At 39.5% G+C, this 66,132-nt stretch overlaps 2 long non-coding RNA genes across 3 annotated transcripts; one reads left to right on the top strand and one right to left on the bottom strand.

The window, feature by feature from the left end:
* Positions 1–22,196: 22,196 nt before the first annotated feature.
* LOC138159054 (uncharacterized) lies at positions 22,197–38,562 on the bottom strand. The gene is made up of 3 exons (XR_011167787.1): positions 38,439–38,562; positions 23,102–23,191; positions 22,197–22,529 (listed from the first exon to the last, which is right to left on the bottom strand). It is a non-coding gene; the product is annotated as an uncharacterized lncRNA (long non-coding RNA).
* On the top strand, positions 38,495–41,831 carry LOC138159053 (uncharacterized). Of its 2 annotated transcripts, none has more exons than XR_011167785.1 (3): positions 38,495–38,631; positions 40,850–40,974; positions 41,628–41,831. It is a non-coding gene; the product is annotated as an uncharacterized lncRNA (long non-coding RNA). The 2 variants fall into 2 exon arrangements; XR_011167786.1 differs by having other exon boundaries at positions 38,628–38,755.
* The last annotated feature ends 24,301 nt before the right edge of the window (positions 41,832–66,132 follow it).

Here is a 66,132-nt window from a genome sequence, read left to right as displayed (position 1 = left end):
GATGGGTTGCCTCGAAAAGTAGTGGTTCCCCATCTCTGGAAATCTGGAAGTAGAAACTGACTTTTTCTTTAAATTTAATTTTTCTTTTTCACTATGAATGAACAAAGATTAACAAACATAAATATTTCAATGCATAAATAAGATCAAAAAGAGAGGATGGTATATGAAATGGGGAACTTCTGTCCTTTAAAAATGTTCGTGTCTAATTAATTTAACATGCTAATAATACATTTGCTCTCCCTCTTATCCGCCTCCCCTCCTGAACTTTCTTCTCTCTTCTATATATTCTTAAATATTTCTTTTTTTCTTTCTTATTTCTTTTTCTTCTGTGTTTTTATATCACTGTCACTACCCAATGATTTTTTCCTCCCCACTGTTGAAGCCTTTCCTGACAACAAATTAGTATGATGAAACTAAAACAGACTAGGTGACCACTTTTCAAGGATGTCATCACAGTAATTAGCATTCAAGTTTGGATCTGACTAGATGATGTTAGTGGTTTTTTCCAACTCTAAGATTCCATACCTTCAATTTATGTATTTGGTTTATTCATCTCCACTTCCACCATCTAAGTTGTGAGCTCATTGACAACAGAGACTGTCTCAATTCATCTTATACATTTCCAGAGCCAACACAGTGCATTATACATAGACTTTAATGTATTCTGTACTATTTTTGTCCACATCCTTTCCTAAACCCTTCATAGAAGTACCCACAGAATGTTAAAAGACCAGGATGAAGGCATCCATAAAGAATTTATGGTCTAGAGGCCTTCCTCTAGGACTGTTAACATTCACTATAGCACCCCACTATACATCTGTTTTCTCTCACTCTTGCTTACATGACTAGCTTACCTCCTATTTTGATTATATATTTTCTAGATGATGGCTTTTTTTGTATAAAAGTCATTGTTTATATACCACAACCTACCTTCACCTCTCATTGCCTTTTGAGTCACCTGGAATTTTGATTCTAGTGATCATGGTGCTCCAAGATCTGCAGGAATATTGCATCCTTAAAAGACCATTAGTATTTAAAAAAAAAGGTGCCATTTTTGTCAGAGAATAACTTGGGGTCATTGAAAATACTGTGTAATTCAATGGGTTGGCCAAATAATCATATGTCATAGTTTGAACGATAGCTATTCTTCATCCATTTGGTTTTTCCTGTGTACATTGTTAGACTAATTCCTTTTGAACTGCTGTGAATCTCATTTAGTAGGCTCTCTACCCAGCACTTTTTTTTTAAGCAATTGGGGTTAAGTAACTTGCTCAAGCTTACATGGCCAGTTATTTCTGGGTGTGGTGCTAAGTATCTGAGCCCAGATTCGATCCCCCAGGTTATCCCAACATTGGGGCCAGTGCTCTTACTTGATGTGCTACCTGGCCACCCCTAGCCAGCATTTCTTAAACTGTGGATTGAGACCCAAATGGGGTGGCAAAAAATTTGGCAACAGTAAAAGGTTTCAGAACACACAATAACCAAAATTTAATGAAAAATCAAACATGTAATGAATCGGAGGTGTTTCTAGCAGCACTTGCCTATGTTGCCTCATGCAACTTCACTATAGCCTTGGTTCTGAACACAAAGCATGCACACTTTGCACTGTGCATGGCCCTCAGGCCATGCAACACCAACAAATGTCACCAAAACATGAAAAGGGATCATGAGAGGTAGCCAGGTAGCACAGTGAGTAAGAGCACCGGCTCCAGTGTCGGGATGACCTGGGGATCAAATCCAGGCTCAGATACTTAGCACCCACCCAGAAACACCTGGCCATGTAACCTTGAGCAAGTTACTTAACCCCAATTGCTTAGGGGTGGTCAGGTGGCTCAGCGAGTAAGAGCACCGGCCCCAGAGTCAGGATGACCTGGAGATCAAATCCGGGCTCGTATACTTAGTGCCACACCCAGAAATAACTGGCCGTGAAACCTTGAGCAAGTTACTTAACCATGATTGCTTAAAAAGGGGGGGGAGGGGGATCATGAGTGGGAAAAGTTTAAGAAGCCCTGCCAAGTCTAGGCTACTAAGGTTTAATGAAACCAGCAAAATGTTATTCACTAACACCTGGGGCACCCATCATCCTTAGGAAAATTTCTATTTTTATTCTTCACACAGCATCCTCCACAACAGTGAAGAACTCCTGTGGTGAGTATATATGTTTTGTTTGATACAGATCAGTGGCTATCAAATTTTTTGTTCCCAGAACTCCTTTATATTATAAAAATTTATTAAGGACACTAAAGAGCTTTTGTTTATATTTATGAGTTTTTCTTTTGTTTTATTTATCATTCTATCTATTAGTATTTACCATGTTAGAAATTGACATCTTTGCATTACTATGAAATACCTTTGTAGACCCCCTGAAAAAATACTGGGGACCCCAATGAGTCCCCAGACCACACTTTAAAAAGTGTTGAAAGATAATCAGAAAACCATTGAAGGAGCTTATTATCCCTGTGGTTATAATGACAATGCTCTTAATTCTTCTTTCATTTTCCTTAAGCATGTTATTATTGATAGCTTCTCCAGTAGTATAACATCTCAGTCATTTGATGAGAATCTCACATTCCTAGTGTCAACAATTAACTACAATGTTGTGGAATGCTCTATTTGGAGTCAGAAAACCTAGTTTCACAATTCAGCTTTGCTACTTAGTACGTGACCTTGAGTAAGTCAATTAATTCTCCTTAATGCTAGTGCCTTTTTTTCTGACATCTTGTCCAATTTATCCTATATCTATATTGTTTATACATAGCAATTTCCATTATGTTTTATACATAGTAATTTCCAACATGTTTCCCCCATTTATTATAAGCACCTTGAGGTCAGGGATTGTTTTTCCCTTTCTTTATATCCCTGGTACTTAGCATAATGCCTTTCATATAAGTGCTTAATAACGCTTATTGACTTGACTGTTTCCTTATCTAAAAAAATATGAGGTTAAACTAGATTACTACTAAGGTGCCTACCAGTTTTAAACCTATAGTTCTCTAATGCCTAAAGGTTATAGACCTGCTGGTCAATTTCTGCTGTATCACAAACCTTGCTGTGGAAGTAAATGAGGACCATTTTGTAATTTCCTTTGTTTCATAGAGTGACAATGACAAAGAATTCATCACCTACTGGTCAATGTGATGGTGGTCAAGGGGTTAAATTGGCTCAGGTTGGTTATATAACTTGAGAAGGCGTTGACTCACATCCCAGAATATGAAGTAAAAGGCTGCTCAATAGCATTTAATAATAATACTGATTTTATATTTAGAAATATTTAGCCTTATTTAAGGAAAATAATATTATAAGCATATTTTCACAAAGTTATGGAAGGAAATAGGACAGATAGAATAAATGGCAGAGAGAAGCTAGGTGACTCAGTGGATGGAGTGCCACACTTGGAGTCAGGAAAATTCATTTTCCTGAGTTCAAATTCAGTCTAAGACACTTGCTAGCCATGTGACCCTGGGCAAGTTACTTTTTTTTTGTCTTCTTTGCCTCATTTTCCTCAGCAGTAAAATGATCTGGAGAAGAAAATGGCAAATCACTCCAGTATCTTTGCCAAGAAAATCTCAAAATGGGGTCACAAAGAGTCAGTCATGGCTGAAAAATAACTAAACAACAATAATAAATGGTGGTCCTTAAGGATATATACAAAAAGATTACCCAGACATCCAAGGGAGATGGGTACTTGAAACCCACAGGATACAGAAACAGCAGAGACCAGGACAGAATGGATGTAGTAATCAACATGCAAACACAGTAAGACCATTACCAGAACACTGGAAAACTACCCAGTGGAATTTGGACTAAGCTTGTACAGCATTATGCTGATATATACCAAAAAGAAGAGCTCCATATCAACAGAGAGAAAATTATGTTTGAGTGAAACTTGTGAAAGAATGAGGGAGGAATGATGCCTAAAAGCATCATGGTAATAAGTTCCTTGATAGCATAGATTGTTTGCCAATTGGGACTATTCTTCATGTGTTTTTGTTTTTATCTTTCTGTCCCCAGGGTGACGTTTAGTAAACTCTTCATAAAGGGTTTTTTTTTTTTTTTATTGATTGGTGAGTAGGATGTGGTTTACTACATATGGTAACATCACTGTTAAGTTGGACTTGAGTTAAGCATGCAAAGGAAGATTCAATTTCTCCCCAAATGTTAACTGAAGTTATGGGTTTTTTTTTAAGCAGTTGGGGTTAAGTAACTTGCTCAAGGTTACATGGCCAGGTGTTTCTGGGTGGGTGCTAAGTGTCTGAGCCTGGGATTCAATCCCCAGGTCATCCTGACACTGGAGCCGGTGCTCTTACTCTCTGTGCTACCTGGCCACCCCAAAGTTCTGGGTTTTTATTGAAATATTTAGATAAATACAGATTTCCTTGACATTGTGTCAGAATCTAGTGGCCACAAAGGAACAGGACTGAGGAACGACAGGCAGTATAAGGGTGATGAGTATTTTTTGTATACAAACAGGAGGAATTGTAGATTACCAAGATGAGACTGAAAGACTTTCCAGCATCACAGAACCTACAAGAGCTTCTGGTTTGCATTCATGATCTTTCAGAATGCTTGTCACCTCCACAGAATCATGAGGCATTAGAGGAGAACCTTTTGTGCTGAGCATTACACATAATAGGCACTTTAGCACTCAACATGCATTTAATAGATGTTTATTGAATTGACCCCTGTATAGAAAAAATATCCCCATTTTTGGCTAAGGCTATGATGATTCTGGGAGTACCAAGAGGACAAGCAGGCAGAACTCTCAAGTTTTATTTTATCATTTATGGCCAAATTAGCCAGAAATCAACAAGTGGGGACACTCCATTAACCAAGAATTTTTGCTTCTCATCGTTTTTAAGGGAAAGTAGAAAACTCACACACAGAGAAAAATTCATATCAGGAATGTTTAAAACAAAAGCAAATTTCTCAGAGTATGTCTTGGGATCAGCATATATATAGCCCAGCCTCCTATACCTTCCCTATTCACAGATCTGGAAAAAATACAAATTCCTTTTAAAACAGTCACCCTCAGGCACTTCACAATCTTTAGTCATCCCAAAAAGGTGATGAATATGAGTACTTTTTCAATATGATATTCTTATCTAGGCAATTGGAGGACTCATACATTTGGGGCAGATTTTTTTTCTTTAAGTTTAGTTTACCAAAAATTCACTTATCCCCAATCACTATTCCCTAGCTCAATGGATAGAACACTGGGCTTGGAATCAAGAAAATCCATCTTCATGAGTTCAAATCTGACTTTAGAACCTTACTAGTTGTGTGACCGTGGGCAAGTCACTTAACCTTGTTTACTTTAATTCCTCATCTGTAAAATGAGCTGGAGAAGGAAATGGCAAACTGCTCTAGTAACTTTGCCAAGAAAACCCCAAAATGGGATCACAAAGAGTTGGACACGACCGAAATGACCAAACAAGAAGTACTGTGGTTAGTGAAGATTTTACTGTACTTAGTAATCTTTGTTATATTTTCTGTTTCTCTTACAAAGAAAAGAAATATTGATGTTTTTCTTTTCCCTGATTCTACTGTTCCTAATATTGCCACTTTTAATTAAGAGATAGCACAGGGGAGTGGCTAAGTGGTACAGTGAATAGAGCACTGGCCCTGGAGTCAGGAGGACCTGAGTTCAAATCCAGCATCAGACACTTAATACTTACTAGCCATGTGACCTTGGGCATGTCACATAACCCCAGTTGCCATGCCTTCCTCCCTCCAAAAAGAAAAAAAGAAAAAGAAATAGCACAGGGCAGAGGGTTCAGAGTCAGAAAAACTGTATTTGAATCCAGTCTCCTTCACCTATTTGCTGTGTGACCTTGAGCAAATTATTGGTCCTCTTAGAGCCTGAGTTTCTTTATTTTCCAGTGAAGGTGCCTCCTTTTACCTACTGAAGAGGGGTTTTGTGAGGATCAATAAAAATAATCACTGATATTTATCTAGTTAGCAATTTAGTATTTGCAAAGAATTTTAAACCCACAATTTCATTTGATCCTTTTTAATAGGTACTACAGCTATGATTATCTCCATTTTACAGGAGAGAAAACTGAGGCTCAAAGTTGAAATGTATTGCCAAGGATCACACAGTTAATAAATGTCAAAAGTAGGATTTGAATCCAGGTCTTTCTAGTTCAACCTATCTACTTTAGCACATTTCTTCTCAAGATAAAGTATGAGGAAATATATACACACAGATAATAACAATAGCCTAGTATGTATCTATCACCTTCAGATTTGAAAAGATATATACATACACAGACATATTTGCATTCCTTACAACAACACCTGAAATAAGAACTATCATTATTCCCATTTTATAGATGAAGAAACTGAGGTTTATAGAGCCTTGGAATAACTTGACCAACTAATAAGTATCTAAGGCAGAATTTGAACTCCTAACTCCAGGTTTAGCGTTCTAGTAAACCACCTGGTTGCCCATATACACTAATGCAATGGGCTACCCATTCAACTGTAGGTCATAGTTCAGACAAGAGGCATTCTGGAATACCTACAGATTCCAGAAACTGTAAAATATAGTACAAATACAAGGTATAATTGAGAGTCTTTTCAAGACCATTCCTATTTCTATCTAATTTCCCTTTAAAAGACAAGGTGATGAAAACTCAGTCTCTTTTCTGGCATATACTCACTTTATGTCATAGTAGAACAATATTTTCCATATTAACTCTCTTGCCTCCTATTACTATAATTCTTTTCCTCCTGAAGTTCTGTTTATAACCTCAACTCTGGAGACATCATGTCAATGCAATCATGGACACCAATGGAACTCTTTGAGGTTAGTACCACCCTCCCTTTCCCAACAACTACACCTTCTGTTGCATGAATACTCTGAAGAGAGGTAGTTCATCATCTTTCACATTGAATGGTATGTTTTTTTTTTAGGGGTAGGGGTGAGAGGCATGGAAAAGAGAGAGGGATTATGGGGAGGGAGAAGCAGTTGTTACAAGAAAATAAGAGGGTCACACCCTACACTGTATTTATTCCCATGCCCAGAAGGGTTGTGTCTAGCCCTGTCTTCTGTGTCTCATTAGTTGAACCCCTTCCCACCCACCCCCACTCTACTCCATTGAATTAAAACATGAAATTTCTTCAGGGTAATGTTTATGAAATGCATGTGTCAGCAGCAAATTAAACTTCCTGAAGAGGGAACCCAAAGTCAATCTGGAATGTACTGAGGGACTTGACATCCCTGAACGATTCAGAGCCTGGAAGATATGGATGTCTCCAAATGCCATACAGGGTGTCCCAAAAGTCTTAGTGCAGGTTTAAGCTAAGTTTAAAACTGCACTAAGACTTTTGGTACACTCTGCATACTAAAAAATGCCTTTTTAAATGGAATGGTTATAGAATGCAATGTTCTATTTCTCAAATAGTCTTGCTCACCAATGGTCGCTATGTACTCACTCCATGAATCACCCATTCTTAAATAAGAATATAGCAAATACAGCCTAGGAAACCTGAACTGAACTTGGGAACATGGGATTGAGGCCTGAGGTGAGACTTAGAGATGAACTAGCCCAAATTCTGCATTTAGCAGATGAGGAAGCTGATTCCAGTCTGGTGACATTATTTAGGTAATCTTGCAGTTAATTGTTAGTATTATTATATATTGGAGTCAGAGGACCTGGGTTCAAATCCTTACTCTGACACTACCTATGTAACATTGAACCTCTCAGAGACTCAGTTTACTTATGTGTAAAATGAGGTGGTTGAGATAACTGATTTCTAAGGCCTCTTCTAGTTCTAAATCAGCAATCCTCTGACATATACCTATCTCCTGTCTCTTGGTATCTTAGCACTTAGAACACTATCTCATAGTAGGCACCTAATAAATACTTGTTGATTAATTGACTAATTATAGGATTAGAGTGGAAGGAACCTCTGAGACTATTTAGTCCAATTCCCTCATTTTACAGATGAGTAAATGAAGCCCAAGAGGCAGCCCCTCCCCCAAAAGAAATCTCACCAATAAAGGCTAAACTCTGGATTCAAACCCAGGTCCTCTGACTTCAAATTCAGTATATTTTCCATGTATCATACAGCCTCCTATAATCTAACCTATCTTTGATGACTCAGAGGGCATTTCAGGATCCATTGAGGCCTTGGGCTCTTCATTATGAAACTCAGTCCTTCTTGTATAAGGTTATCCATCAGTAGTGTGGGACATCAGAATGGACCTCTGCTGAGCTTGTGGCATCTGGAGTTTGTCTTTTCCTATTATTTCCTTATGCTAATCTAATTATGTGTCATTTGTCACTTTTTTAAAAAGTGCAGAATGTGAACAAAATCCAATCATTTAAGCTTTTCTTATTTCTGTTTTTCAGATAAATAGAATGTTTACTGTACCCACTAAAAGTAGATTTTTGAAAGTACAGCTGAATAAAGCAGGGATGGAACATTAAAAATGAAGGGAGTCCTCTTTTGAATAAGGTCCCCTTGTCTCAAGGGACTGATTTTCCATTCCATCCTTCATTAGTCACCATGTGAGCCTTCTGGGCAAATCTGGAAAGGCTTCCATCTGGAAAAGGAGAGAACACCATGTCTTACAACTGAATGAAGAATCTATTCCTGGAACACTCATCAAAATGCTGGCAAACGTTTGGCTCCATTCATTCATGATTCCACGGGCTAATGCTGATGGGCTATATAATGAGCCAGCTGTCTCCCTCAGTTACGTCCTCATCAACTGGAGGGGCTATGTTCAGCTGCATGTGGGCACACACATTGGCAATTACTTATAATTAGCAAGTGTGTTTGCCATCCTTCCTCTTCAGGGGAACCAAGACCTGAGCATCTCACACAAATGTGGCTTCCATTGAGCTGGCTGTAGTAGGGGTAAAAGGTCAGGGTCTTCTAAGGCTTATCTATGGTGTGCCTTAGTTTATCTGCCATGTATTTCATGAATCAAGAGGGGAAAAAAACACCTCTTTTTTTTTAAAAAAAGATTAATGTTAACCAAGAGGTGGAATATTTCAAATGCCTAAGGAAAAGAGATATCATAAATAGCATGAAGGCAAAAAAAATCTTAAAACTATAAATAATTACTTTACAGAATCCTTTTTAAAGTTCTCATACACTACATATGTATAAGTTTAGCACAAAATGCTAAGCAAATAAAAGGGGGAAATGTGAAACAGCTGCAAATGCTGAAGACTTTCCTCTTTCTCAAAAAAAATCAAATGATAAAAAGTGTTGCAGGCAAGTTTGTTTTCTAGACACTGTTATTTTTAGGCAATGTTAATTAATAGCATGGAGAATTAGTGCAAATTAAGTAATTAGAAATGAAGCTTGCAGCAAGAACTGACTTGTGTTTACAGAAGCATGATTAAATGATTAAAACTGATCCTTTCTATTAGTTGTTTGATGACAGTGAGAAAAGGAAGAATTCTCAGCATCACAACAGGGAAATCACAGTACTCAGTTAATGACTAGTTCAAGAAGTAGGATGGTGATAAGAGAAAAGGGCTCACAGGAAGAATGATGCTAGAGTTAAAATAGGTAAAGCTTTATTTTTACCTTCCCAGATTTCCCATTGTCTTATTTGGAAAATTATTGTCTTTGGCATTCAGATTAACTGGATAGGAACAACATTAAGGGTTTGTGTCATTTCCCAATATAGGTCAAGCAGTTGCCAAGGGCTGTGGGAGGTGGTGGCATTGAAAACGCGACAATGCCCATGCCTACGGGTCAGTTGCTTCTCAAACTTTTTGGTCTCAGGACCTTTTTACCCTCTTAAAAATTACTGAGGAACTCCCACCTCCCCCTTACCAAGAGCATTCATTTGTATGGACTATATCTGTCAACATTTATGGATTAGAAATTTAAATATCCTGGTATTATGCTAAGAAAATAGCTTAGACTCTGTGGACCCCCTGAAAGTGTCTCGGGGTCCCCCAGAATTCCTTGAACCACACTTTGAGATCTGCGGCTTTCAGCCATTTGTGTGCCTGTTTCCAAGTCTTAAAAGGTACTCGTCCAGGGGAGATGATTCTGATGATATTATCTCTGCCCAAGTTTATGCAGCCCTCAGGAGGAAATAATTCAAGGCAGTAAAATAGCCATAGCAATATCAGACTCCGCCTCTCATTTTATAAAAGGAGAAACTAAAACCTAGGGAAAAGTGGGGAATTGTCCAGAGTCATCCTGTTAGCAAGCAGAGGAGCTCGTATTTGAACCTAGAAAACTGGACCACAAATCCAGTACCTTTTCCACTATTCTCCATCAGGTGCCCTAGACTGGGAGACAAAAAGGTCTAATCTGAGGTGAAGCAAGACCATTTGAGAAATATGAGGACCTGAGGTGCAAGGGAGAGAGAAATTACCATTAGTATTTTTTGGCTAGGAGTGCCAAAGATCATGTGTGTGTGTGTGTGTGTGGATGTGTGATGTATATACACATGTACATATAAACATATGTATATATTGTTATGTATGTATCTGCATGTATATGTGTGCGCATATATTCATATGTATGTGTACATATAGGGATGTATGCACAATACATTCCATCTTTAAATAGCAGTACAATCAGGCACCCACTTATCAGGTTATTAGGCTTCTATCTAAAGACAGCCAAGAATCTGAAACAATCGAAAAAGTCCTTTGAGTAGCTGAACTAACTTTCATGGAGGCTTTATTCTGAAGGAGAAGCACTCAGGACCTCACTCCAAGTCTATTATGCAATCTAAATAAGCTTGGTTATCTGGAGAGTAGAAGCAAGAAATTGGGATGGGGATGGAAATGGACCGCAGCAGCAGCTCCAAGTGGCAGGCCCGGTAGAGAGGGTTGAAATTGAAAAGCAAAAGCAGGAACCAGCAAAGTAACACCAGCTGGGGCTCTATGACTTAGAAGAAACTCTCCGAATTACCTGACACAATTGAGTGACTTACTCTGCCAGGGCCATAAAACTGGTAAATTAGAGAGAGAGGGTTTGAACCTAGTCCTCTTGACTGAAGGCCTAGTTCTGTATCTACTGCACCACTGCTGGCTGTCTGAGAGAAGGAGATGGAAAAAGGGGACCTCAGCATCACCAAGATCTGAATTAGAGGATTGGGCACCACGGAGGGTATTAAATGTAAATCAAAAGGAGAAAACATTTGGCTCCTTTGATTCTTTGTATCGGGTGAAAAATAGCTGCTCTGCTGGAATTCTCCATATTTTTTTTTGCTTTTTTTTGGAGGTCAATTGGGGTTAAGTGACTTGCCCAAGGTCACTGGGCTAGTTTTTTGTGTTAAGTGTCTGAGGCCGGATTCAAACTCAGGTCCTCCTGACTCCAGGGCCGGTGCTCTATTCACTGTGCCACCTAGCCTCCCCTTTTTCTCCATTTCTTTTAATGAGATTACCATCCTTTTGATCCACCAGGCCCCAAACTTCTAAAGTCATCTTTGATTCCTACCTCTCACTCATGTGTCATATCCAATCTAAAGCCATGTCTTCCTCAATGCATTTCTCATATCCTTTCTGCCATAGTGAGGTCTATACTGGGTAATGTCTCTGTCACCTCATAGATTGTCCTCCTTATTTCCAAACCCAGCCCTTTCCAACCCATCCTCTACACAGTTTTCAAACTAATCTGGAATCTACACGCAATGGAGAGATCTCAGAGTTGGAAGAAACCGCAAAAGTTGCCCAATCCACCTTGCTTATGAAAAGAGATCTCTCCTATGATATCTGTGACAATGGTCCATCAGGCCTCCCCTATCTTATGTCCCCCTAAAGCACAGTGATAACTCTCCCTCCCCTTCTCAGAACCCTTCAATGGCTTCATTTTCTTGGATAAATGTTGAATTTTTTGTAGTCTGATATTCAAACTCCCCCTTCCCCCATCAGAAGTCAGCCTCTCCTTCCAGCCTTATCTGCCACTTGTCCTCCGCACGTACCCAACATCTGAGCCAAAGCAGGCTAATGGCTCTTCTCCAAATACACATGACAGCCTTTCCATTGTGCAGCTTCATTCCTCTTGTCTCTATATTTGGAATGTCCTCCTCCTTACCGCCCCTATCTCTGCCTGCCAAAATGACACCCTCCTTTCCCAGCATGGGTCAGATGCCACCATCTCCAAAAAGATTTCCTCTTTGCCCCCCCAAACAGATGTGTTACCTCCCTCCTCTGAAATGTCAAAAAACCTCCTTTGTGACATTTATCACATTTTAATTTCTATTAAAGTTTCTGTTGTGCTGGCCTTATCCTCCTGGTTTAAAAGTTGTTTGGATGGCAAGGACAATGAAACAATTTAACAATGTTTCTTTGTAGTAGGTGCAAAATAAATATTTCCTAGAATGAATGAATAAATGTCAGAATCTTCATTTACTTTGGACTGAATCACAAATATGATTATCCTACGCTTGATGGAAAGGGGTATTTCTATGTTAAAATGGTGATAGGAAGCTTTTTCTCCCCTTCAGAAGAGCTAATTTAATAGTAAATATTTGTATAGTGCTGTAAGGTTTGCCAAACACTTTGTGTTCATTACTTATTTGATCATCACAGCACTATGAGGTGAGTGCTATTATTAGACCCATTTTGCAGTTGAGGAAACTAAGGCAGACAGCAGTTATATTGACTTGTCCATTTCACAAAGCTAGGAAGTGTCTGAGATCAGATTTGAACTCAGTTCTTCCTGGTTCTAAGTTCAACATTCTATCTAACTGTGCCATGCTGCTTCATCTCTGAATAAATATATGGTATGATTTCCTGTACCTTAAGATTGTAGGATTTTTTTTCTTCCTATCTGAGTTTGTTTTTAGAAAAGCAACGTGTAATTTCTCCTTATCTAAAAAATATGAAACTAATCTTTCTTGTTTTTAATGTTCTTCCAAGCCCACCCTCCCTGAATGCCATGCACACAGTGGTTTCTGTTTTCTGAACTTTCCCCTTCAGTTCATATAGGACCAAAAAGGAAATAATAGTAATTTACTTCCTCCATCTTAAAGTGGGGAGGGAGGGCGGAGGAAATCCCAGGTGGCTATGGGGACAAGGATAATTCAACACTCTTATTGCAGCAAGGCATAGTAGAAAGAGAACCAGATTTGTAATCATGGGAAAATTGTTTAACCTCTCTGTGTCTAGGTTTTTGTATCTATAAAAAGCAAAAAGTCTGGGACTAGGATGACTCCTAAGTTCCAGCTCTAAATCTGTATTCCCACACATCAGAGTGGTTTTTCTAGCAGGAAGGATAAGTTACACCCAGGCAGAATTCATACTTTCTCAGCCAGATCCAAAAGTGACCAATGGCATGTATTTGTTCCTAAATGGCTGAAGACAAATGGGAAGATGGGGTCTATGATCATGAAAGATTTTTTCTTTATGTGAAGTTAAATGGTCTAATCTGTAATATTCCTCTTGAATGATTAGATTTCTTCTCCTTGTTGTTTTCTGACCATATAAACTCCATAGAACGTAAGGTCCTTAAAGACAGAGACTGTTTTTCATTTTACTTTTGTATCCAGGTGTCCTGCACATTTAAATTTAGGTTGAACTCAATTGAAACACCACATGTGCCTTTTTTCATGATAGGTCACAGTCAGTAGGAAATAATATTATTTTCTTTACCTCTTTTAAAAAGAAGAGTGTGAGATATTGGGTATTGAGTTTTTGTTAATAGAGTTTTATATGAGTGGATAAAATTATTTGTCATCTGAAACAGTAACAGACCTTTTATCTTAAAAGGAAACAGGAGGGGCAGCCAGGTAGCACAGCGAGTAAGAGCACAGGCCCCAGAGTCAGGATGACCTGGGATCAAATCCGGGCTCAGACACTTAGCACCCACCCAGAAACACCTGGCCGTGTAACCTTGAGCAAGTAACTTAACCCCAATTGCTTAAAAAAAAAAAGGAAACAGGAGCTGACATCTCTAACCTGGAGTGATTTCAGTGAAGCTTTTGGTTCTAACAAGGAAGGAAAAACTAAAATGAGTCCCTCCCCCACCCCAGGTCTTTCCCTTCTCTCCCTTCTCTTTCTCCCCCTTCTCTTTCTTCTACTTCTCTACTTTTCTTCTACTACTTCACTTCCTTCTCTTTCTTCTCCCCTTTTCTCCCTTCTCCTTTTATTCCTCATCCTTCCTTTAATCTTCCTTATTCCTCTTCTCACTTATTTCTTCCTCTTTCTTCTCCTCCCTCTTCTCCATTTGTCTCTTTTTCCATAGATGTGTTCCTGATGAAACTAATTCTATTATTCTAAGAAAAGAATAAAAAAAAAAAACTAAGTAGGCTGAAACGTATATCAGAGACAGGTACCAGGGAGACCATGTAAAATAGTACAGTAGAACAATGGACCAAATTTCAGGAAACATACACATAAACTATTTTTTAAATAATTTTGGGAAAGTCACTTCAATTGTCTAGGCTACATTTTTCTACTCTGTAAAATGAACACAATAACACCTCCTAGAAAAGTTATTGTGAGACTCAGGGAGGCTGAGGAAATCAACCATGTTGATTGCTATTGAGAAAGATAAATTGAAAGTACACTGTAGTTTTATCAAAAACCGATATCCTATTGTCTGATTTTAGCCAATACTAACAGAAACCCTTAAAACCTATATAATCCAAACAATTTATGTTCCTTAGGAGCACCTATGGTAAATCAATTCCTTCTCTTCTTCCCACCTCCCTTTATTTCTCCCTCCCAAAGACTGCCTGGGATTTCATCCAGAAGCCTTCATTCCCTATCCATCATTTATCTCCAGGTTGCCTCAGCTCCCATTTTTCACCTCTGTCTTCTTTATATCATGAATTTCTACCTATTGCCTCCTTTCTTTATCTATCTTCTTACTGTCACACATCCTCTCTTTATCAAATTCTGTCACCACAGCCTTCTACTTTATCTAACCCTCACTCCTTGCTGCTCAACTTCCTGTTTCAGTGACCTTCATCTATAACCTGAGGTCCCAGATACCAAAAAGGTTAAGAACCACTGCTCTAGTAGTCAAAGGATATGAATAGCCAATTCTCAAAAGAAGAATTATGAGCTATTAATAATCATATGAATGTTCTAAATCACTAATAATAAAAGAAATACAAATCAAAACAACCCTGAATTTTAGATCACACCCTGCAAATCTGCAAAGGTGAAAAAAAAATAGGAATGGTTAATGTTGGAGATGTTGCGGAAAGATGGGCACAACAATGAATTGTTCTGGAACTGTGAATCAGTACAATCATTTTAGAAAGCAATTTGTCATTAAGCAATTATGGTGACCCAAGTTTCTACTATTATCTTTTTACTCCAAGGAAGTCACTGATAAGAAGAAAGTGTCCATTGGTACCAAATATATAGAGCAGCACTTTTTTGGAGATAATGTTTGTAAGGCTTAGCCCAGTGCCTGTCACATAGGATAGATTTAATAAATGTTTCTTCCCATTCCCAAAGAACTGGAAACAAAGTAGAGGTCCATTGATTGGAGAATGGTTAAACAAATTGTGCCACGTGAATATAATGGAATAATACCATGATATAAGAAATGATGAATGTGGTGAATACAGAGAAACATGGAAAGATATACATGAACTGATAAAGAATGAAGTAAGCAGAGCAAAGAAAACAATATACACAGTATATGGAAAATACACCAAAAGATTAAAAATGAATGTTGCAAAATTACAGAGAACAAGTATGATTCTAAATAAGAAATGTAAAAAATCTCCCCCGCCCCTCCAATCCTTTGCAGATGTGGGAGCTTTATGAATGATGCATTGCACATATTTTCAGGATTTTTTCAATATATTGATAAGTTTTGCTGATTTTTTTTCTCTTTTTTTGTCTTTAAAAATCCTCTGGGAGGGATGTCTTGAAAACAGAAGATATCAGTAAAAATGTATTTTAAAAAATAACCAACATCTGATCAATAGTCTTGTTTCATCTATGATCCAGCAGAATGAAAGTACTCTGAATGAGTGAGTCACTAAACAATAAGCATTTAATATGTACTTTCATTGACCTAGGTGCTGGAGGTACAAAGACAAAAGGAACACAATTCCTACCTGCAAGGAGCTTACATTGTGGGGGGTAAAGGGCATTATCTATTTTAAATACTGTATCTTCTTTGCTTGTATTTTCACCTCCATTAATTTCCGCTACTGCATAACCACCATCTTAAAACTCCAATCATCTCGGTTCCCTTTCAGCTTTATACTTTATTTGAGAAGAGGAAAACTGTTGATGTTGTTCAGTCGCATCATGACTGTCTCTTTGTGACCTCTGCTGGGATTTTCTTGGCAAAGATACTGGAGTGGTTTGCCATTTTCTTCTCCAGCTCCTTTAGCAAATGAGGAATTGAGGTAGAGGTATATGTAGAAGAGTTGGGGAAGAGTTGATAACAGAAATTAAGGAAATCTATTTTTCTTTTCAGTAGCAACTAGGTGTTAGATAGAGCACTGGGCCTAGAGTCAGGAAGACCTGAGTTCAAATTCAGCTTCAGACACTTACTAGCTGTGTGACCCTGGGCAAGTCACTTAATCTCATTTGCCTCTGTTTCTTCATCTATAAAATGAGCTGGAAAAGGAAATGGCAAACCAGAACCGCCAAATGGGTTCACAAAGAGTTGGACACCACCGAAACGACTCAATACCACCAATAACCATGACAACAGTGTCTACAATACTACATCTCAAAATGGCATGAAGCTGGCAAGTAAAGCTAAGGACAAGAAAAGGGATGTGTATGTAAGTAGGTGGGTGTTTGTGTGTGTGTGCACAAATGTACATGTGCTCAAGCACATGTATGTGTATATTAGTGGTGAAAAGTAGGTGATCAAAAAAAGTATACGAGGATTACTCGTGGTGAGAAGGCTGATAATACCAGATGATATAGAGAAAGCAGATCTGAATTTGCTTCTGTTTTCTCTGCCAAGAAGGCTCTCTGGACTAAAAAAAGACAGGACAAAAATGGAGAACAGGAAGTTGGTTCCTAAGGTAAATAGGGAAATAGTGAGAGTGTATCCAACTTCCTTTAAGGAGTTCAAGTCATAGGGTTCCAAAGGGATATGAGGCATCTCACACATCTTAGTCACCTTTCTGATAAAATATCACCAATAAAAAATAAGAAAAAATTATAACATTTAATATAACAACAAAATAGATTAAATGTCTTCTAACAAGATTAAAAATATTGGAATTAACCTATGTATACTTTAATATTTTCTTATATGTGCAACCATTTCTAGAGAAATATGGAACGAAACAGACAGTTGGAGAAATATTCAGTGTTCATAGAAATAGCTGAAATTTTTCATCATTTCACTCTTCTAATTCAGGCCTTCATTCCTTTTGACTTGGGCTATTTTCATAATCTACTGTTCTCTCTGCTATTAGTCATTCCCTTCTCCAATCTTTCCTCTAAAAAACTGCCAAAAAAGAATTGGCCAGCCAGCATCTACATGAACACCACCAATGAAAGAGAATTAACTATCTCAGCAGGCAGACACTGTCCATTGCATTATGGGAAAACTGAGTCTAAGTCAAGGACTCTTAACTCTTTTTGTGTGTCCTGGACTCCTTTGACAATCTGGTAAAGTGCATGGGAATATAAAGGAAACCAGTTACATTGAAATATAGTTAGAGAGAGAGAGACAGAGACACAGAAAGAGAGGGAGAGAAAGAGAGAGAGAGAGAGAGAGAGAGAGAGAGAGAGAGAGAGAGAGAGAGAGAGAGAGAGAGAGAGAGAGAGAGAGAGAGAGAGAGAGAGAGAGAGAGAGAGAGAGAGAGAGAGAGAGAGAGAGAGAGAGAGACAGAGAGAGAGACAGAGAGAGAGAGAGACAGAGAGACAGAAAGAGAGACAGAGAGAGAGAAAGAGAGAGAGTTATTAGACTTCAGATTAAGAACCTCTGCTCAAAATGTTAGTGTTAAAAGAACAATTCTGGCTTGGGCTTCTCTCTAGTCAATTAAAGGCAAACTCAGGAAATAAGACAAAAAGGAGTTTATTGGCACCCCAAGGCATCAAGCAGTTGGAGTGGGGCCGGCCACCAAATCCAAGCACCAGCCTGCTTTTATACACAGTTTTCTTGTAAAGATCTCAAAAACTCAATGAGAACTGAAAACTCTCCTCTCTCCCATTTTTGTCAACTCTACCCCACCCTTTACACAGGTGCAGGGTATTGATCTCTCCAATGAGGAAAAAGTCTTATACCAATAGGCTTTGGGATTGGGGTCCATTCATTTGACTTGGAATTATTAAAATGTCAGATAAGTTTTTAAAAATGGGATGAGTGTACTGACATTATAGAGGACAAAATCTTGCCATAGGAAAATCAGATGAAGAAACCTGGGCTATTTACCCCAGAAAGGAGGAGGATCTTGATCACTGTCTTGAAGTACGTGGAGGATGGTCCCACAGAAAAGGAAGGGTCCCACATTCTGCTTGGCCCCAGGCTTGATATAAAGAAAAACTTTCAAACAACCAGAGCTCTCTATAAGTGCAATAGGCTGTCCTAGGAGATGATACATTCCCTCTCATTGGAGGTCATGCTGTGTAGAAGTAATTTTTGATCCAATATGGGCTAGACTAGATGGCCTCTGAGGTTGCTTCTGACTTTGGGACTCAGCAATTCTTTGAAGAAGAGAATCCACAGAAATTCGTTTCACCTCTTTAAGCCTGAAAAACCAGTCCTCCTATTCATTGGTGTCACTTCTCCACCCCACCATGTTCTTCCTTTATTTAAAAAAACAACTTTTAAAAACAAGAAAATTGATCGCTTTATAAAGTAAGCTTTTATAGCAATAAATATGATTTGTAACTTATTAACTAAATTCATCAAACAAGTATTTATTAAGTTCCTGCTACATTTTTGTCCTAATTAAATATCATCAGTCTAAGATAATGAACATAGAGAAGACCATTTGGCAGATATAATTACTATTCCCCAGAACCTGAAAAAGGTTATCATACAGAAGGTTCCAAGAACCTGAAAGGCTATCCAGGGAAGATTCCAAGAACATGAAGGGCTATCACAGGGAAGATTCCAAGAACATGAAGGGCTATCACAGGGAAGGTTCCAAGAACATGAAGGGCTATCACAGGGAAGGTTCCAAGAACATGAAGGACTATTATATGTAAAGTTCTTAGAATCTGAAGTGCTAGCCCAACATGCTTGGTCTCAGGAGTCAAAACCTAGAGCAATGGGTGGAAGTCATCGGAAGCCATAATCCAACTTGATGTCAAGGAAAAAAAAAATTTCAACAATGGGAACTAACCAAAAGTAGAGTGGGCTGCCTCAGGGAGGACTGGATTCCCACTCACTGGAGATCTTCAAGCATAGGCTGAATGACTACAGACTGAAGATCCAGCTCTGAGATTCGGTGTCCAGTGTTAAAATTCTATTCAAATGCAAACAAAACAAAAACAATCTCCCCCCATTCCTCTAATAGAGAGATATAGCCAGAAGGAAGGAAAGAAGGAAAAATAGATGATAGATTGATAGATAGATAGATAGATAGATAGATAGATAGATAGATAGATAGATAGATAGATAGCATTATAATGGGTTTCTTTTGTAATCCTACATATTCTATCTGATGCATTTAAAAACATTAATCTAAGAAAGCATCTGCAGTTTTCACCAGACTGTTAGAAGGGTTCACAGCAGAAAAACTACTAAGAATCCCTGCTCTAATTCATTTCTCTCTTCTGGCATGAGGTAGTCATTCAATGAGCATTTATTAAACACTTATTTTGGGCTAAGGCATTGTGCTAGATGCTGAGCATACAAAGAAAGGCACATAACAGTCCCTGTTCTCAAAGGGCTCACATTCTACTGGGGGAAAACAAAATCAAACAACTCCATACAAAGAAGATATATATCTCTATCTACATAGAGAAAGAGATATAGATATGTGTGTATATGTACACACACCCATATATGTAGAAAGATATATTTATATATACACATATATGTGTGCATATGTATATATATATATATATGATCAATTGACAGTTATTGATGTTTGTAGCTTATTCTAAATTGATGATCACAGGGGAAAGACACTAGCACTGGGGCAGGGGGAGGGGGACTGGAAAAGGTTTTCTGAAGAAGGTAAAATTTCAGCTGGGACTTGAATGAAGTCAGGAAGAGAAAGAAGAAAATGTCAGGCATGGGGGACAACCAGTGAAAATTGCCAGAGTAGGGATATGGAGTGCCTTGTGCTGTGCAACAGCACGGAGGCCGATACCCCAGAGCACGCAGGGAGGAGTAAGGTGTGAGAAGACCGGAAAGGTAGACAAGGACCAGGTTGTGACCCTAGAAGGGTAGTTGAGACATCCAGGGCCCTTCGCCTTTTGACTCTGACTCTAATGCAGATGGGATCTTGAGAAAGCTACTTTCTCCCTCTGGACTTCATCTGTAAATGAAGAGGTCAGATTCAACAGTGATTAAAGTTCCTTTCTAGCTCTCCGTTCTATTTCAGGGCTTAGCTTCAGAGTGATGTCCTCAAAAGCTGCAAAGCATTACTTAAGGTATTTGGAAGCTCTCATGCAAGCTATGGGGTTCCATTGATTTGCACTGAATTAGACTCTCCATTTTCATGGCAAACAGATGAGGAAGTACTTTCTGTATTATTCCTATCTAAAGTAAATTAGGTGTGATATCATTTCCCATTTTCTATCTGACTTGGTGCCCCCCCTCCATATACACACAATTATGGAAAATGAGCCCTGCAGAGAAGCAAATGGCTTTGAGCGAATCCAAAACATGAAGCTGTGATGCTTATTAGGTCATTAAAAAGCAAATGACTATTTTCTTGAATGCAGCCCTTGTTTCAGCTGCCCTTGACAATATCCTTAGTAACGACAAAACTTTTCTATTGACTCAAGATAAGTTCCATAAGGCCATTAAAACAGCTCATTGTTCTGCCGGGGTACCCACTGATGCCGACTCTTTATTTGAGCAGGATAGGAAATGCGCCCCAGGCCAAGGAAATCATGAAAGCGGTAGGTGCTATGAGTTCTGCAAATACTACCCAATATACGGCAGTTTAACTCCTTATCAGAATAGCACTCATCTGGGGCCCCTAGGAACAATTATATTTTATCAGTTTTACTTGGCAACGCTTATGTATAAATACAGGTCATGTGTTTTCACAGCTCAGTTCCAGAAATAGACCCAGTTTGGGGGTGACATCACTTCTCCCCCAGCAAAAATGGCTTAACTCTTCAAAGTCCATCCATCATTGCCTCTCCAACTCCCATCAGAACCTGGATCTGGTCTCAAGGATCCAGATGAAGTTCTGGGCCTAGTTAAAGTTAGAGAGCTGATTCTCATAAAAGGTAAAGAATTTGTCAAGATACAGGGACTATACTTGCTAATTGAGAGGTGCACATCTGGTTAGGTGTTTGGCTCTTAATGGAAATGGAATCAAACCTAGGTTTGATAAAGCAATATGGGGAAATCAAATCCAAGTAGTGCCTGAATCCAACTACCTATAAAATGAAAAGATTGTGATATGATATTGGGAGGAATGGATGCCTTATTCAAATAGTATTATTCCAGAATATTAACCATTATACTTTCTGCAAAACACAGGGCTCTCAAAGAGTGTCTGGAGAATTGAACTTTGACCTGGGAATCCTTTGCTTTGAATCCAGCCTTCGACGCTTACTAGCTGTGTGATTAATGATAAAAACTACTTTTAAGGTTCTCTAGTCCAAACTTGCCATTTTACAGATGATGACGTTGTTGTTGCTGTTGAGGGCCAATGACATCACAAGCATGATATCTTGATTTGCTCATAAATTGGATTTGAGTGAGGCAGAAGTGCTCAGTCATCAGCCTTGATCTCTCCTCCAGAATCATCAGAGTCCCATGGCAAAACAAAGGTCAGGACAACTGGAGATGGCCCAGGATTCAGGCGGCATCTTTGGCTTTTCTAAATTAACTACTTGTCTGAGGCCATGCTCATCCAATGACTAAAGGCTATGTAATTGAGACAAAGGGGGCAGTTAGATGGCCTTGGAGTCAGGAGAACCTGAGTTCACATCCTATCTCAGATGCAATTTTGGCCATCCAGGGCAAATCACTTGAACCCAATTGCCTCCCTTTGCCCTGCCCCCCCCCCCCCCCCTCCCCCCCCCCCCCGCAATAAAAAGAATTGATACAAAAGATGGCTCAATTTATCATCCCAAAGATATCAGTCTAGGAGGGGAAGACCCTCAGAGTTTGGGGCCAGAACTTGCTATTCACACTCCCAGAAAAGTTAACTGATTTACCCCAGGTCACACAAGTGTTTAGAGCCTCTGGTAGGAATTGAATTCCTCTTCCTGAACCCAAATCTAGGATTCATCATGCTGTTCTTACTCAGTTTGAGTTTTCTCATCTGTAAAATGGGTATAATACCTATAGCTAGTGATTCACAGAGTTATTGTGATGATCAGATGAAATGATGTGTATAAAACACTTTGAGAAAACCTTATAGCACTTTAAAAATGTCAGTTATTATTTTATATCAGACGTTGAAGTTAGGCCTGATATTAAAGTTACTTTCAGAAAGTTCTCCTGGTTTTTTCTTCCTCCTAAAAAGGAAACAAAAAGGAAATGTTGCAATGAAACAAAAAATTAGGCAGAAAGCTTAGTTGCTAAATCTAGTTTAAATACAACAGATTAGCCCAATTATCAACATGCTGAATAGGGAAGACAACTTGCCATTTGGGTCACTTACGACCAAACATCCTGCTGTATGTTTTCCTAAGAAAAGCTGAAAAGACAGGATTTTTCCCCCAAACTAAATTCAAGTTATTCAGCATTCTGAAAATCTGGTCTTAAACACACCTGCTCTATCTGTAGCAGCCAAAATTTGAAATAAAAGGACAAGAAACTGATGGCCAAGTTCAATATGTCTCTCCCACCCCCTACTTAGCCCACTTGGGTTTCAATAGCTCACATTGTCTGCTCAACATTTCAGCATATCATTAAATTATGGTTTTCATAAAAAATATTCTTTGGGTTGGCCCTGGAATCCAGGAAGGGAGAGTATCTGTACTACTATGGTTATCATAAAAGAAGACAAGAAAATAGAATGGAAAGAGTCCTGGCTTAGGAGACTGAGGCCTTGGTTCTGCTACCAGTGTGACCTCAGGCAACTCACTTTTTTTCTCTGGGCCTCAATTACTTCTCTCTAAAATTCCACGGTAGACCAGGAAAGGAAAGAAGATATGCTCCTTGTGACATTTAATTCCTGAATGATGGGGAGAAGGAAAGCTGTAGGTCAGATATTGGAAGTAATGATGGTAATGCAAAAACAAAATATGTTGATATTTATTTATTTAAAATTCACACATGTTCCTTTTCTTATGGAGGAGAAAATCCAAGGGCATCATTGGATGTTCCATAGTTTTTAATTCCATTGCCTCATAATAATGATAATGATAATCCTGGGTTCCTAGTGGCCCCTAGGGAAATTTTGAAGTTCTAATTTTGCATCTCCCTCCAAGCATTCAAAAGCAGAAATGTGTGGACAATTTTATTAGCTCCTTTAAGTCCAGGAAAACAGCACAGCACTATCAAATTTGAAATAGTCATGATGGTCAAATAAGTATGTTATTTGATTTTTTTTTTAAGCTAGGAATGTGCTTCCATCTGCAAGATCGAATGGAGAAACTTTGTGACCAGAATCCAGTGAACTCCTTACCACAAACATAAAAAATGCCAGAATATGAAGTCAGTTGGTCAGCAAACATTTATTAAGGACTTACTATATGCAGGCACTATGTTAAATGCTAGGGATAAAAAAAGGCAATAGTCCTACTCTTGAGGAGGTCATAGTCAAGCAATTAGGCGCAAACAAGATATATACAGGGTGAACTGTAGATAATAACAGAGGGAAGGCATGAGTATTAAGGAGGATTGTAGAAGGTGAGACTTTAGCTGAGACTCAGGAAGTCAGGGAAGCCAGGATGCAGAGAGGTGAGGAGAAAGAGAATTCTAGGCAAGGGCACACAGCCATTGAAAGTGAATAGAGCTGGGAGATGGAGTGTCTTGAGAGAAAGGAGTGAACAAAGAGAGAAAAATCTTAAATTCAAGGCGACATAGCAACGTACTAATCAAGGTGACAAAAAGAACAGAAAGAAAACACTATCAATGAAATGTAAAAATACACAGAAGAGAGCAAAAGGGAGTCGAGAAGCAGATACAGATGAAAGTGTTGGTTAAGGTTTTAAAAAAAAGCAAACTATATACTGTGGCTTTGTGGCTTCATATGTAAACTCTCTTCTCTGGCCATTCTATATGGAAAATATAGGATTCTTGATAGATAGATAGATAGATAGATAGATAGATAGATAGATAGATAGATAGATAGATAGATAGATAGATAGATAAACAAAATATGTTCATTAGATTGTAAGCTCCTAGATTGTAAGGGCAGGGACCATTTCTTGATTTTCTTTTTCTCTATCTCCAGTGCTTAGAACAGTATCTGGAACATAGTAGATACTTAATACATATTTATTGAATTGAATTGAATGGAAATGCTAGTTTTTGTTAATGACTGCCAAGTTTTTCTTTTATAAAAATATTTTTTTAAAAAGCAATCAGTAGCCCCCGCCCAACTCTTTTGGTTATAATAGGACTTCCCAGAGTGCCGCTCTCCCCAGTTTCTCCTAGTAAAATAGCAATGGGTACTAAGAAATAGCATGATGCAATGGAAAAAGCATTGTTCTTGGAGTCCAAAGAACCAGGTTCGAGTCCCTGTCATGTGGTAGCTCTGTGACCTTTGGCCAATCAATTCACCACTCTTTGTTCCTTCATCTATGGGATGGGGGGCACTAATAGTTGCCCTAGCTGTGGTAGAGTGTTGTTGTGAAAAAAATGCTTTGTAAATTGTGAAGTGCTTTAGAAAGAACTGTTAATGATTATGATTACTTACAGTAACTCAGAGACATTTACAAATCACTTTCCTTCTCCTGGTTCTTCAGAGGCATTGTACAAATAAAGAATTAGAGGTAGAAGGGAAATTTCAGATCTTATAGTCACCTAACTTCAAAGCTAGAAGGCAACTCAAAAGTCATCTAGTCCAACCACACATGATACAAATCAAAACAATTGAATAATAATAATAATAATTTAGCATACTAAAGCTTGAAAAGCACTTTACAATTATTATTTCATTTAATCCTCACAACAACACTGAGACGTAGATGCTATTACTGTCCCCATTTTTCAGATGAGGAAACTGAGGCAGACAGAGGTTAAATTACTTGCCCAGGGTCACACAGTGAAGCTTTGCTTGTTCATTTGTTTCAGTCATGTCCAACTCTTCATGACCCCATTTGGGTTTTCTTGGCAGACACAGGGATGGTTTACCATTTCCTTCTCCAAATCAGAGGTAGAAACTGAGGCAAACAGGGTTAAGTGACTTGCCCAGAGTCACACAGCTAATAAGTGTCTGAGGCCAGATTTGAACTGTGGAAGATGAGTCCCGAGTTCCATCCCCTCAGTGCCCTGTTTGTTCTTAGATCTTCCCAAAGACAGAATCAGTGCCCTATACACTGCGCCATCTAGTGGCCTAGGTATTTTAAGTGACAACCAAATTCACAGAGGCGCTGGGAATCAGGAGAGATTTGAACCCAACTAATCTGACTTCACAACTTGTGTCCTTTCCACTGTACCCTGCTGCCTTGCATGTCTAGCTTATACTATGGGCTGAGGAGCTATTGCAAGGGGTCCATAAAATGTAAATGCACACTGAGCATTCTCATTTTTAACCTTTATTTAGAACCAGCAAAATATGCAGTGTAATTCACAATAAATAAGCAAACATGCCTCCTGTTGACTGAATAAATAACATGTCTCACACATATATACATTTCTATTTTTCAAATAGATGCTGTTGTGGATTTTAATGTACAAATTCTTTTTAAAAAATTACCGAGTTCACAGTAGTTTTTTGTGAACACATTTTTTCCATCAACAGATACTAAAAATATGACAACTGTCATATGGGAGAACAAAAAAAATGTTTTTTAATGTTGAAAAGGATCCTTATATCAAAGAATATTGAAAGCCACCAAACTAGTCTAATCTTTCATTGGACAGGTAAGGAAACTGAGGCCCAGAGATATGAGTGATGTGTCAGTATATCCTAGCTAATGGTAAAGCTAGGGCCAAAACTTAATGTCTCCTGCCTCCTAGTCTTTGTCCAGTCAATAACCTCATTCCTTTCTAAGCTTCATCTTTTCAATGAGATGCTATTCCTTTCCGAAACTGCTAAAGAAAATAAGTAACTATGAACCCAAATATCCCTAGCCTCCCTTCTCAATATCCCTTGAATTCATCCCCTTCTCTCCACTCATGTGTCCATTAATCTGACTCAAGTCCTCATCATCATCTTTCCTGAACTATGTCAATGGCTTCTCAACTGGACTTTCTGTTTCCAGTCTTTCTCCTTTCCATTCTACACACATTTGCAAAGATCATCTTCTGAAAACACATTACTCCTCTGCTCAAGAACCTGCAGTGGTTCCCTATTGCTTCTCAGGTAAAATACACACTTCTCAGCTTGGTATGAAAAGTATTTCATAAACTGATTCTATACTACCTTTTAAAACTTATTTCATATCACTATCCTACACACTCTCTATTCCAGTCCAACAGATCAACTTGCTGCTCCCCAAACTCAATATTCAGTCACTATCTCTATCCTTGTGCCCAGGCTATCCAAATTCTCTCTCCTTATGTCCACCTCTGAGAATTAACACACCTCCCACAGATGCCACCTCCCACAGAAAGCCTTTCCTCTTTCTCCTAACTTTTATTATGCTGTACCTGTTCAAATTGTCTTGAATTCATTTATCGATTTCTGCAGTATAACCCTTGTAGCATGTAATCTCCTTGAAGTCAGGGGAAAAATGTTTTGTTTTTCTTTTTATATCATCAGAATGTATGATGCCTTGTGCATAGTAGTTCCCTTAAATGCTTGTTGAATTGAATTCAATTGAAGTGACATATTTACATTTTTCTTCTTTTTTGGAGGGGGGAAGTGACTTGCCCAAGGTCACACAACTAGTAACTGTGTCGAGTGTCTGAGGCCGGATTTGAACTCAGGTCTTCGAGACTCCAGGGTTGGTGCTCTCTTCACTGCTCCACCTAGCCTCCCCTGACATATTTCCATTTTAAAAGTCTTTCTTAATATAATGTTAAGACGCAGAAAACTGATTTTTATGTTGAACATTTCAGAAACAGTGGAAAAGACACTTAAGGAGTAAGGAGGGGAGGACTTTAAACCCCCTTCAAATTACGCTACTAAACAGTATGCTTAGAGTTGAATCCAACCTTGCTTTGTAATAGATCTCATTCAGCCTTTCTTCATACTAAATAATAATCATAACTCACATTTCTCTAGGCTTTTAAGGTTTACAAAGCACTTTCCTCACAGCAAGTCTGTAGATAATGCAGGAATTTCATGGCCATTTTGTAGATAAGGACACATAAACATAGAAGACATAAAACTTTAGAACATAAATTGAAAAATTGAAGAAAAAAGTCCTCCTGTTGTCAGATACATTGGGTCTTCCACTCTGTGCTCTCACATGGTTCTTGATTTCCTGGCTCTTGATAATCAAATGCTCTGCAAATGAATTTTCTCCTATCCCTACTAGATTTAAGCCCTTACTCTCCTCTCTTCCTACTGATCAGTCAGTCAGCAACTCCTTACATAATGCAGACAAGGAAATTAAGGCACTGGGAACTGAAATGATTTGTTCAAAGTCAGAGAGTAAGTTAATGGCAGAGATGGAATTGTGTAATTCAGGTGTCCTGTCTTCACTGTGCTTGTCACTGTTCTGACATGTTCCTTTGTCTCTTTGGTATGAAATGGTGAAGTCTAATGGGTGGATTCTTCTACATTCAAGGTTATTGACCTCTGTACAGTCATCACTCCCTTTAGCTGCCTGGTGAAGCCAATCCAATCTAACCAATACAATCAACATTCATTAAGCACCTACTATAAGTATCCCTAACTGTTCTAAGCACTGAAGATGCAAAGACAGCCAAAAAAGTCAACTGCTTGGCACAGTGAATACAGCACTGGCCCTGGAGTCAAGGAGGACCTGAGTTCAAATCCAGTCTCAGATACTTGACACACTTACTAGCTGTGTGACCTTGGGCAAGTCACTTAACCCCAATTGCCTTGCCTTCCCCCCTCCAAAAGAAAATGCCAACTCCTTTCAAGGAACTCACAGTCAATAGAAGAGAAATTCAAATGACTCTGTACAAACAAGATATAGACAGGATAAATTGGAAGTAGTCTCAGGGAAGCCACTAAGATTAAGAAGGCCTGTGAAAGTACTTTTTGCAGAAGGCAGGACTTGTCTGAAGGAAGCCAGAGAAGCTGGGAGGTTAAGGATGAGGGAGGACAGAACTCTAGGTGTGGAACATAGCCAGCAAAAAATTCCTGGAGTTAGAAAATGGAACGTTCTGTTGGAAAAAGAGCATGGAGATCAGTGTCGCTGGATCTCAGACTGGCTTTGTACTCTGGCTAGGGTAACTTAGGTCTATGTAAGCAGCAAGCATAAGCTTTCACAGCAGGGCTTGAAACTGGAGCCACTGACACAGGGATTCTTCTTCTTTTCTTTCTTTTTTTTTTGGAGAGGGAAGGCAAGGCAATTGGGGTCAAGTGACTTGCTCAAGGTCACACAGCTAGTAGGGAGTGTCAAGTGTCTGAGGCTAGATTTGAACTCAGTTCCTCCTGATTCCAGGGTCAGTTCTCTATTCACTGCACCATTTAGCTGCCACGACAGAGATTCTTTATCAGAGGTCCATGAACCTTTGAAAAAAAATTATACTATATGTTTTAGTATAATTGCTTTCCTTTGCAATGCTATGTATTTTATATCATACATTTAAAAACCTTATTCTAAGAGGAGGTCCGTTAGTTTAGCACAGTGCCTGACCCACAGTAGTTGCCTAATGAATGTTGATTGGATTAGATTGGCTTCACAAGGCAGCAAAGGGGGTAATGACACCTCAAAAGCTAAGAATCCAGAATGTAGAAGAACCCACTCATCAGACTTCACTATTTCATGCCAAAGAGACAAATGAACAACATCAGAGCCCAATGGCAAGCATAGTGAACTGAGACATAGGACACCTGGGAACATCTCTGCCTCTAGCTGACTGTCTGACTTTGAAGAATTTCAGATTCTAGTGCCTTGGTTTCCTAGTCTACCGTATAAGGGGTTGAACTAGAGCCAAGGGTCTTAACCTTTCTTGTGTATTACGGATCCCTTTAGCACTCTGGGAAGCCTAGGGATTCCTTAGAATAATGTTTTTAAATGCATAAAATCAAATACATGGGATTTTGAAGGAAACGAATTACATTGAAATAAAGATGTGCATTTTTCCCACCCAGGTTTGCAGACCCCTTTGAAATCTATGCATGTTCCCCTAAATTAAGAACCCCTAGACTAGATAATTGCTTAGGTCCTTCTTAGCTCTGATTTATTTATCTGTTCATATATTATACCCCTTTGGTAAAATTTAGAAAGGTAACAGCTAAATTTTTGTTTTTCTTTATAGATATATGTGTGTGTGTATTTATTGATGCCTTGCACATAATAGGTCCTTTAAATGCTTGCTGAAATGAATCAAATTTTAGTAAATATATTTAGTAACTAGGTGGTGCAGTGGACAGAGCACCATTGGTCTGTCAAGCACCATTGGAGTCAAGAAGACCTGAGTTCAGTCACTTACTAGCTGTGTGACCCTGGGCAAGTCACTTAACCCAGTTTGTCTCAGTTTCTTCATCTATAAAATGAGTTGGGGAAGTAAATGGTGGACCACTCCAGTATCTTTGCCAGGAAAACCCCAAATTGGGTCAGGAAGAATCAGAAAGAAATGAATAACAATAACAAATTTACATTTAATAATGTATTTCTTAACACAATATTTTAACCCAAACAGATTTTTATGATGGATTATATAGAGTTGGGTTATGTAGAGTTCTGTGGGTGAGGCATGAGACCATGGAGACCACAACATAGAGTAATTCAAAGAGGACTGAACATAGAGATGTGCTGAGTTGGCTAAGACTGGCTAGCAAGCCAATTGTTAAATTTTCAATGTGACCATTTATACCTCACATATTGGACTATGCTACAAATCAGGGACCATTTTGTTTGGTTGATTCTCTAGACTTAAGAAAATGATGGAGAAGGTGTTCGTCTCAAAAGTTTATTGTGCGTACATTTTTTTTTTTGAGGAGTCAGTTGTTAAACCTTTGCCAGCACACATCTGATAAGACACTTTCAAACATATTTCTAGGTAACATATGAACATGTAGCATTCACCAAACTGTAGAATTACTCTTACACACCTCACTTTTTTCCCTTGGTATTGACTATACATTCATATGTAACCTATTTACTGAGTAATAAATGTAATTAGCATTGATGTACCTAGTAACATATGTAGCCAATATAGTAGTAAGATATGTATCTAGTTAGTAACATGTAGCTTGCTATGTTAATATATAACTAGCATATGTAGTTTGCAAGGTGTTTTACAAATATGATCTCATGTTATGCTCAATAATCCTGGGAGGCAGGTTCTCTTATTACCTCCATTCTACAAATGAGGAGACTGAGGCTGAGGAAGGTTAAATGACTTGCCCAGGGTCACACAGCTAGTAAGTATTGTTGGCTAGATTTGTAATCTGCTTTTTTTGACTCCGGGTTCAGCACTCTATCTACTGCACTGTTATACCTAATAGAATATTTCAGAAAGAATAGTACCTGGAACGATACTTTTGAGATGTTATGCAGAAGGCCAAGGATTCCCAACTATGGGGATCTGGTCCCCTGAGAAAGGGAATGACTGCCATCTGATGGAAGTTGTGGGGAACTGCTAGTTATATTGTAAAACTAACGAGGAATGATAAAAAGGAACACAAAAGAAGCAGAAATATAACCAGGCATTTCAGTGCTAGGGCCATACAGTACACTCATGGCAACCAGCACAAAACATACCCCAAATCAGCTTCATGATTCATGACAAGCACCTTTACAGTGGTGGGGCAGGGACACTAGCTCTGCCATCTATGACTAATATGAACTAGTCATTTTATCTCTCAGTTTCCCCTTCTGAAAACTGGGGGGATTAGATTAGATGCTCCTCCAGCTTTCAATCCATGATCCTATGATATGAAAATACTGTAATACGATCATTATTTAAGACAAACTTTGCTGAGTGGGAGACAGGAGATCAGTGACTACAGTGACTCACAGGCGGATGTTATTAACAATGTGTGCCATCTGGTATCCTCCTATTTTAGCTAATTAATCTTGCTAACTAGGTTCTGGGCTCTGTTTTTCCTATGCTTCTGGAAGAATGCACGTCTGAAATGTCATGCCCTCTAAATTTCAGTTCCTTTGGGGAAAAGCCCTGGTTACCTCACTTCAGTTAAGGCTTTAAACAGGTAGCTATTAAAAGAGACTAAAGAAAATGTTTCACAGGCAGAAAGAGGGCCTAGGAAGAGATCTACTGACATGATACAGCAGCCTCATAGGAATGCCCAGCTAGAGATCTCCCTAGGGCAATACTTTAAGTGCCATAGGCCTCTAGAGAAGAGTTTCTCATGAATGGGTGATATTATTTTTAACAGGCCCTGATACAAGTTTTGTGTTGCTTGACCTACAGATAAACCCGTTCATACCTTGCCAGCCTGTGTGCTTATAAGGGGAGCTGTTTACTACATCCTGGTGGTGATGTCAGCTACTGAGTTTCCCAAATTATCTTGAGTGGGGCTAATGAGCTAGAGAAATGAGGAGTTCCCTCAACTACACCTGCTTCTCCATGTGTGTAAGGAGCCCTGATACAAGATTTGCAATTATATCGTAAATGGTTGTGGGCAAGGACCACCATTTTACTCTCTCATCTCTAACACAACACAAGTATTCTCCCTCACTCTTTGCCTCCCTAGGCTTAGAATGAATTTTTTGAAAGGAAACCTGGGCTCCTTCTTTGCTTGATGTTAGCAGTATGGCACTGGGGATTGTTTCCTTCCTCTCACTGATAAGACTTAAAGAGCTATCCCACCCAGTGATGAGGGAAGGGGATCCAGTGAGACCCACCCTGTAATTGACATCAGAAAGGACTCTAGCCTCTGGATCAAGAGAAAACCCTGAACAGGTGTCTTCTCTGGGAGGCATGATTACCAGAGGCTGGGCTCAGCTGGGGTTAATTGCTCATTAGGGTGGAGCCAGAGGCTATAAAAAGGAGTCTGTCTCTGTAAGGAACTCCACTTTCTAGGGGAGTGTGGAAATCCTGCCATTCAAACACAGCTCACTGAGAGCCCTTTACTCTGGGCTTTAAGTCGCTGGGCTTTAATTGAAGTATGTGCCTGATGCAGTTGTTTCATTAAACAACTGCCATTCAAAGAAATGATTCTCCACTCTAGAATTAAAGTGAAGTGATGGCAAGAGGACTAGGTTTGGACTGGGGAGATATGAGTTTGAATCCTACTCACATTTAGGGGAATGTTGGAGTCAGGCTCGAATGGGTTCTGGAAAGCTGGTTGTTAAATTTTTAGTATGAATATCTCATAAATTGGCAAATGCTATAAATCAGGCCTTGATTTATTGTTTGGTTGATTTCTAGACTTAAAAAATGATAGAGAGAATGTTAATAGTGTAGATAAAACTTAAAAGTGTATTGTGGGGCAGCTAGGTGGCACAGTAGATAGAACACTAGCCCTGGAGTCACAAGGACCTGAGTTCAAATGTGACCTCAGATAATTTCTAACTGTGTGAGCCTGGGCAAGTCACTTGACCCTGATTTCCTCCAATTTTTTTAAAAGTGTATTTTATGTACATTTTCCTCTTGGGGAGCCTGTTGTTAAACATTTGTCAGCACATCACTGCTCACATCCTACCATACCTTGCCAAAGGAGTTAGAAAAACCAATAGGCGAGTTGGGTCTTGAGCCTAGGTCTTCTGACTTATTCAGTGATATTTTCTATGTTTCTACTGTTAGAGCTAGAAAGAGCCTTAGAAATACAGTCCCTTTATTTTGCTGATGAGGAAAGGATAACCTGCTAGAGGTCATATAAAAACTCCCCAAGCAACAATACATCAGAGCCAGAGTTCAGCTTAGGTCTTGAAAAGGACTTTTCTTTTTTTAGGTCTATGAAAAGGACACTATACTGTTGCTAACTCCCATTTTACAGAGGAGGAAACTGAGGCTTATAGAAAGGGAGCAGCTTGCCCGTGTGGTCACGTAACTAGTGTCAAAGGAGACAACTGAACCTCTTGGTTCATTATGATTTGTACTATGCTGTACTCTTTGTGAGAGGAATATGTTCACACTTACCCAATTGATAATGCTAGGTATATTGACCATCTACTTAGGAAAAGACACTTGGTCTAGTGAAAAGAACTTTGAATTTGGAGTTAAAGGACCTGAGTTTGAATCCCAGATCAGATACTTGCTAATGGTGTGACCTTGTACAAAACACTTGCACTCACTGAGCCTCAGTTTCCCCCCTGTAAAAGAAGTATATTAGTACTGTTCAGCTGCAAATCTTATTTTTTTTAATAAAAAAAGCTGTAATTTAAGGGATAATATCAAAAGACACTTCTCTCATTGCATAGTGCTGTATAAGCAAAACTCTTTAACCTCGAAATCACTTACCCTCTTGGAAACAGAACTGTTGGCAAATGGGAAAAATGTATTGCTGCTGGTCAGCATGCCATTCATATGAAGGAAGGGGCGGTATTAATGACAGCCCAAGGAAAAGCACTAGGGGAAAAACATCATAGGTTCTACAGAAATGAGCTGGTCTACAAGCAAGGCCCTGGAAAAAAAATTTAAGAAAATGTGTCTCCTTCCCTTCTTTGCAGAGGTGGGGGACTACTGATGTGGATTGCTACATATACTGTCCCAACACAATTGATCGATTTGTTGGTTTTGCTGAATTGCATTTTTGCTTTTTTTTCTTCTTTGTTACAAAGGATGGCTCACTGGGGAGGGCAGAGGAGAGAAGAGGGATACATTCAGAAATAAAGATGATACAAAAAAAAAAAACAAATTAAAGAAATTAGTGTGACCCTAAACTGAGTATTCACCAACCACCCATCAAGTGCCAGAAAATCTTTTATGACCATTCCAGGTCAACTTTAAAGAAAGATTTTTATTAAAGACTTAACATTGAATATCAATATGTATAACTAAACTTCATTTGTAGATCTTTATATTTAAATTAATGTCAACAAATAAAGCATCGCAACATGAGTCTTAGCTCAATTGAATTTTTATCCTGGGGTTTCATATCAGTTTTTTTTTTCTTCTAGGTCCATAAGAAAAACTCTGAAAGGTAGGCAGAATGGTTCAGAAGAGCAAGCTGTGGTATCAGAGGATGCCCTGTGACACGTGCTGCTTAGGTGACTTTGGCCACATCACTTGACCAGCCTGGTCCTTGGTCTCCTCATCTGTAAAATGGGGGGCCCGTGAGGTTGCCTCTTCCTCAAGCTCTATGATTCTATCAGTTTGTCCCAACGTAGGAATTGGAAAAAGGTCAAACCTTACAAGAAATGGATTTCCTTAGATCAGAGATGTAACTTTTTTTGTGAGCCTTCCATCCAAACCAAATGTTCACGTTTATTGGGCCTCTAGGCAAAGGAAGGAGTTGGACAAAGCCTCGCCCTGGCCTGCCTGATGAGGCTTGGCTTGAAATCAGGCAGGAAACAAGAAGAAACCCGAGGAGGAAGAATTAGACAATTGCCTTCAGCTGAGAACAAGAGTTCAAATATCTGGCTGGGTCTTTTACCTACAGTCAAGACCCACTTAGAAAAAAAAAATCAATAAATTCCACAAACCTACATAGCATGAAATACCTATCTTGGTACATTTGCCATGTTAACAGAGAGTGATTTCTAAATTATTGTAGCATTTAAGATTTTTACATAGATTACATACATGCATTTGTGTCTGTATATGTTTATATATGTACACATGTGTATGTATATGTAGACTCATGTATAAATAGAAGTACATGCATATGTAAGTATATGTATATATGCATGTGTCTGTGCATGTACATATAACATTTAAATACCTATTAAATGCTGTAATATATACATTACAAAATATAGTATATATTATATGAAATAGTGCTACTATATGTATATATATAAATTATATATTTGCATGTTGTTTACATATAATATACATATGAATATAAGTATATATGTATTCATACATGTATCATACATTTTTGTAAGTTATGTACATAGTGTAAATATATAATATAAAATATATGCATAGATACACATTATACACAGGTCTGTAGGTTGTTTTATAAAGTACATTAAATTTACATGTTTAGGTATATAATATATATACTTTTATAGGCTAAGTTATACACACATGTGTATACATATATTACATCAAGTTTTCAGGCTAAGTTTTAGATATATTACTTATTTGTATATACCTGCATATATTACATAGACTTTGCAGGCTATGATATGATATGTGTGTGTCCTGAATGTCTACATACACATATACATTACATAGACATTTGCAGCCTCAAATTTTAGATACATTACATATGTGTGTACATATATGTACTTTGCAGGCTAAGTTTTAGATATATTTCATTTGTGTATACATACATACATAACAGACTTTTGCGGGCTATGTACATTTATATATAGTACATACATACACATAGATATTACATAGAATTTTTCAGACTAAGTTTTATATATTACATATGTGTGCATTGCATAGATTTTGCAGGCTAAATTTTAGATATATTACAAAAGCATACATACATTACATTACAATTTTTGCAGGCTCTCTCCATACAGCCAAAAATCCACCCAAACTGCAAAGTGAGTGATCTGTTTTTCAGCTTTCAACACGGCCAGTGGACCATGCAATTTCCTCTGGTTCACTCTGCACTTTTTATGCCACATCCCTCTTCCAAATGACTTGTAGGCAGCATGGGAAAAACAAATAGCATGAGTTCTGAAGCTCCGAGACAATTGTAAGACACAGCAGCACACACTGTCTGAAACTTGAACTACTGCTTGAACTCCCGAGGCTTCACACTCTGGATTTTTCTTCCCTTTGTCCCCGAGTTATGTGAAAAAAGACAAGGCCCTACAGTAAGGGGGTTGGACTAAGTCTCTGAGGTCCTTACAGCTCTAAATCCTGTGGTAATAATAAGCTGGCATTTAAAGAACATTTAAAGGTTTGCAGCATATGTTATCTGATTTGATCTTCACAACAACCCTGGGAGGTAGGTGCTATTATTATTCCCATTTTACAGATGCAGAAACTGAGGCTCAAAGAGGTTAAGTGTCCCACCCAGACATTAAGGGTGAGCTAGAGTCAGCTTGTACTAACTTTCAAGTAGAATTAAATATTCAGCATTTATTCCTCTGAAATATACTGCAAATTAGGGTTTGATGGACGATTTTATTGATTTCTAGAATTAAAAAAAAAAAGTGATTCTAGCTCTGGCATTCTGTGATTTCCATGAGATCAAAGGAGATAACACAAAATGCTTTGCAAAATGAAAAGCAACATATGAATGCTACCTATGATTATGTTTAGCTAACTGGCATGAATCAGAACTTGAGGGATTCCCTGGCCTTGAGAGTATTCTATGCCTTTTTCATAGTATCTCTACCATAAACTCATCAAATAAGTAGCAATGTTTTGCTGTTTGGGAACAGTCAGCTTTGAGGAAGGGCATGCTGGAGCCAGCTCATCCTACCTCATAACAGTCAGTTGTTAAATGTTCAGTGTCAGTCAATTTGGGGCAGCTAGGTAACACTGCAGACTCAGGAAGTCCTGGGTTCAAATTTGGCCTCAGATATTTACTAGCTGTGTGACCCTTGAGAAATTCCTTTACCTCTGTTTGCCTCAGTTTTCTCATCTGTAAAATGGGGATGATGATAGCACCTACCTCCCAGGGTTGTTGCCAAGACCAAATGAGATAATAATTACAAAGTACTTAGTACAGTATCTGGCACATAGTAAGTGCTATAGAAATGTCAATTTTGATTATTAATAATATACATTTATTAACTACTAATTATGTGCTGAACACAGAGCTAATCACCAGACCTTCTCAGAAAGGCAAAGGAAGTCATCACAAGCAAGTCAAGTCCTCTCCAGGAGCCTCATCTTCCCTCTCTGGAAAATGGGGATGATAACGCAAGTTCTGCCAAAGGACTTAGATATTCCCTGCTAAGAACTTTGTACTATGATGACCAGTCACACCCAAATGAGCCATTAGACTTCATGTATTCATTCCACGATCCCCCCCTTTTTTTTTTTTTTTTTGCTTTTTGGAGGGGGAAGGCAGCGAAATTGGGTTTAAGTGACTTGCCCAAGGTCACACGGCTAGTCTGTGTTAAGTGTCTGAGGTCGAATTTAAACTCAGGTCTTCCTGACTCTAGGGCCAGTGTTCCGTTCACTGAACAATCTAGATGCCCCCCCAATAAGAATTTCTAGAAGAATTTGAGAAAGAGATAAGGGTGGTAGAGGAAAATTTGGGAAAAGAAATGATAGTGATGCAAGAAAATTATGAAAAGAGAATGAATTTTGGGCAAAACACTGGGTAGGCATTAGGGAGAAGCAAGGATCCTGAGACAGGTCACAAAACAAAACAAGCAAAGTAGTTTTTGTCCTCAGGGAGCCTATATTCTATCATAGAAAACAACATATATGCAAGACAATTATATATAAAATGGAAGAGAAGTAAATGCAAGGCACTGGCTTGGGAGGGAGATGCATTAGCCCCAGGGATCAGGAAAGGTATCATATAGGAGGTGGTATTTGGACTAAGCTTTGAAGGAAAATAGTAAGAGGTGGAGGGGAGGAAGGGATGCATTTTATCATGAGGGACAGATATCCTGAAAAAAAGGGTATGGAGATTCGAGGTAGAAAGCTGTGTGTAAGGACCTACAAGAAATACAATTTGGCTAAAGGAAGGGTATGCGAAAGGAGTAATGTAGAATAAGGCAGGAAAGGTAAGTTGAAGGCAGCTTTGTAGAAGACTCATGAAGCTATGCCTGTCAAGACCTGTGCCAGAGCTCAAAACCTTAGAAAACTCTCCTAAAAGCAAACAGCCCCTACTTGGTATGAAGCTAGGTGGCTGTCATTCAGGGAAGCTTAAAGAGGATGTCCAGAGTGGGTGGGAGGATGCTCCAGATGACCCCTGAGGTTGTTCCTTCCAACTCTAAAATTCTCCCTATGGTTTTTCTCATTTAAAAAAAAAAAAATGAAGCATTTCAGAGAGACAAGTGGCTTAGTTCCAAGGGTCTTCCCCTTGGCTCCCAGCTGGCTGTGTAATCAACAGGGCAGGTTCAGTGCACAGGGCCTGGGGCAAATCCCTACATGTCCCCGACTCCACTCTCTGTCTGAGCTTGCTGGTACAGGGTTTTTCTCTGGAAGGACATTGAACCATTACTCACTTTCTGGCAGGGGCTTCTGAAAATCGGCACCTTCTTCATCCACTCAGCAAAAGGCCCATAAAATGCTTGCTGGGATGACAGGAGATCAGCTTGGAAACAGGCGACATCTGTTCAGCCTTAGTTGGATGGTCCGGAGAAGACAAGGGCAGTAAGAGACATCTGCCTGACCCAGGAAGGCCCTGGCCTCGACTCAGTGAGCATTGTTGGTGTGGCTGATTATGGTGCTGTCTGAGTTCACTTTAGGAAATCACTTCCCTGCCTTTATTGACCTGGGGGTATAAAGGATGCCTGCATCTCTTATGAGCTGGGAGCTGGGGGTCAGTAGGAAAGGTTCCTTCTTACGCCTTGGTTTCTTTGCTTATGCCATTGCCTGGCATGTGGGGAACAGAATGTTTCCCTATTTCTGTAGTTGTAACTTGTTTATTTCAAGTCCCCAACCATGGGAAAGTAGAGGGAGTGGTGGACCCAGAGTCAAAAAAAGCCCGAGCTCTGACGCTCCCTCAGATGAGTATGAACTGGGGAGGGGGGGCACAGGCAAGTCATTTCACTCTGTGTTTCAGTTTCCTCATCTGTAAAATGAGGGGGCTGGCTATGATGACCTCTAAGGTCCCTTCTAGTCCTAAAAGTTATGATCCCACAGCCTATGACCATGCTTTTACAATTGGCACCTCCTCCAGGAAGCCTTCTCTGATCTGACTTCACCCTGCCCTGCCCTAACTTCAGGTGAAAGTGGTCTTTTCCTTTTCCAAATTTTTCACAATACATTAGCTGGAATTCTTTGTGTTGACCTTATTCTCTCTTGTATCATAATTATTTGTGCATTTGTCCTCCCATTCACCTTAAATGGTAATTTCTTAGAGAGCAGGGTCTTTGATATAGATATAGACATATATGTATGCATACATACATGTATTTGTGTGTCACATACATATACATGCACACACATACCCATACACACACACCCATCCTTACCCACAATTCTCTTGTACTTAGAACAAAGCCTTCTACATCTTAAGGTACTGAATCTTAACAGATTGAATTAAATTGCTATTTGTGAATAAAACCTATGTGTCTGTGGTCTGGAGTGTGTGCAGACAGGGTAGAAGGAGAAAAAGGAAAGAGGGAGGTAGCTGCTAGACAGTGACACCTGGATTTGTGACAGGGGCAGAGGAAGGGCGATGGGCTTGGTGCTAAAGGCAAGTCTCCACCTATCAGTCAAATAATCCTCAAGCCTACTTAACCTTGCCAGGTACTGTTCTGGGATACAAAGAAAAAGCAATACAGTCCTTATCCTCAAATAAGTTACATTTTAATGAATGCAATGAGAGAAATTGGTATTGGGAAGCTGACTACCAGTCATAGATGAAAGATTTAGGGTCGGAAGGGACGTTTGAGGCCATCTACATCATTCCCCTCCTTTTACAGATGAGGAAACTGAGAGCCAAAGTTGTTAAGTGACTTACTCAAAGTCAAGTAGATTGAAGTGGAAGAGTCAGGATTTGAACCCAGATGCTCTGAACCAAAATCTATTATTCTTTCCACTGTATAATATTAGATTATGAATTGCCATCTAGGACTGAATCCTGGTATGGGGAAGGACACAACACACCCAGTACTAATCCTCGTTTTCTGATGGGATGTGTAAGATTTTCTTGCTTTAAATTAAAGGCAGCTAGGTGGCATGGTGAATAGAGCACCAGCCCTGGAGTCAGGAGGACCTGTATTCAAATTTGGCCCCAGACACTTGACACTTAACTAGCTGTGTGACCTTGGGCAAGTCACTTAACCCCAATTGCCCCGCCTTCCCCCTCAAAAAAAAAAATACAACAGTTTGTCTAGTAGATGTAACAGAATATGGTTTGCCTTCCTTTCCTGTCCCCAACAGGTATAATCAAGTTAGAACATTGGCTCCTGGAGCCTGGCTTTCTGAAAAAGAGATAGGGTATCTATCAGTTTTGTTTCAAGTTGGACCTGGACCTGGAACCCAGTCTTAAGATGATCACTTGGAAAGAAGAGGGATCATGGGTTTGGATTTGGAAGGAACTTCAGAGGTGGTTTAATGTAATCCTCTCATTTCACAAAGAAACAGGTCCAAGGCTTAATGTCAAACAGGTACTAAGTTGGACAGCCAGAATTTATACCTGTTCTTCTGATACCAAATCCATCACTCATGGTGGAAATGATGGTATCCATCGTCCCATACTGCTTCCACAACCTTTTACAGAGGGATGTGTTGATAAATATTTAGTAACTTGTTCTCTGGGGAGAAAATGTACACAGAACATCCTTTTAAGTCTATTATTAAAATTTTCCTCATCACTTTTATAAGTCTGTTGTGTTCAACTCTTCATGACCCCATATGGGGTTTTCTAGGCAAAGATCCTGGAGTAATTTGCCATTTCCTTCTCCAGTTTATTTTACAGATGAGGAAACTGAGGCACACAGGGTTGAGTGACTTGCCAATGATCTCACAGTGAGTAAGTTTCTGAGGCCAGATTTGAACCCAGGAAGATGAATCTTCCTGACTCCAGGCCAGGTACTCTGTCCACTATGTCACCCTGCTGCCCCCTTATAAGTCTAGAAATCAACAAAAAGTTAAATGACGCCTGAATTCGGAACATTTGTCAATTTCTGCTGCATTACTGCTCACAAGGAAAACGTAACAATTGGCTCCCAGCAGCCAGCAGAGTCGGCTGCTGCATACCCCAGCTTCCAAAGCTCACCACAATTTGCCTCTCCTTGGTCCACGCTATTGTGGTCTTTCAATGGTCAATTGAACTGCTGGAGGTCATGGGACTGGGAACTGTTGGCATATTTGAAAATTTAAGTTTAAAACATCTAAGTTTGAAACTTCAAGATAAAACATTATTTGTCTCAGAAATGAGACTTAAAGTAAGTCCTCCCTATTAATTTCATTTTTGTTCAGTATAAAATATAGAATTTTAGACCTGTAAGGAGTCCAGAGGCTGTCTAGCCTAATATCCTCATTTTATAGATGGAGAAACTGAGGCCAAGACAGGACAAGTCCTTGCCCAAGACCATCAATCTAGTTAATGACAGAGTTAGGATAAGAACCCAAGCCTCTAGAAGGCTAGAATTGTGCCGTTTCCACTACACCACACTGGCCCTTGCAGGATGATCTTGTTTATCAGAATGAATCATTTTAATTCTGTTTGTTTTATTATCGAGCATATTCCAGGCCCTGGGAACCATGAAGAAAGTACAAACCGCTCTGCATTTCCTGTGTAATGTGTGATAGCATCAGCCTAGAGATGACAGGACCTCTTGACCAGGCATTCTTAACCTTTCTGGTGTCATGGACCTCTTTGTCAGTCTGGCAAAGCCAATGGACCCCTTCTCAGATGAATGTTTTAAATGCTTAAAATAAAATATATAAACTGCATGGTTTGTTGTGAAAATCAATAGTTTTTATTTTTTTTAAATGCTTGTTGCCAGCCTGTTGTCCACCCCTCCCCAAATTAAATTAAACTATTTAGGATTATGGAGGAAACTTATTATATTGAAATAAAGATGTACCTTTTCCCATCCAAGTTTATAGACTGCCTTGAAACCTCTCCATTGACCCTTTAAGGAGGTCTCAGACCCCAGCTTAAGAACCCCTGTTCCAGACCATGAATGAAGGTGTTTCCATAGAAGATATCACCAGGAATTGTATGGATGCACCAAGAGAAAACAGGAGGAACTAGGCCCACTTGAGGCTACTAATTTTTCCTTCTGTCCATTTTCTTAGTGTCGTCTGCTGAACCAGCAGCACCAAAATCCCTGAGAAACCAAAGCTGCTTCCTGCAGCCTAGCTTCTCATGTGTGGGCAGCCTCCTTGTACATCCATAAATCACTAGCATCTGGGGGGTGGGGGGAGACCCTGTTCCCTACTGCTTCCTGAAATTAAAAATGACCTGCTCACCTCTGATAATGACTGTCATATATTAACTGGGCTCCTCCCAGCCTCTGTTCTAACCAGGCTCCTTTCATCAGGGGGTCTGGGAGAAAACTCAGGCTGTGGAAACTGTTTATTTAGAGTTTGCTGTGGCTTTCTTTCCCCCTTAGGGACCAAGTCACAGCTTCTGGAAGTGAGGAAAGAAAGGACATCACATAAACATCTCCCCTCACCCTCTCTCTTTCGCTCCCCCCCCCAATTTCCTTACATTGCTACTTCTGGAGGCCTTAGGTCCACCATCAAATCATCCCTTTTTAATTTAACATGAATTAATTAATCACCCAGGTGTTCATCCTGTGTCTCCTTGCAAGCCAAAAACCAGGCATGGTTCCTTGTTTGCACAAACACCCCCACCCCTTTTCATTAGCAACAAGGATTGGATGACAAAGAGGAACAGACAAGTTTGAGGTTCCTGACTCTTTCACGGAACCTAGCCCAGTATAGTCACATGGCACACACTGAATAAATACTAACTGGGTTGGTTTTTTCTCTCATTCAGCCTCCTCAGGGCTCTCTCTGACACATAGGCCTCAGGGTCCTCGATTCCCTTCACTTCCTGGAATGCAATTTTCCTACTTTCCTATCTCCCAATCTCATGCTCCCTGGGGCCTCCAACCTCCCTCCCTAATGCATGTAGCAAAAAAGATGAGATCAGAGATCGTGGGATCTTTCTAACATAGCCTTTGTATGCTCCCTGGCAACTAGTATGTAGCAAGAGTACTATTTTCTAAAGCTACTGGGGGCCAAGGAAGGGGAGGAAAATCATCCTTTTTCCAGGGCTTGAGACAGATTTGATCTTATCTATTCAAACCAGAAGTCTTTGAGACTGGCCCTCCAGTGGACATGGAGTTACAGGCCAAAAGGAGTAAAGCTGGGTCCCAAAGACAAATTCCTGGCCAACTACACATTTCAGGGTTAAATGGCAATGGGTACATTGGTCTCCTTGGGTATGGGCAGGGCTACCTAGCCCGTAGATGAAGATCAGCCTACCCATCTTGAAGCCTTTCCTGTTCAATTTCAAAGGTGGTTGCCACCTGGCACACTGCTTACTGAAGCATTCAGGAGGTCACTCCTATTTGCCCAAGAGAGCTGATTGTTAAATTTTCAGTATGAACGTTTATGACTATGACATCAGCAAATATTATAAATCAGGACTTGATTTATTGTTTTGCTGATTTTCTAGACTTAAGAGAGCATTGGAGAAAATGTTGATAATGCACTATAAACTTAAAAGTGTATATTTTTTTGAAAGAGAATTGGTAGTTAAATATTTGCCATCGCATACATCCCTGGCCTTACAGACTTGTCTCTGCCAGTAGTTTGTACCTAGTACCCTTGGCATACCAGCATCTCTTATCTCTCTCTCTCTCTCTCTCTCTCTCTCTCTCTCTCTCTCTCTCTCTCTCTCTCTCTCTCTCTCTCTCTCTCTCACACACACACACACACACACACACACACACACACACACACACACCACATACATATGTCCCATTTGGCAATTCTACCAGCAGAAGTAGCTGCTCCTCAAGAATAGGTGGAGAATTATCTCCTTTCCACACGGCTGCCAAAGTGATAGGGAGGCAGTGTGGAATAGGGGAAAGTGGCTTTGGATCCAGAGGGCATGGGTTTGAATCTCAGCTCTGGTGCCTATTTCGTCTATGAATGTGGACAGATATAACCCCCCTGAACCTTAGTTTCTTCATGTGTAAAATAAAGAGGTGGGGGGAGGGACTGGACAAGCTGCCCTCTGAAGTTCTTTCTATTTCTTTATGACCTAAAGCACAGGTCTGACCATGCCACACTCTATGTTCAACATGGCCCACTGCCTCCCTTGACTCTGGAAAGCAGTCAGCAAGTGTTCCCTAGATGCTTACAATGTGGTAGGCACTGTGCTTGGGATGCAAAGGACACAAACACATATCTTGCCTTCAAGGAGATCCCATTCTAATGGGGGAGACAATATGTAAATAACCTTGTACACACAAGATAAATACATGGAAAGTGATCTCAGAGGGAAGGTGCCAGCAGCTGGGTTGATTAGGTAAGGCCTGCAGAAAGTGGAATTTGACCTGTCTTGAAGGAAGCAAAGGAAGCTGGGAGTCAGAGTCAAAGAAGGAAAGCTTTGCAGCCATATGGGATGGGCAGAGGTGGGAGATGTGTATTGTAGGCAGTTAGGCCCCCTAGGATCAACTGCAAACTCTTCTGTTGGTCATTTAAAGCCCTCACAACCTGTCTGCAGTTGCCTTACACACTGAACCCTTCACGCCTTCCTCAGTCCAGATGATGTGTCTTTCTTGCCCATCCTCACACATGACATGCCAACCTCCATTTCCAAGCTTCTCTACATTGTCCCCCATTCCTGGAACTCACTCCTTCCTCTCTCCCAGTTCTTCGAATCCTTAGTTTCCTTCAAAGCTCCCCTCAGGCACCACCTCTTGGACAAAGCTTTCCTGAACTCCCCAGGGTTGGTAAAAATCCTTCAAAATGACCTTGTACAGGAGAAATGATGAAAAGAAGGGAGAAAGGAGGAACAGCCCTTCTAGACCTCAAACTATAATATAAAGCAGCAGTCATCAACACTATCTGGTATTGGTTAAGAAGGGCAGCTAAGTGGGGCAATGGACAGAGTAAGGGTCCTGGAGTCAGAAAGACTCATTTCCTGAGTTCAAATCTGGCCTCAGACACTTACTAGCTATGTGACACTGGGAAAGTCCCTTAACCCTGTTTGCCTCAGTTGCTTCATTGTAGAATGAATTGGAGAAGGAAATGGTAAACCACTCTGCTATCTTTGCCAATAAAACCCCAAACAGGGTCATGAAGAGTAGGCCATGACTGAAAATGACTGAACAGCAATAACAATGGTTGAAAAAAGAGAGATGGCTCAATGTAATAGAGTATACAAGGGAGATATAGAATCAATGGAACTCCATAGTCCAGTATTTGAAAAAGTAGAAAACATAAATTACATAGGAAAAAACCTCTTTACTTAACTAAAAAAAATTGCTGGGAAAACTAGAAAGAAGTCTGGCAGAAATTATACTTAGAATAATACCTTATACCATATTCCATTTTGGAAAGCAATTTGGAATTGTGCAAATTAAGTGAATTCAAAGTCCACACCCTTTGAACCAGAAATTCTTTTAGTGGACTTATGCTATACAAGGTAGCCATCAATAAGGAGAAAGGCCTCATAGGCTCCAAAATATTTGTAGCAGCACTTTTTGTGCTAAGCTAATTTTTGGAAATAAAATAGATGCCCATCAATTGGGGAGTGACTAAACAAATTGTTGTTCATGAATATAATGGAATATTAATGGTGCTATAAGAAATCATATGTGTGATGCATACAGAGAAGTATAAAAAGATAACTATGAACTGATACAAAGTAAAGTAAGCAGAACAAAGAAAACAATATACATGGTTACTGCAACAATGTCAATGGAAAAATGACATTGAAAAAAATCAAAAGTAAATGTAACGAAAAGACAAAGATCAAATAAGGCTCAAATGAAGAGACAAGAGAGGATGTTCCCAACCCACCCCTTCCTGGAGGCTGGAGATCCACAACTGTTACACATCGAATATATCTTTGTGCTTTTTCAATGTATCAGAGGCAGAATTTGAACCCAAGTCTTTTTGGTTCCAAGACAAATATGCTATACTGTATCCCTCTTAATGAATTCCCTTTTGTAATTGATAATTTCTCAGGTCACAGCAAAGGGAAATGGAGATGATAGTAGAGATGATTAGTCCAAGTTCTTCACAAATAGGGGGTGCAATGGATAGAGTCAGAAAGACCTGAGTTCAAATCCAGCCTCAGTATCTTACTAGCTGTGTGGACTTGGGCCAGACACTAAACTTCTGTCTCTCTCAATGTCCTCAACTACAAATTATAGAAAATACTGATACTACCCTTCCCAGGATCATTGTGAGGATCAAATGAGGTAATATTTGTATGTGGTAGACAATAAATACCTGTTCCCTTACTTCCTATAAGAGAATATTAAGAATAATGGAAAAGAAAAAACAATGGCATTGGTTGGTATGCAAGATCTGGCTTTAACTGTCCTGAATGAGAACATATCTGCTCCCCAAAGAGAATAGCAAAGATGGCTTAGGGGAGAAACCACAGAGGCAAATGGCTTCATTCCAGCCCCATCGAAGCATCTGGTTTTGGCTCTGCCACAGGGTTACAGTTCCAAGGTTCCCTCCTAAGAATGGTCGAGCCCTAGGGGCAATGGTGGTTGGTGGTTGGTGAGAGAACCTGCAATTTTCTTGGTAGGAGAGAGGAAACAGCAAAGTGAGGCAGCCTGAATGAAAATCTTCTTCTGTCTGGTTTCAATTCTGCACAGCTAAGTTTTAGAAGAAAGAGCATTAGACTGGAAGTCTGGTGACCCAGTGCTTAGCACAGTACCTGGAATATAGTGGGCACTAATAAAAATTGATTGATGTGACTTTGGATGAGTCATTTCATTTCTGGAAATTCCTGTTACTTTATTTGGTCAATTTTCTGATCTCCAAACTCCCTTCTTAGCTTAATGAAGATAGAAGTATGGCATAGGAGACTGTGGTACAATCCAGTCAGGAGATCTGGGTTCAAATTCTACATCAGACATTTACTTAGCATGTTACCCTGAGTAAATCATTTAACCTCTTCCTGCCTCAGTGTTCTCATTTGTAATAATGGAAGATAATCACACTTAATAGTACTTTTTAGGGTTGCTGCCAGAAAAGAACTGTATATACTTTAAATGCTTTGTAAGTGTGAGTCGTGATGTTGATAACTTCCAAAGTGTCCCTCTCAACTTTGGCTCCACAGATCCTCCTCTTTCAGGTTATGCATCTTCTCCTTCCCTTTTCCTTTCATTCCTTTTCTCCTCTAGTCTTTTCTCAGGATTTGGGATGGAGTAAGAAGTTAGAAATCATGGTCCTTTTGTCCTAACTCATTCATTTGGCATTATGATAATTTATCCAATCTGTTTTGAGGAGTTTGCCCAGCCCTATTGAAGATGTGGTGTTAAGGAGTCTGAATGATTTATCCTTTGCATGCACCACAAAGCAGTAACAACAAGCGTTGGACATTCCCGTAGAGTCTTAGTAGGAACAGCCTTTAGATGTTTGCTGCTGTTGTTTCAGTCAGGTCTGTCTCTTTGTGATCCCGTTTGGGGGTTTCTTCGCAAAAAACCAGAGTGGTTTGCCATTTCCTTTTCCAGCTTACAGATGAGAAAATGTAGGCAAACGGGGTTAAGTGACCTCCCAGGCTAACACAGTTGGGAAGGATTTGAACTCAAGATGCTGTCTTCCTGACTCCACGCCCAGTGCTCTATCCACTGTACAACCTAGCTACCCAGAAGTTTGCTACTCCAACCCTTTACCCAAAGCAGGATTCCTTGCTGAGCTAACCCTAAAAGACAACTCATATGACCTCTACCTAAATATCTTCCATATCAGAGCACAAGACTCCTCACTGAACCATTCCTTACAATGTTGGACAGTCTGATTAAAAAGTTATTACAAAATAGAATTTGGAAAGAATGCTAGATTTAGACTTGAAGGACCCAAGTTCAAATCTTACCTTGTCTGTTTTGCAGCTAGATAGCATAGAGGATAGAACTCATCTGGAGTCAAGAAGACCTAAATTCAAATCCAGCCTCAGATATTTACTAGCTGTGTGACCCTGGGCAAGCAACTACCCTCTTATTTACCCTAGTTTCCCCATCTATAAAACGGGTACAATAATAGCACTTCCTAGAATCAGTGGGGATAAAATGAGATATTTGTAAAGTGATGTGCAAACCTTAAAAGGTTATGTAAATGCTAGCTATTATGTAAATACTAGTATAGTATTAGTATTGTTCCTGACGGACCTTGGGGGAGTCATATATCTTCAATGATCTCTAGAGTCTACGTAGATCTTTACCTGTACTTCTACATTTAGCCAAAATCTGTGTCTCTGACACATTCTCCCCTCTAATCTCTATGCTGAAGGAGTAGAAGATATAGGAACAAAGATTTAGAGCTAGAAGGCATTTTAGAGGTCACTTAGTCCTTATTAAAGACGATGAAACTAAGGTAAAGAGAAGTTAAGATCAATTCAAGTTACAATAATAATAGCTAGCATTTATATAGTGCATGAAGGTTTACAAAGTATTTGATGCATGTTATTTCATTTAATTCTCACACTTCTGGGAGGTAAGTGCTATTATTACTCCCATTTTATAGATGTGAAAACCGAGGCTGAGAGGGTTGAGTGACTTGCCCAGGGTGACACAGATTTTGAATTCAGGCCTATTGATTCCAGAGGCAGCTAAGTGGTACAGTGGATAGAGTATTAGATTTGGAGTCAGAAAAATCTCAGTTCAAATCTGGCCTCAGACACTTACTAGTTGTGTGACCCTGGGCAAGTCGCTTAACCCTGTTTGCCACAGTTTCTTCATCTATAAAAAGTGCTGGAGAGGGAAATGGCAAACCACTCCAGTATCTTCCCCAAGAAAACCCCAAAATGGGTCATGAAAAACCAGACGTGGCTGAAAATGACTAAACAACAAAACAACTATTGATTCTAAATCAAATACTCTAGTCACTCTGCTTGTAGTAGTAAATATTATGGACATTTATTAAATGCCTACTATGTGCCAAGCACTATTCTAGGTGCTGATTATACATAAAAATAAAACTAAAACGTTCTTTCAAGGAGCTCACCTTCTATTAGGGTAAACAACATGGGCAGAGTCCTAATATGAAGGGAAGTTTATTAACAATAGAACAGGGAGGGATTCCAGAGGGCACAATGAAACTGTAGGGAAAAATCGTATAGCAAAACACGAAGGATGGAGCTAACATATATACATATACACACATGTGTATGTATGTATATATACATACATTTATATACATTTATATAAATGTATATAGGAGCAAAGAGTGGTAGTCAGAGAAGGGACTAAACTAAAGACAACCTACTGCCCTATGGCTTCATTCAGAATCACAGGGATCCTGTTGCTAAATCATATGGATTCTGAGTATGGACATAGGACAGTAGGGTGTCCTGTCCTTCAAGTAGCAAAAGTAACATTGATTTGATCATTGCTCCCTTAAAAGTGGAGGGGGAGAGGGAGCATGTGGAGGTAAGGAGGATGTCCAATTCCTCACCTTGGCTTCCTATCAAGGCAAGGGTCAGTGGTGCCCTCCGTCCAAGCTAGCCACACAGGGGTGAGACTCTTGTGAGGTGACTTGCACAAGGTAACAAAGGTAGTAGGTGAAAGGGCTTGTATTCACACCCAGAGTCTAGGATTTCAAATCCAGAGCAATTTCTTCTACAGGTCAATCAATCAAGAAATCAGTAAGTATTTATTAAATGCCTACTATTTTCCAGACAGCTACTGGTGATGAGGACACATAGGCCAAAATGAAGTAGTCCTTGGCTTCAGGGAGCTTGCATGCTGTTGGGGGAGACAGTTACATAAATAAATAATTAAAGAGTATAAGTGAAATAAATGCAAGATAATAGGGGGATGGGGTACGATAGCAGCTGAAGGGATGGGGGGGAGATCTAATGCAGGAGTCACATTTGAGCTGATATGTGGAACACTCAATCAAGAAAAAAAAATTATTAAGTGTCTACAATGTGTTAGGTACTAGGGATCTAAGTAAAAGGAAAAAAACAATCCCTACCAGCAGGGAGCAGACATACTCAAGGGAGGGGGTGGCAGGGCAGGAGATAATAAATACATATTTATATGTTGTTGTTCGGGCATTTCAGTTGTGTCTGACTCTTCATGACCCCATTTGGGTTTTCTTGGCAAAGATAATGAATGGTTTGCCATTTCCTTCTCCAGTTTATTTTACAGATGAGGAAACTGAGGCAAACAGGGTTAAGCGACTTGCCCAGGGTCACACAGTTAGTAATTGTCTGAAGACATATATGAAACCATGAAGATGAGTCTTCCTGACTCCAGCTCCAGCACCCTATCCTTTGTTCCACTGTAAACATACAGGACGCATAAATATAAAGTAAAAAAAAAATACAAATATAAAGTAAGTATATACAAACAAATTAACCACAAAGTAGTTGTTAGACAGGGAACTAAAAATTGGGGGATCAAGATAAAGCTTGAGCTGTATCTTAAAGGGAAAAAGTGACTGTGTGTGTAGGCAGAGGTGAGGTGATAGAGCATTCCAGACACAGGAAACAGCCAGTGTAAAGGTCAAGGGTTGGGAGATGGAGTGTTCTGTGTGAGGGACACAGGGAAGGCCAGGTGAGCTACATCCCCAGGGTGTGGGAAGGGGGAAAAGGTTCAGAGAGGCTGCACAGATAGTTTGGAATCAGAACATGACGGGCATTAGAAACTAAACAAATTACTCCCATTCTGAATTGAAGGGAAATTATTGGCCAGCAATATGTAGACTAGAGTAGAGTGGGGAGCGATTTAAGGCAGGGGGCACAAATAGGAGACAGCTGCAGTCATCTTAGGTGAGAGGTGATGACAGGTTGGTAGCTTTATAAGTGGAAAAAAAAAGATCTCATTCATCCTTGACCAGAAAGCCCCTCTAAAAAATGTTTGTGGGGATGTGAGTACAAAGAGTAAAACAATCCCTACTCAAAAAGAGTAGGGGCAGCTAGATGGTATGGGGGTTGGAATGCTGGGTCTGGAATCAGGAAGACTCATCTTCCTGGGTTTAAATCTGAACCTTAGACACTTACTAACTGCATGACCCTGGGTAAGTCACTTAACCCTGTTTGCCTCAATTTTCTCATCTGTAAAATGAGCTGGAGAAGGAAATGGCAAATCACTCCAGTGTCTTTTCCAAGGAAACCCCAAATGGGGTCACAAAGAGCCAGACACAACTGAAGCAAGTCAACAACAGCAACTCACAATGAGCTCATTTTCTATTAAAGGAGATAACAAGTAAGTATAAAAAAATACACAGCTTCAAGTTACTCAATACAAATATATACAAAGTCGTTTGGGAGTGAGGGCACTGGCAGTGAAGGAAACTAGGAATCCTGAGAGGCAGGAAGGACTGCTTTCCATGCCTGTTCCACAGTTCCTGCCCTTGAAGCAGCTTCAGAGGAGACACTAAAAACACTCAACAGAACAACTGGGAGAGCAGTCGTGAGGCCACACAGACATCAGGAGAGCCAAATGAAAGCCTAGAGACCGAAGACCTGAAGGAGGAGGGACCCTGAGCAATCAGGAGGCAGTCAGGAGGCAGGGAGGCAATAGCTTTGGAGATAAGCTTTGCCAAATAAAATCCGTCTCCCCCTGAGCTGAAGGCCAGGACGGCAATAGAACATAAAAGCATCATTTGTGATGGATACTGAGAGCATAGTGCCAGGGGACATGTCTTCCAAGGGATGTCACTTTGCTGTGTTTCTTGGCTTGAGGCCTCTTGGGCTACCTTCTCCACACAATGATGGATAAGCACTCGGAACTTCAGACCCCAGTCAATGTAATCTTTGCTGGGATTCTGGTTCAGGAGAAATTCAGGGAAGGAGTCCGAGGCTCCGGACAGCAATTCTAGAGATTTGTTCAGAGCCCAAAATACAGCCACCAGACTGAAAAAGGCTTCTTAGTCATGGCTGCCCTGAAAATTTAAGTGCAGGGGGGGCTGGGTGGCATAATGAATAGAGCACTGGCCCTGACCTGAGTTCAAATCTGACCTCAGAAACTTGACACACTTACTAGCCGGGTGACTTTGGGCAAGTCACTTAACACCAATTGCCCTGCTTTCCCCCCTCCAAAACAGGAAAAAAAGAAAAAGAAAATTCAAGTGCACCCTTAGGATTATAAATTCAGCATTGGAAAGGACCTTAGAGGCCATCTAGTTTATATTCATTTTATAAAGACAAAGCAGCAGAGCTAGAATTGAAACATAGGCAAAATAAAAATAAACATAAACAATAACAACAATTAAAATAACTAGTCTTTATATAGCACTTTAAGGTTCAGAAAGTGTGTATTATTATTATTATTCCCATTTTGTAGATAAGGAAAATGAGTCTGAAGAGTTTAAGTGACTTGCCCCATGTCACACAGCTAGGAAGTATCTGAACTCAGGTCTTCCTGCCTCTAGGCCCAGCGCTCTATCCACGGTGCCACGTAGGTGCCTCTAAATTCTTAATTTACCAGAGCGGCCATGCTTCAGAGTGGAATGTGGGAAATATGTTGGGTGGCAGGTCCATCCATACCCTGGACTGAATACTGCTGAGTGCCTTTCCTGGACCACGTGCCATCTACCCTCACTGCCAACTCAAGCTACAGTGGTAGTATATAGATTTCCTTTTGCTTTTTCCTTTCTCACCCACAGCAAGGCCCTAAATTCCATCGGTTTTGTTATATAGTTATATTACAGCAATCATACTATGCTAAAGACTGTTCACTGGGGCTCACACACATCTGAAGACATGAAAGGCTGTGTTGATGACTTTTACAAGACCAGCACAACAAGGTAAGTCTGTAGTCAAAGACTAATACTGAGGGGACTCCAGCAGCCCCTTGGGCTCATGTGTACCCAATTTTCAAAATCCTATTCTTAAAGGTATCATGGAAATATAAGCCCCTAGACAACCCATTCCTTTCCCTTAATTTTTAAGGACAAAATTTAGGCAAACAACATAGAGATATGGATAGGGACTGAAACTAATTTTCTGCTACCAAAATTCAATAATACCTTTCCATTGAAGAGGGAAAAAAAACCCTGAATTTGGAAACCACATCGTATATAGCGTTTATTTGTGGATATAGACAGCAACAACAATTGAAACCCAGGACAGGATAGAAACCAACATGACCCCAGAGAATGGATAATGGGATAATGGGTCATCTTCACAAATTGTTTAAGAGTTCTGATTCTATCAGAGAGCAGAATTGTCAACAAGTTTCTCATCCTGTAGGTCTGTTCACAGACCTTCAGAAGTTCTTATGACCACTGTAGATGCAGAGGAGAGGCTTGCTGACCCCTGTTGCTATATGCTGTATGGCCCAGTGTGTGGGCCCGGCCATCCAAAGCAGGGCTGACTGCAAACTCATGAGTTTTCCCCCGAGGGCAGACAAATAGCCCTCTCTTCTTTAATCTTCCCCTTGCTCCCAACATAGCTAAAGAAAAGATCTTTTTTTTATTGTCCTTAGCATTCATCACAAGCCTCAGCTCGTTCTGGGCTTTAAACATTCCTGACATTCTTAGAGAACCTCACTACTCTTTTGTATTCATCCGCAATGACCTACCCTTGCTTCCATCTTCCATACCTGTCTTTTAAAAATTCAAATTGCCTGATGAATTTTCTATGCAGTCACACAAGTCTGATGATAGCTGACAAGGAAAAGAAGCAAACACTGCCTAAATCTTACTTTTATCCTGTTTTCTTTCTCAAAGTGAATACACTTCACACTTAGAAGTATGGAACAAAAGTCATTGAAAAGAAATGTAAACCCACCCTCTGTCAGAGTCTTTATCAAGTGACCTCAGGACTGAAAATGGGCAAATGCTTTCCTCATTTTTTAAAAAGAGAAGAAGGTGAATTCTTTGAATTATTTGCTAATTACTTCACTTTACTTCCCAGCAAAATTCTTTGATTTCACAGTCTGTGAAATGGGGGAGGGGGTGGATTAGATTAGTAGTAGTCACCAAAGTAGGGGCCAGAACCCTCCTGGAGGAGTGTGTGTGGCATGACTCCAGAAATTCATGACCAGCCAATCAGAAGGTCAGAACATATACTGCATCCCATCCTCTCTTCAATAGCCATTCATGGGACTTATCTCCAAATAGAATACTTCCCCACTTTGCTTCTGTTACAACTATATGAGATCCCAACCTCTGCCTTTCTGCCTCCATGGACTTCTCAAAGCAGTCATAACCTAACTGGGTGGGGAGACATGGAGCCAGAGATAATATGGTAGGACAAATGAGAAGGAGAATGATCGTGAGTTGGCAGGTTATAGAATTAGACCACATGGTTTGGGAAACTGGGTTATTTATACTACACAGGACACTATTTCCATCCTCAATACTTCCTTCACAGATTGATAGCTTTAACCCTTGGATAGTATTAAAATGATAAAAGATGAGACATCAGAATGGTGTATATATTATCCATGGGGTCATTAAGGGTCAAACATGACTGAATGACTGAACAAGAAAACAACTAAGGGAAATAATATACACATAAAGAAGTGAATACAAAAATAATTAAAATATAAAGTAATTTGAAGGGTGAAGAAAGAAGAAAGGAAACAATCAAAAAACAGTATAATGGACAAAATGGGGGACTGGATAATGAGGACCTACTAACAGCATGCATGTTTGGTGAGCCTTCTTTAAGAAGTGTGTGCCTGTGCTCCAATTCAGAGCATGCATGTATATTCTGTGGTTATTTCTTATCAACTCATTAAAAGATGGCAGAAAGTCTTTTACCTATATTCTGAACTGGGACTACAAAAGACAAAAATGGGTCATGTCTTCTACCAAGTCATTTGGCCCTCTTTCAAAATATCTGTACAGATAAATCTGAGAGGTTTAGGCCAAAAGGTAATAAGAAGGAAAATTTGGAAATCTGGAAATGATTAGGTCCAATAATGAATCTCAATTGATCTTGATTGGAGAGGAGTGGGGTGGGGCAGTGGGGGAAGGAATATTTCTCCATTGAAATCTGCATTTTCTGGTTTCTGGAATGAGGTTTTTGAATGCCATTAATCAGGGAGGTGTAGATAATATGTTGGATTGCGGAACAAGGATCTACCAAAAAAAAATCCTCAAAGTCTAAAATAATGGTCCAAATCTAATGTTATAAAATTTGCTACTGATAAAAGTTAAGTCTTATACTTGAATCCCCACAACTTGTGGGAATACAGTAGAAGAGGGATGGAGCTTTTACATTCACTTGACAAGCCCTATTAAGCACCTGCTATGCTCAAGGCCCAATTCTAGGCACTAGAGATACAAATATCAACAAAATATTGTCCCTGTCCTAGAGGGATTTAAATAGGAAACCAGTGATGTAGTGGGTGGAGGGTTAGACTTGGAGCCAAGAAGATCTGAGTTTAAATCCTACCTCAGAAACTTACCACTTAAGTTAACCTGGGCAAGTCATAAAACCTGCTTGTCTCAGTTTTCTCATCAATAAAGTGGGGATAATAAAAGTATCTGTCTCACAGGGTTGTTGTGAAAAATCAAATGAGATCATATGTTCAAAGGTATTTTGTCAAGCTTAAAGCACTACGTTGTTGTTATTACAATTTGCTGAGGGAAACCCCTCCAGGATTACTGCTTTGTCATAGCAAAGGGGTATGCATAACTCAATGAAACTATGAGCTATGCCATGCAGCATTACCAAAGATGGACAGTTCATAGTGGAGAGTTCTGACAAAAGGTGATCCACTGGAGAAGGAAATGGCAAATTACTCCAGCATCTTTGCCTAGAAAATCCCTGGACTGTTTTAAAATGCTAAAAGATGTAACATCAGAATGACGTGCTACCATCCATGAAGAGTCAAACATGACTGAATGACTGAATGAGAAAACAACTGAGGGAAATAATATACAAATAGAGAAGTGAATACAAAATAATTAAAATACAAAGTAATTTGGAGGGTGAAGAAAGAAGAAAGGAAACAAGCATTTATTGAGCACCGACTGTGTATCAGATATTGTGCTAAGGGCTGGGGATACAAAAAGAGACAAAAACAGACCTTGTCCTCAAGGAGCTGACAATCTAATAGGGAAGAAAACATGAAAACAAAGATATGTAGAGAAAGTTACATAAAGGATAAATAGGAAATCATTAACAGAGAGAAAGCCCTAGAATTAAGAGAGATTGGGGGAAACTTCCAGTAAAAGATGGGATTTTAGTTGGGACTTAAAGGAAACCAGAGAGGCCAGCAATCAGAGTGGAGGAAGGAGAATTTCTGTTCTAAATGCAGAGGACAGACAGAGAAAACACCTGGAGTGGAGAGATGGAGATCTTGTACATAGAACAACCAGGATATCAGTGTCACTGGATCAAAGAGTACATGTATACAAGAGTAAAGTGTAAGAAAACTGGAAAAGCAGGAAAAGGCTAGGTTATGGGGGCTTTGAATACCAAAGAGAGCATTTTGTATTTGATCCTGGAAGTGATAGGGAGACATTGGAATTTATTGAGAAGAAGGGAACATGAACTTTAGGAAAATCCCTTTAGTGGCTGAATGGAGGACGGATTAGAGTGGGGAGAGACTTGAGGCAGGCAGACCCACCAGCAGACTATTTCAGTAATCTAGGTGCATGATGATGGGGTCCTACACTAGAGTGATGGCCATGTCAGATGAGATAAGGAGGTATATTCAACAGATGTTATAAAAGTAAAATTGACAGACCTCAACAACAGCTTAGATATGGGAGGTAAGAGAGAATGCAGAGTCCAAGACGGCTCCTATATTGGGAACCTGAAGAATTGTGAGAATGGTGTTGCCTTTTAAAGTAAAAGGAAAGGTGGGGGATGGGGAAAGATTGGGGGAAAGATGATGAATTTCATTTTGGATATACTTAGGTTAAGATGTCTACTGGACATCCAATTTGAGATGTTTGAAAAGCAAGTTGGAGGTGAAAGATTGTAGGTCAGCAGAGTTTGAGACAGGATAGGCAGATGTAAGAATCATCAGCATAAAGATGGTAACAAAATCCATGAGAACTGATGAGGTCAGCAAGTGAAGGGTGGAAAGAAGAGGTCCCAGGACAGAGACTTATGGGATACTCAGTGGGCATGACCTGGAGGAAGATCCAGCAAAGGAGAAAGAAAAGGAGCGGTCAGACAGGTAGGAGGAGAATCAAGAGAGAGTACTATCACAGAAAACTAGGGAGAAGAAAGTATTAAGGGAAAGGAGGTGATTATCACATTCATAAAGCATTTCAAGGTTTGCAAAACACCTTTGACCCACAATGAGGTGAGGTTAGGGGAGGCAACTGGATGGCACCATGGAGAGCGTCAGGATATGGAATTGGGAAGACCTGAATTCAAATGCTGCCTCAGATATTTACTTGCTATGAGACTTTGGTTAAATCACTATTGCCTTAATTTTTTCATCTGTAAAATGGGGACAATAATAGCATCTTCCAGGGTTGTCATGAAGATAAAACAAGGTAATATTTGTAAATCACTCCACAAGCCTCAAATTCTATGTGAATGGTATCTATCTATCTATCTATCTATCTATCTATCTATCTATCTATGTCATCATCATCATCATAGTTTCCCCTGATGAGGAACATGAGGTTCTATGAATTTTAATGACTTCACCAATGTCAAAGCTAATAAGTTTCAAACTCAGTTCTCCTGACTATATCCCTAGAGATCTAGCCACCACATTATATTGCCTTTTCCCTATCCATCCAATTGGGTTAGAAGTGTATATTGTAATTATATAAGAGTCAGTTGAAAGAGCTAAGTATGTTCAGCTTGAAAAAGAAAAAACTTGGAGGGTGGAGGGCATGGTAACCGTCTTCAAATATTTGAAGGGCTGTCATATGGAAGAAGAATTAAATTTGTTCTGTTTGGTCCCAGAGGGCAGAACTAAATTTAGTGGAATAATGATTGAAAAACAACAAAACAAAAAGACAGATTTTGGCTCAATATGAGGAAAATTTCTCAACAACATGAGCTGTCGAAAAGTGGAATGAATTGCCTCAGGAAGTGATGGGTTTCCTAGAATTAGTGGTCCTTGAGTAGAGGGTGGGTGGGCATTTCTTGAGGAATGGGGAATCCTCAGGTATAGGTTAGACTACATTAACTTTTAGCTCCTTTCCAAATCTCTAATTTCTTGATTCTATAATTGCTGAGCTTGGGGGCTGCAGAAGCAGTTTCTGCATAGCTGTTGTTATTGAGTTGCTTTCAGTATATGTCCAATTCTTCATGACCACATTTGGGATTTTCTTGGCAAAGTTAGTGGAGTGGCTTGTCATTTTCTTCTCCAGTTCATTTTACAGATGAGGAAAATGAGGCAAACAGGGTTAAGTGACTTGCCAAGGGTCACAGAGCTAGCAAGTGCCTGAGGTCAGATTTGAACTCAGGAAGATGAGTCTTCCTGACTCCAGGCCCTGGCACTCTATCCATTGCACCACCCAGTTGCCCAAGCACTATTTTGCATAGCACTGTTGCACAGTACTATTGAACTAAAAATCTAAAATAGGTCAACCAGCCTCTACCACCCAGTGACAACAATATCATAACAGCTAAAACTATGTTTGTAAACAAGTAGCTTTTAGACAATGTTTTCTGGATATGGTTACCAACTCTTTTAATTTAAAACCTAACCATGCAATCATTCTGATGTTACTATTTTCCCAAGGGCACGTAAGACAAATTCTGTTGCTTCCAGTAAGCAATTAAAACTACTGTAAAAAGTATGGTTGGTATCAATTGAATATTATCATAACAAACCAAATTAGCCATTCAAAAAAATGTACAAAACAAATGGGCCAGATCCTGCTTCCTGCCTCAAGCACTTAATAACTGTGAGCCCCTGGACAAGTCACTTGCTCACTCTTAGCCTTAGTTTTCTCATTGGCAAAATGAAAATAATAATAGGACCTACCTCATAGGCTTGTTGTGAGGATAACATGAGATACCAGATGTAAAGCACTTTGCAAACATTAGAGTACTATATAAATGCGAGTTATTTTTATTATTTTTATAGAAGAAAGGTGGTACAATAGGAAAAATATTGACTATACTCAGAGGGTCTGGGTTCAAATTCCTTCTCTGACATTTTTTACCTGAGTGAATTTAGGCAATCACTAACTTTTGGAGACCTCAGTTTCCTCATCTGTAAAAAGAGGCAGAGTTAGATTAGATAGTCTCTGTGGTGTTTTTGAGTTCTAAATATAGTATCACCAAGTCAAAGACTTTCAAGGCTATCAAGACCAACCCTTTCATTTTATAGATGAGGAAAATGAGACTGAAAAAGGCTGTTACTTTCCCATGGTCAAACATGTTGTGAAGTTAAGAATTAAATATCTCTGAAGGTTCCATAACATTTGTGGAAAGCAGAGTGGTCCATGCCTCAAATCAGAATGTCTTGAGATGTGAGATGTTGCCTGAGGTTCCCATTAGATTTCAAGCTCCTTCAAAACAAGTACTTAACTTGTTTTTTTGTCTCTCTTTGTCTCCCTAGGTACTGAGCACAGTGTCTGTAACACAGCAAGTACTTAACAAATGCCTGCTGACTTGATTTGAGAGTTCCACAGTTTCTGGGTAATGTGGGTAACAAGATGACAGACTAGACACATTTTTTTTTTGATGTTTACAACTGCTCAAACCTCTCCAAAACAAAAATTATGCACTGAAATTAAAGTAACTTCAGTTATCTCCGTGTTGTAGGACACACACAGAATCAAAAGGAAGGTTAAGAGAAGAAACCTCCAAACCCAGGAACTAATGTTCACTAACCCTGGACCTGCTCAGCACCATTCCTCTACTTTTCATGTTATTGGCAATGAGGCTGCACTAGCAAACCCAAGGACACAGCACAGGCTTCCAACAAAACTCTTTCCTTGTTTCTCTTCCTCTCTTTCCAGTGCCATAGAGACCCCCACCCCAGTCTAGGGAAGTTTGCTTGGGCCTCAACAGCCAGCTTGGCCATAGCCTTTCAGAACAAAAGTCTGCTGGGGGCTGCAACCTGGAAACACCAGTGCTACAAAGTTCTGAACTGCCAATACCAGGGAAAGGATGCTCTAAATGTCTGGGGACAGGCCAGAGAACTAAGGAATAGAGGGAGTAAAAGAGGTCACCAAAATAGGACACAGTGCATTTGGGGAACAGTGCAGCACTTTACCAAGTGTAAGGGGAAAAGCACAGCATATAGCTATGGCTAATTCTGATCGGCAAAGGTCAGGTGAGGCAGAAACCTAGGCTGATGAACCATGAATTGTCCAATATGGGAGGAGGCTGAGATGCTTTGAGATCCAGCCCCTAAGGAAACCACAGTTAGAGGAGAGGGAGTCAAGAAGTGAGCAATAAGGAAAACAACGGTTGGGGGAGGGGACTGAAAGTGCCAAAGGCTTCAGGAAGAAGAAATCTCAAAGACCTTGAACACAACAGATAAATCAACAGGGAAAAAGTAACAATAGAAAGAAATAAGGCCTCCAGTTCTAGTAGATGAGATTAGGCATCAATGAATAAATACTGCAAAATGAAGGAAAATGATCCAAAACCTGATGCAAAGAAACAAAAAGAAAAAGAGGATCCTATGAAATTTTATGAGAACATGGAACCACAATATCCTTTTGCTAAGTGGTTTTTAAAAGAAATGAGAAGCATTAGAAGAGAATTTATTTCCTGTACAACAAACTTAATGAATAGAATAGAAAAACTTGAACATGTAATGGCAAGTCTCATCAAAAAAGCAAAAGAAAACAGTAGATCAGGAATGTAAATAAACAGATGTGGACAACCTAGAAGAAAAGAAGCAAAAGCCTATAGCATTGAAAGAAAATATACTCACTTTGTAAGCAAAACATATAGCATGCATAGAGTCAACCTAAGGATCATAAGTTTCCCTGAAAAAAACAACAGGATATAAAATCTTAACACCATAATGAAGGAAATCATACATGAGAGCTTCCTAGCATTTCTGAACAAGAAAATGAAATTATAATTGAACAAATTCACATATAGCCTCCAGGAAAAACAACAGCAATGACAAAAACAAAACAAGGCTGCAAACTCCAAGACACATAGTGGTTAAATTTAATAATTCATTTCAGAAACAAATTATGCAAGCCATAAGGAGCGAGATCTTCAAATACTGAGGGAAGAACATTTGAATAACACAGGACTATTCCAAACCCACTAAAAAAAGGAAGAGGAAAGGAATAAAATTTTTCAAAGAACATTGGAGCTCAAGATGAAGCCCAGGGTGACCTGTCTTGAAAATCTAAGCTTTAGAGCACCAGCCCTGGAGTCAGGAGGACCTGAGTTCAAATCCAGCCTCAGACACTTGACACAATTACTAGGTGTGTGACTTTGGGCAAGTCACTTAACCCCAATTGCCCTCCAAAAAAAGCAAAAAAAGAAAAGCAAATCTAAGCATCTAAACTTAACCAAAGAGGATAAAAGATAGACATTGAATAATAAAGTTTGAAACATTTTGAGAAAGAAAACCAGAACTGAAACACTCTAAACAACAGAAATGTAGGAGTGAATAAATGCAGACAGCAACAGAGAGTGACAACAGAAAGACCAGTAAGAGAATTCTTTCTAAATGTACACAAAGAGACAGGGGCAAAGGCAGAAATCTAGTAACTGTAACAGTGAAGAGATGGACAGGAGACATTATGGATGTAACCTGGAGTCACCTTGTCTATAGGTGAATGCTTCTTTTGTGGGACTACATTATAATATGAAAGAATTTAGGGGAGGGACAGATCATGGAGATACAGAAGAGTGAGTGATGCTTCAGGGTCAAACCAAGGGCCATGCCAATGAGAAGGTGACCTCTGTAGTCTCAGAAAGAGACCTCCAAAGAACTTTAAAATAATATTTTAAATTGAATCCTGGAGCAGCAGAGACAATAAAAGGTCAAGGTGAGATAACTTAGGAGATCAGCAGGAGAGGTCTGTGACACTGGGAAGAAGGCTAACTCTGAATGCCTGCATTAGCAACATCAGTTGTGGGCCTTGGAGATGACTTCAACAGTGGTAGCAGTAGCTTTGGCATCATTCAGCTGAGACAGGAAGGAGGTCAGACAGCTGATCAGAAAGAAATCATGGGAACCCTTTGCTGGCACTGGGTATAGGACCTAATGCTATTTGACATCTCTATTGCTCATGTGCAGTTTTGGGTTATGGTTGGTCACAAGGGAGCAGGAGCCCTGGTCAAAGTCCTAAGTCAGAAAAAAGCACTAGTGCTTATGACTGCAGTAGGACAGGGAACCTGGTCATAGTTCTCAGACCAAGAGGAGAGTTAACACTTACATCTGCAGGAGACCATGACTCCCTCTAGGAAAAGACAAGAGTATAGACCAGGAAAGCAGTGACCACACCTCTTTCCAGATTATAGCACCTTAAAAGAACCTAACACTTGCAAAACCCCTTCTCTCCCACCCAGAACTATCTCTGAAAATAGTAGCACAAAGCCTGAATCTTGGCACTGTGCTTCCCTATCTCCAAGTGAGCAGAGCCCAAATTTAACATAAAGTTCAAAGTAAAAAATTAGGCTGGAAAAAGAAACAAACAACAGCAAGAACAAAAGAACTTGACCATAAAAAGATACTATAGTGGCAGGGAAAACCAAGATCCAAATTCAGAAGACAACAATAATGTACAAACAGCTACAGGCAAAGCCTCAAGGGGAAAAAAAAAAACCCTGCAAATTGTACACATGCCGAATAAGAATTTATTTTTTTTGTAGGGGCAAGGCAGGGCATTTGGTGTTAAGTGACTTGCCCAATGTCACATAGCTAGTAAGTGTTAAGTGTCTGAGGTCAGATTTGAACTCAGGTCCTCCTGACTCTAGGACCAGTGATCTATTCACTGCACCACCTAGCCACTCCCCAATAAGAATTTCTAGGAGAATTTGAGAAAGAGATAAGGGTGGTAGAGGAAAATTTGGGAAAAGAAATTACAGTGATACAAGAAAATTATGAAAAAAAGAATTAATAGCTTGGTAAAAGAGGCATAAAAATATGGAAGAAAATAACATCTTTAAAGAACAGAATTTTCCAAATGGTAAAAGAAGCACAAAAATTTACTAAAGAAAAGAACTCTTTAAAAGACAGAATTGGTCAAACGGAAAAAGAAGTACAAAAGCTCACTGAAGAAAATACTTCTTTAAAAGCTACAGTTGGACAAGAGTAAACTAATGACTCAATTAGACAATAAAACAAAGTCAAAAGAATGAAATAATAGGGAAAAAGAATGAAAAATATCATTGTAAAAATAATTAACCTGGAAAATAGGTTGAGGAGAGATAATTTAATTAAATCATTATTAAGGCAGTTAGAAGGAAATTATGTAGACAAGAGGGTATGGGTATGAGTTGATTGTATTACAATGATTTTCTTTTAAATGAAGGAGTAATAAAGAAGAATGCACTGGGAGAAGGGGAAAGGAAGAAGAGTAATGGGGGAAATTATTTAACATAAAAGAGGCAGAGAAGGAAGAACTTCTATAGTGAAAGGGAAAATGGGGGCGCTGGTGGGCAAGGCCTGAACATCATTCTCACTGGAATTGGTTCCAACAGGGAAGAACATATATATATACACACGTGTGTGTATGCACATACATACATACTCAAATGAGTACAGAAATTTATCTTACCCAACAGGGTAATAGAAGGGGAAGAGGATTAGAGAAAGGAGAGAGGAGTGATAAAAGGAGGTAGATCAAGGGAAACAGTGGTCAGAAGCAAAACAGACTTTTGAGGAGGGATAGGTTAAAAAGAGAAAGAGAAGAATAAAAAGAAGAATATAGGATGAAGGAAATATACAGTTGGTAATCATAATTGTGATTATAAATAAGATGAGCTCACTTAGAAACCAGCTAAAATTAAAAAAAAAAAGGCAAGGGTAGCAATCATGATCTCAGACAAAGCAAAAGCAAAAATAGACCTAATTAAAAGAGATAATCAGGGAAACCACATTTTGCTAAAAGGTACCATAGACAATGAAATAATATAAAAAATTTTTATAGAAAGTTTCTCTAATTTTTCAAATATATACAGAACTGAGTCAAATTTATAAAACCAAGAGACATTCCCCAAATAATAAATTTTTAAAGGATATGAACAAGTAGTTTTAGGAAGAAGAAATCAAAATTATCTGTAGTTATATGAAAACATTCTCTAAATCAGTATTGATTATTGTTGTTGTTCAATCATTTTCCAATCAGTTTCAACTCTTCATGACCCCATTTGGGGTTTTCTTGGCAAAGATACTGGAGTGGTTTGCCATTTCTTTCTCCACCTGTAACAGCAAGCATCCTAGCACAACCAGGATGGCCTGTGAGCACAGGTTCTTCGATCTGCTTTTAAAGGAAAGACTGCTCAAAAAGGGGTTAACAATCCTACTGTTAATTACATTCACTAATTCAGGGGAAAGGTCAGCACCCCGAATGTGTAAAAAATACAAGCAGAAAAAATTAGCACAAAGATCAGCAGAGAGATTTCCCACTGTCTGAGTACAACAATATTACTATATGCTTTACATACATCACTGAATCAAGGGAGCACAGACATCTGAGTAGTCAGGGGCTCTTAATGAACAGCTACTCAGAGTCTTGACCACGAGATCAAAAGATCCTTCTCATGAGCGAAATACTCATTTGCCTCAAAGCAAAATACTAACTTTCCAAATATATAACAAAGATTTGGCATCCGATTGGCTGAGTGCCCAGAAGATTGAAAATCCTGTTGTCCCAGCACTTAATTGGAAACTCCATAGCCCAGAGCTTGATTATCTCTGGGCCAGGGCTCTATGTGCCTATTAATGGGCAGAGAGGATCTTCAAATTCCCTTAAAATTATACCACCTCATTTTATAGATAAGGAAACTGAGACAAACAAGGTTAAGTGACTTGCCCAGGGTCACACAGTAAGTATCTGAGGCAAGATTTGAACTCAGGAAGATGAGTCTCCCTGACTTGAGACCCAGCACTCTATCCACTGTGGCACCTAGATGCCCCTTTCTAAAAAATTTTATTAGAGAAATGTGAATTAAAACAACTCTGAGGTACTACCTCATTCCTACTGGAAATGAGTTCTTACTCAAAGTGAGAACCTGAAAAGGTCTTAGCCTAAAAGGACCAGGGTCTCCCATGGCATCCTGGGTCATCTTCAGTTGACCTGATGAATATCTGGCCACTGGACCCAGATGGCTCTGGAGGAGAAAGTGAGGCTGGTGACCTTGCACAGCCCTCCCTCCCTCAAATCAAAGTCAACTGCAAGTCATGTCATCATTTCCCTGATGCCATGGTCCTTTTTGAAAACAAAGGACAGTCACAACAACCAGAAATGACAAATTCCAGAGGAGATGTGGGAATATAGGTACACCAATGAACTGTTGGTAGAGTTTTGAACTGGTTTAACCATTTTGGAGAATAATTTGGATCTATGTCCAAAGGCCTATAAAGCTATGCATACACTTTGACTCAGCAATACTACCACTAGGTGGTATACTAGGTATCCCAAGGAGATCAAAGAAAAAAGAAAAGGACTTATGTGTGTAAAAATATTTATAGTAACTCTTTTTTTTGGTGGCAAAGAATTGGAAATTGAAGAGATGACCATCAATTGGGCAATTGCTAAACAAGTTGAAGTATATAATTGTGATGGGATACTACTGTGCTATAAGTAGCTAGGTGACACAGTGGATACTTGGAGTCAAAAGGACCTGAGTTCAAATCCAGTTTCAAAATTCCTAGCTGTGTGACCCTGGGCAAGTCATTTTACCTTTGTTCACCATTGGAGAAGGAAATGGCAAAGCATTCCAGTGTCTATGTCAAGAAAAACTCATGGACTTCTGGAAGTATTTTACCAGATAAAAGCAGTAGAGAGGAACAAATAAACAAAACTTTAAAGGGTAACAAATTATAAGAGGGGATCAGTAGTACCAGGAAGAGAGCCAATGAGAAGAGGAACACCTTTAAAAAAGATTGAAGTAGGGCAGCCAGGTGGTGCAGTGAATAGAGAACTGGCCCTGAAGTCAGGAGGACCTGAGTTCAAATCCAACCTCAGACACTTAACACAAAAACTAGCTGTGTGACCTTGGGC

Source organism: Petaurus breviceps, unplaced genomic scaffold, assembly GCF_028583685.1.
Source record: "Petaurus breviceps papuanus isolate PSGF00001 unplaced genomic scaffold, PetGlider_PUasm1.0 175, whole genome shotgun sequence".
NCBI classification, from domain to species: domain Eukaryota; kingdom Metazoa; phylum Chordata; class Mammalia; order Diprotodontia; family Petauridae; genus Petaurus; species Petaurus breviceps.
This window is presented reverse-complemented; position numbering and strand designations above follow the sequence as displayed.